This window comes from Ylistrum balloti, unplaced genomic scaffold (assembly GCF_031769215.1).
Source record: "Ylistrum balloti isolate Yb309-2 unplaced genomic scaffold, AGI_CSIRO_Ybal_v1 Utg369830, whole genome shotgun sequence".
NCBI classification, from domain to species: Eukaryota; Metazoa; Mollusca; class Bivalvia; order Pectinida; family Pectinidae; genus Ylistrum; species Ylistrum balloti.
The window spans coordinates 161,844-233,932 of NW_026781993.1; the positions used below are offsets into that span (position 1 = coordinate 161,844).

At 34.7% G+C, this 72,089-nt stretch overlaps 3 protein-coding genes across 3 annotated transcripts; 1 reads left to right on the forward strand and 2 right to left on the reverse strand.

Moving 5' to 3' along the window:
- Positions 1–290: 290 nt before the first annotated feature.
- On the reverse strand, positions 291–29,225 carry LOC132545181 (motile sperm domain-containing protein 2-like). Its single transcript, XM_060208858.1, has 16 exons — positions 29,142–29,225; positions 26,040–26,094; positions 22,204–22,368; positions 20,962–21,048; positions 19,943–20,097; positions 18,273–18,333; positions 17,567–17,605; positions 17,096–17,220; positions 16,390–16,458; positions 10,534–10,602; positions 8,900–8,994; positions 8,446–8,545; positions 8,228–8,324; positions 6,804–6,927; positions 1,756–1,849; positions 291–650 (listed from the first exon to the last, which is right to left on the reverse strand). Exons 1-16 carry the CDS (start codon positions 29,223–29,225, stop codon positions 483–485), a joined length of 1,587 nt encoding a protein of 528 aa, XP_060064841.1. The 3' UTR covers positions 291–482.
- Positions 29,226–29,929: 704 nt separating this feature from the next.
- LOC132545176 (dCTP pyrophosphatase 1-like) lies at positions 29,930–31,881 on the reverse strand. The gene is made up of 4 exons (XM_060208851.1): positions 31,766–31,881; positions 31,470–31,580; positions 31,077–31,111; positions 29,930–30,297 (listed from the first exon to the last, which is right to left on the reverse strand). The coding sequence occupies exons 1-4, from the start codon at positions 31,879–31,881 to the stop codon at positions 30,107–30,109; spliced, it is 453 nt and encodes a 150-aa protein (XP_060064834.1). The 3' UTR covers positions 29,930–30,106.
- A 26,363-nt stretch (positions 31,882–58,244) lies between these two features.
- On the forward strand, positions 58,245–70,341 carry LOC132545130 (uncharacterized). The gene is made up of 12 exons (XM_060208801.1): positions 58,245–58,400; positions 61,473–61,616; positions 61,923–62,008; positions 62,524–62,635; positions 63,204–63,326; positions 64,119–64,568; positions 64,809–64,826; positions 65,885–66,023; positions 66,360–66,499; positions 66,702–66,845; positions 68,407–68,535; positions 68,892–70,341. The coding sequence occupies exons 1-12, from the start codon at positions 58,355–58,357 to the stop codon at positions 69,572–69,574; spliced, it is 2,214 nt and encodes a 737-aa protein (XP_060064784.1). The 5' UTR covers positions 58,245–58,354; the 3' UTR covers positions 69,575–70,341.
- Positions 70,342–72,089: the final 1,748 nt, after the last annotated feature.

Consider the following 72,089-nt stretch of genomic DNA (forward strand, 5'->3'; position numbering starts at 1 on the left):
ATACTAAATCTTCCAGCAGATAAAAAACACCAATATGATTATTGTATGGCAGTTTTTATGACTTCACCTAACTAACAGTTCAGCAAAAATCAATTAAAACAGAATAAAATCAACACATAATACTATCCTATGCAATAAGTATCTTCACATTTCAGTTCCTGAATGTAGGTCGACATATTTACAAATATCATCAAACAAATACCAAAGAAGAGTATTAAACGTTATAGAAACCTGATCAAAAGAAAATAAATCTTTTAAATCAAAAACAATTTTCGATTCATTCACACAATTTGATTATCATGTATAAGTTTTCAATCAAAGAATATCAATAATGAAAATAAAGTTGTTTTCTATAATTTGTAATATTTTAATTAGTTGCTTATATCATTGAAATAAAATCTCCAAGGTTTTTCATACTCCTAGAGTGATGATTAGATCATTATATGTAGGAAGCACCAGTTTGATTTCAGTAAAATACAGTATCACCACATTGCACCGGGACAGGAACTGTAGTTAGCCCTTGAGTCAGGTTGGGATTGGTAGTGAAGGAAGAGAACGACAAACAACATAAACATGATGACAAGCTGCAGTGCCCCCAGGGCCTTCAGCATCCACTGCGTCTGTCGGGTACTCACCATCAGGTCATCAACCTGTAACAAAAATTTCTCACTTCATTTCTACAATCCTCAAAATAGGTATTGTTTCTCTTCATACAAAAACATATTGCTATTGGAAAGAAAATATCTGGATTTATCATAAAGTAGATCTATTGACATAAAGTTTATTCTTTGATAACTTACTACCATCCAAAGTAGAAAGTCCTGAACAATATTTACTATTGTGTACCACTACATCTAAAATACAAGGCCCTGAACCAATATTTACTATTGTGTAACACTACACCTGATGTACAAAGCCCTGAACCAATATTTACTATAGTGTAACACTACACCTGATGTACAAGGCCCTGAACCAATATTTACTGTTGTGTAACACTAGATCTCAAGTACACAGCCCTGAACCATTATTTATCACTGTGTAACATTACACCTGATGTACAAGGTCCTGAACCATTATTTACTGTTGTGTAACACTAGATCTAAAGTACACAGCCCTGAACCATTATTTATCACTGTGTAACATTACACCTGATGTACAAGGTCCTGAACCATTATTTACTGTTGTGTAACACTAGATCTAAAGTACACAGCCCTGAACCATTATTTACTGTTGTGTAACACTACATCTAAAATACAAGGCCCTGAACCATTATTTACTATTCTGTAACACTACACCTGATGTACAAGGTCCTGAACCAATATTTACTATTCTGTAACACTACATACACCTGATGTACTAGGCCCTGAACCAATATTTACTATTGTGTAACACTACATACACCTGATGTACTAGGCCCTGAACCAATATTTACTATTCTGTAACACTACACCTGATGTACAAGGTCCTGAACCATCATTTACTATTGTGTAACACTACATACACCTGATGTACAAGGCCCTGAACCATTATTTACTATTGTGTAACACTACATACACCTGATGTACTAGGCCCTGAACCATTATTTACTATTGTGTAACACTACACCTGATGTACAAGGTCCTAAACCAATATTTACTATTGTGTAACACTACATACACCTGATGTACAAGGTCCTGAACCATCATTTACTATTCTGTAACACTATAAACAAATTACTGCAGCAATATCATATTCTCTCATTATAAGTATACTCACCTTTTGTGAAAGTGTCTGCACATTTTCATCTGAGTTCGAACTTGCTCCAGCATTTTGTCCCTGCAAAGTCTTTGTTGACTGCACACATCTCAACCTTCAAACAAAGCCAACATTATGTTAAGTTTTCACTTCTATCATTACCTGTAAATTCTACTGTATACTCTGTTTACAAAAAATATTTCCCATGATTCAAGTTTTCTCTGCATAACAAACATTCTTCTAAAATGTTTACAAAAACATGACCTAAAACAGCCCCCTGTTTACCTAGATAAGCTCTAGAGAGGGAAGCAACTAGTTCAGGTTTGAGACTAAGGAGGAGGGAGGACTAAGTTTTGGCACTACCAACAAAGTGCATTAACTTCAATTTCCAGTAGTGTTTCTATACACTGTACCACAGAACCAGATAGACATATATAATTATGTATGGTAATTGTAAATATTTGTTTCAAGAAAAATTACAAAGGGAAACTGTTACTTCTTAATAAAGAGACGAGGAACCCTTACCTCTTAATAAAGAGAGGAGGAATGGTTACCTCTTAATAAAGAGAGGAGGAATGGTTACCTCTTAATAAAGAGAGGAGGAATGGTTACCTCTTAATAAAGAGGGGAGGAACGGTTACCTCTTAATAAAGAGGGGAGGAACTGTTACCTCTTAATAAAGAGGGGAGGAACGGTTACCTCTTAATAAAGAGGGGAGGAACGGTTACCTCTTAATAAAGAGGGGAGGAACGGTTACCTCTTAATAAAGAGAGGAGGAATGGTTACCTCTTAATAAAGAGGGGAGGAACGGTTATTTCTTAATAAAGAGGGGAGGAATGGTTACCTCTTAATAAAGAGAGGAGGAATGGTTACCTCTTAATAAAGAGAGGAGGAATGGTTACCTCTTAATAAAGAGAGGAGGAATGGTTACCTCTTAATAAAGAGAGGAGGAATGGTTACCTCTTAATAAAGAGTGGAGGAATGGTTACCATTTAATAAAGAGAGGAGGAATGGTTACCTCTTAATAAAGAGAGGAGGAATGGTTACCATTTAATAAAGAGAGGAGGAATGGTTACCTCTTAATAAAGAGAGGAGGAATGGTTACCTCTTAATAAAGAGAGGAGGAATGGTTACCACTTAATAAAGAGAGGAGGAATGGTTACCTCTTAATAAAGAGAGGAGGAATAGTTACCTCTTAATAAAGAGAGGAGGAATGGTTAGCTCTTAATAAACACTTAAGTGATCTCAAGAAACAGTTCATCAAGGACATCCCACCACTTTAGTAATTATTATTACACTTTTTTTGTTTAAATAACACGGCCACATATTTGAAGATTTCTTAGCTGATCGTAAGTCAAGTACAGTCATAAAGTTAATGAATGAAATCTGATTCTATTCTACCAATTATATACACTGTATTTGATTCTAAAATATCAAAAGCCATGGATTTCAGTTCTACAGCAAATCAGTCATTCCCAGTCATATTGTCAATATCAAGTAAAATCCCAAACAAGTTATGATCAACAGGGATTTGCTTCAGAAGCGCTGCAGCCTCAATCTCCAGGTAAAGTACATCAGGGAGATACTAGGTCCCATTTCATGTTTACTCTAACAAGTAAATTCTACACTGTAATCTACAGAAGGCACATATTGATTGAACCTCAACAACATGCCTTATTCCCGACATCAGAGACAAGTTATAAACATTACACACAGATGGATAACCCTGGCAATATAATGAAAGGATTATTTTGTAACATGCACTTTTTCTACAGAAAACTAGCTACCAGTATGTTCACTTTGCGTAAAAGCTAATGTGGAATATATATGCTATTTCATTTCTACCCTACACCACTAGCTTGCATTCACAGATATTGCCCATCAAGGCTTGTTGTTGTGTAATTTGGTACCAGTTTAAATTTTCATCACAAAATTCAAAACTTTATCCACATCTCACTGTCTGATCAGTGATATACAATGACCATGAGAGTAATACAGAATAGAGTATAGTACCCATGTGTATGCCTCACATTCTATGTTGATTGATGTCTGGCTGTGATGATTAGAGCATAGTTGACATTGATGGATAAAGGAAGGGAACTCCTTTTCAAAGGCAGCATTGCCATAAGCTGTTAAATCTGTATTTTGTTTTAATGCCATAATTCAATGCAAACATGTTGCCACGTGATTGGGTAGGTTGTGTTGACATTTCAGTTAGTCTATATAGGACGGATTAGCAGTCAAGACTTGACAAGCAGAGACTCCACATGACAGGATAGTTTGATCTGCTATATGTAGTGTGTAGCGGAATATACACTACAGTGAGAAGAAGCAATCTCCTTCTCTATTTTTGAACATTGCTGGCTATCATATTGAAAAATCATGTAATTGCTAAATACAAGAATATCAGTAAAAATGATGAATGCTCCAAAAAAACAACTTTATTGGACACAAAAGGTTAAACAAAGGGCAATAATTCTGTACTAAAGGGGTTTAATGCTCTTAAAATGACCAAGGTATACACCAAGTTTCATTATCCCATTGAAGATGCAAGCAAAGCTATGCTTTGGACATGAACAATTTAACAAAGGGCTATAACTCTGACACTGAGGGGTCAGGGGCCTTGAATATAATACAGTGAAGCTTCCTCAAACCAATCCTTCTTGAAATCTATCACCTCTTGAAACTGAAGGAAATGGCGATATATGGACTGATAACCTGTTAATCATACTAATACAAACCTTCCAATACCGATCCTTCTTAGTTCCAAATACCAAACCGATTTTGTGTCCAAAATGATTACCCTGGTAATATGTACTAAAACACCAGTGACACCTGAACAATCAAGATCAAATTTCAAACCAGTGGACCATAAAATCAACCCCTGTTGTGACAGTTGTTAGCTTGACGTTCCCTGCGAGTATGCCTGTCACTGGTAGGCTTTGTATACAATACCTACCCTAATCGGGAGGGTTATAATTAACAGAACTTATCTTCAATGGCAAATTAAATCCATATTGAACAAGTCCATCATTTCTCTGAAGTGAGAAACTTATACAGATAAAGTTTAAATGAGTAAATGTTGCAGAGTTAGAAAACTGCAGTTTCGCATCTGAATTGTAATTTAATGATGTGATTTTAACAAATAGAAATATCAATTCGGTGTTGATTTAAAGATAAGTTTTTATACTGATCAACAAAATATACATTCACCAAATACATTGGTTGGTAACACTTGCGGACGAGCCAACAAACCTACCAAGACGTTGTTAGGAATAGTTAAGTAACGTTACATTACTACCAAGATCGCTGGGCATTGTGCAGATTTCTTTTTGAGTAAAGCCATTTATAGAATACAAGTATTATTGTTTTTCACTTATACTTTCGTACAAATATTTGTTATAACGAATATTTGTTACCCTATAAAACTGTAAACTGTAATCAGTTGGACATGTGCAGTGTAAGACCTGAATGTTTAAGGTAATGTACAGAACCGAATCTGTTCTTTTATATCTGAGTCTTGATCAGTCAACTTGCATCACCTCTACAAACTGAACCCTCTCTTAACTGGCAAAATATTCATGTCCCATGCATGGTCTGTTTGGAGAAGTTTCACTGTACAAAGAAAACTAGCGTAGAAAGACCAAAGTATACACTATGTTTCATGATCCTTGTCTAACTGTGGGTAAACTTTAAAGTTTGTACAAAATGGGGAATCGCATGGACCTGGTTACTGTAGTCTTACAGCTGGCAATCCCTCCCCAGAAACTGTCTACAGGTGTTTTCCCATCCTCCCACTTTGGCAAGTCAGCATCTGGGCATAACTGAAATTCTCTATATTCCTTCAGCAAGGGTGCCAAGTTGACCATCCTGAATGACAGAAGGAAATCTCTTCCCTATCTCCACAACATCTGCTGGATTTACATGATCCCGTGAGGAAGGCACAAGAAACTCAAGTTTGTTGATGACTGGGTCATGAAATGGGAATTTCTTCACCATCTTGTCCACAGCTGCTATGTAAAATCTCCTCACACTGCTGAAGAACCTTGCTGTGACTCCTTGAGTGTCTTCATCATGCTCACTTAGGTAAGCCCGAGTGCAAAGTCCAACAGCTAGGTATGGATCTTTCAGATGAACAGTGGTGTCTCTGTAAGGTACGGCTGTCACATCCTCTGCTTCCCTTATCGTCTTCGCCAAGACAAACTTTCCAAGCAGCTTCCTCAGGATTTGTTGCATCTCCTTCCCCAGGTATGGAAGACGAGTGTCATCTGCCTGGAACATGGTGTTGAATTCCACAAGGAGGGGGAGAATAAATTGCAGGAAATGGAAGTAGAGCAACATCTCAGGGTTAGACAACAGGCATACAAGCCTAAACGTAAACAAATATCGCATTACAGTATGAACTCACAACTTTGACCGTACGTGCGAGGTCGGAGCAGGACAGGTGAATCAAGCGATCTTACCTTACAAAAAGCATTTGTCTGGCTTGTCGAACTTTTCCCGACCCATGGAAATTCCTGTTCCCATGATAATTGGTACTTGGTGTCATATTTTCCACGTTTAGGGCTGGGTTTTGGCGGAGAAAGGACCATGATCAATTTGCAAGTTCTCAAAATGGCGGAAAGCGAAGAAACGATCAGTCTGTTTTCTGATTGGTTAAAAATCGTATGACGTCATCAGGAACTCCAAGTCGATTCTTATTGGTTAGAATCGGGAGTTTTCTCAAAGAAGTGGGAGGGATTCCCCAAAATCGGGAGATATCGCTGTTTTAAGACTCACGATCGGGAGTCGGGAAACGGGGTGAAAAATCGAGAGGCTCCCGCCTAAATCGGGAGGGTTGGCAAGTAAAGTCATGCTCTTGACACAAAAGGATGGATGGATGAACAAGGCAGCAACTATATGCTTCCCAAACAAATTTTCTGGAAGCATACTTAGGAATTGGATGTGGTGATGGGTTGACCTAACTTGGTTGGTCAATAATCTAATCAAGCATGACATATTCTAACAGGAGACAAAGAAAACACATGTATGATAAAAGTTATTAATTATGATTCATGTATGCTAATTACTTGTGCTCCATGACGTTTTCCTTTGGAATAGTCTTCCACAACTCAGCCAGCTTTTCCTGTGAATCAGTGGTCACCTCCATGGCCATGACAAGGAATCTGTCCTTACATATGGTGTTTTCAAAGCCTGCAACATTAATGTAAAGCCTGGCATGTAATTATTATCAATATAAACTTAAAAGGCAATGTACAGTAGAAAGGGTCTATAGCATATATACATATCCCTTCTCCTTGCAAACCAGAATCTGATCAGGATTTATACCTGATCTATCATATGAACTAAATCCGCTGAGAGGCTCTCAAGACAGGATATTCATTTGTGACTGGACAGGAAAAGACGTATGGTTGAGTAACACTATATTGCATGCCATAAAAAATGTGATAGAGAAATAATAAAGCACATGAGTGCCATCTGATGCATGTTTGCAAAATAGTACCAACCTGTTTCTAATCTAAATACTGTAACAGTACATGTAGTATGAATTTCTTTACAGTACAATTTCCCCAAAGTGATCTTTCTCAAAACCAATCATCTCTTGAAACCAAACGAAATGGAGGTGTACAGAATAGCATCCTCTGTACAAAAGGGGTTTCAGGCTCTTAATATGACCAAGGTATACACCACGTTTCATTATCCTATTGAAGATGCAAGCAAAGTTTGCTTTCGACATGGCAAATCTAACAAAGGGCTATAACTCTGTAACTGAGGGGTTGAGGGCCTTAAATATAATACAGTGCAACTTCCCCAAATTGATCCTTGTCAAAACCGATCACCAAATAGCAAGCATATTTTTTGTCCCAAATGGCCAAAATATATTGAAAATCACTTCTGAAAACAGGCCTTACCTGAACCATCAAGACCCTGAAAGCCGACTGGCAGACTGTGAAATCAACACCAGTAGTGACAGCTATATTCTATACATCCTTGGTCATTTGTCTGTCATTGTAGGCTTTATACACAATACCTACCCTGATTAGCAGGATTATAATTAACATAATGTACAGTTATCTCCAATGACAATTTGAAGCCATATGGAACTGACCGGGGCTACGTCAGGCCATATGTAACTTTGCATCCAAGACTGGGCAACACTTAGATTTTCTAGATTTCTTTTCAACTACAGCCACACATTATTATCACCGTTTAACCACTTCACCAAAATATTTTTTCACTTTAAAACTTATTGCTCTGTTTTCAGTTGGACGTGCGATAAAAATGCTGGAAGTGAACGGAATAGTTAACGTAATGTAAAGTACAGAATCAATTTGATTACATCCCAATCCCTAAACTGACCAAATATTCATGTTCCATGTATGGTTGGCTTGGACAAGTTCCACTGATTTTTTAAATTCTTGTTGAACTTATTTTTCTACTGGAAAAGACTTTATATATAACAGAAGGGTGTGTATATCATTTGCATTCCCACCTTGTTGTAAGTACACATACACCACAACAGTACTTCCAGGCTTGGCCACACCAAAACATGGTCGCACTTTATACTTTTCAGGAGATGTTGTCTTTACCTGAAAAAAACAAAATATCAAGTTAATTAAACCCATGAACATCTATATTCCATTTCTTCAAAATCTCCCCAAATCATTCTTTCTATATCACTTGTTATATCTAAGACATCATATCACTTACTTTGTATGCAATTGGGTACGGTAAAGTGTTCTTCAGTGATATGGTATCATATGCTTCTTTTCCACTTTCATCAATGATAAATTCTAGTTCTTCAGCAGGACTGTAAAACACAACTCAATCATGCAACTAACAAAGGAGGGGAGACAAATCATTGCCAACAGTATATGAAGAAATGTGGTTATTTTTTTCAAAATAGAAATTTCATGAAAACTACCAGAACACTCACCCAATGTCTTTTCAGGTCATTAAAAACTTAGACTTTACAATTTCTTAAGCTTTACTTATCTAAGTTCTTTGAAACTGTGTTTGCTACACAATATGGTTGTCAAGATTGTGTTCTTTTTACTTAATCATCTGGCATACAAAACTGATATGAAATCTTTTACAGGGCGATTCAAATCTGATCAACACCAATTACAACTCTGGCTTCGAATATTACATAACTAAAACATACCTGATGGTCAGCAGCCTACCAATGAAAGAGTTATCTGCCCCTGAATCCATCTTTCCAGTGGTCCCACGTATACCTATTTTCCTTGTGCTCAGACTCTGAAATGACAAAATGAACAATCAGTACATGTTGTTAAACATTATAAATAGCCATCACTTCCTTGTGAGTCATAAAATGTGTTTCTAACTATCAATTTTAGGACAAAATAGGACAAACCTCCTTCTCTACACTCATTGTGCAAGTCAATATTCAGGCAACATATTTTCCATGGTGATATTTTGTGTCAGTTTTAAATGTAGAGTACTGATATACCTTGTAAATAATCTAATGATCATATTAGAGTAACAGGTGTTTTCAACACTGACTTCCTCATAAGATAAATAATGTGTTCAGGAAATGTTTTTTTCTAAAATTCACCTTGTAACTTATTTCAGCGACTACATACTCTATGATGATATGTAAGAGTTTCCTTATTTAAATAATATATTGTTGCTGTGTTCAAGTTCAGGTGGATTTTTTCTCATGATAATTCTATTCTTCTGTACGGACAAGTCAGATCCTCTTTCAGTTGAAAGCACTACATAACTGTATACATACATAATTTGTCAAATATGCCATAAATGTTATGTCAGGAATTTCTGGTTAACATGCAACATTATCCAAATCCAAGCAACTGCAATGTTTGTAAATATAACATATAAAAATATACTGTCAGCTTAATCTGTGTACCACTACAATCTGGTTTTAGCTACTTAACAAGTCAGAGATGGGATTCGCTCCCCGAATGGGACAAAATTTAAGGATAAAAAATAACAAAATACATTAACTCCAAAATCATGAGAGTGATAGGTCTTGTGCACTGCACTTCTCCTTGCTGAGATCTATATACCTATGAAGTTTCATGTTGATTCCTCTTTCAGTTTTTGTGTAATTTGTAATTGTGAAAAATATGACAAACAGACAAATTGACAACTACATGCTAGAGCATAAAAATCATTTTTCAAATGAAAGAGTCTATTTCATCTATGGCCCAAACTGATGACTTCAAAAACTTAAAATGAGTATGAAAGACTGTCTGTAATCCTCAACCGTCCGATACCCAAACCCAAAACCTGCTACACACACTTTAATAAAAAGGTGTATTGTGATCATATCTATGATGTTACTAGCTATGTTAGTTTCATTTTTAGATATGTTTTCTTATGTGTCTTTAAGACTCTTACGGTAACTGATTATCATGATCACTTGTTTAGGACTTTTAGATAAACCGAGCATAGACCTCAGAATAGGTATCAATGATTTCATAATTCTGTGTGTTCCACCATATTGTCCCATCTCCGAGAATCTTCTTTAAACCAGAGCAGTGCTAGTTCCTGATTAATGGAAATCTCAATCTGAATATTTCCTTAAACAACTAGTCTTTGGTAAGCTTTTAGTATAGTACTTCATTGTCTCATAGAGACACTATGCATGCATTGTTTATAGCATACGAGTGCCACTAGGTGTCACTACCACTACAGAAAGCTAGCATTGGTAGCAACAGCGGTGACAATAGGCTAAAAGTGGAACTGTGTTATGTAAGCCAAAACAAACATAAATTAGATCAATAAAGAAATATATGTATACTTATAACTAACACTTTTGCCGTGTGGTGTGTCTGGAGATCCATCCCCATCTGTAGTTTTAGCAGACTCTGCAAATGTCACCTGTAACAGTAATTTTCAGTGCTGTATAACAATGTGTTACATCTACTTCAATATTAGTGTACATATTAGTAATATCTGATAAAGCCACATCATGAGTTAAAATGTAATATGTGGCTTAGCCATCAATCAACAAGATGACGGAAGAAACATTATCCAGAGAGACATCTTTAAAACAATGAAACCTCTGAGTGTGATCTAGCATATTTCAGCATTGCATGCATCTACCACAATGTAGTAATATTCTGGAACAAATCAATAATTATTCCTAGAAGACTGAGATGTATCCATGAGACAAGAGGTTCTGACAGAATACAACATATTGAACTTTTACAGAGTAAATCTTAACAGAGATAAAAACTGAACCACAAATACCAAACAAAAAACCAGGAGTTTAAAATGTGAAAAAATGTGAAAAACACAATTTATGTTCTGTGGAAACATATTTATGTAATACACTACAAATTTACTCTGTACATAAATAATCAATAAACTAGTAGCTGAAAACTCTGCTGAAGCAAGACTCCTTGTCTGCCATGAAAATACCCTAGGGACATCTGGGAAAACAAAATCAATGTAACCTTAATCATTCATAGGAGTCTGTCTACAGTTACACTATACAGTGTACACACTGTACTGTGTATAGATTATAGTATGTCAAGTGGTATTGACAGTACAACTTCAAAGTATTTTATAAAATATTGCTGATAATGTTTTATCTCAATAGATTCGGATGTAAATACAAATAAAACCCTTCAATAGTCATATGAATTATAAATATATGACATGTAAAAATGCTAACAGTTATACTTCAATGATAGGGTTCATAATTTTAGAGTGATAAATGAAATGCTAAATATTAAGCTTGAAATTTTATTTGCATATTACACATATGCTAATAAATTATGTAGAACACATGTACATTACCAAAAACAGAATAATTTCCCCCCATAGTTAACTCTAGTATTGATTCATACCTCCCCAGCATCTGCCATCTTGTTTCCAAGCATCAATCAGAGACAATGGTAAGGGGAGATAATGTTGTCTTTTGTAACAAAGAACTATAACTCCGTTGACATTCTTTGTCCCACATAGAAACATTTTGAAAATAACAATACAACAAATTTCAATCATTTTAGTAATATTTCATTAATATCACCAAAATGATTAGGATTACTGATATACAACATAGATTTTTTTGTTTACATAATATAAGGCAAGCTGACAATTTTTTATTGTAAAATCTGATGGTTTTATTTGAAAATGTTCTAAATAACTATTTATCTGGGTAACCATTATCTGTTTCATTTGGAAATTTACCTGCAAAATTCCTCAATTTATCATTTATGAATTTGTCAATTATTTAAGGTGGGGATGTTGCCGTGGTAACCAAGATCAACAAAAGGGAGATAACCAATTCTAGAAAATGACTGCAAATAATTATTTTAATATCAAACCCAATATCTATTGAAAGAAATCCAGGAAAATGTATTTCTAATACCATTTTTCCACTGAATAATAATGAAGTGCTTATATTAAAGTCAAACTTGTCAAATCTTGCTATAAAATGAACAATTATGAGACGAAAAACAGTCACAACAATATTATTAAAGAAAACTGAGAATATTGTTATCAAATTGACAAAAAGAAAAAGCAATGCCACAAAAAGAAGTAAAAACATATCTATAAGAAATTAGTTTAAACATTAATATTATTTATTCATATTTTGTTGTTATTTTCCAGTTATTTACAATTATTAAAACAATCCATTCTTCTACTTTTCATAGTGCATCTCATTATTTTTTTCTCTTATATATATATATAAAGCATCTCCTGTATGTAGACAGAATGATATGGCATGTATGTGTATTTGGCATAAGAATTAATCCATATAATAAATATAGGAGAGATTCAAAGATTCAAATTCCAAGAAAAAACTTTAAATATCAAAATTAAAAGAATTTTTAGACACAGCAATTCTTACAATATTTCTATCAAATACTGGAAAAACATATACCAGTTTTAATTACAAATGATACAAGAGTACAAACTGCAACACATGCTACACTAAATAAAACAAAGAAACCCCTATAAGTTATAATCATATTTAGGTAGGCGCAATGGTACAGAAGTCATTAAATTGCTGATAAAGATGTGACTTTTTTTCTTATTTTTTGTTAAAAACAGGAAAATGTGTAATTAAAATCTGAAAAAATGTCTGAGGTTTGTGTGTATCTGCTATACAAGCATTCATTGAACTGTGATCTGTTATAATAATCATAAAGTGTGAACATTTTTGGATGATTTTATCTTAAAATGAAATAATTCTGTTATTTTACGGTCTTTTAATGCCAAGATCTTTGTGATCTCTAATTTTCAGAGCACTTTTCTTCCCCAAATATCAATCCCCAGATGTGAAGAATGAAGAATTCATTAAACAGCTCATAAAAAAAAATTATATATATATATCAATCTGTTGATTCATTTATAACACAAAACCAGCACAAAAACAATGAGATGTCAAAAAATATGCATTACACATAATAAAATATGTGAAACTTTTATTGATAATTGAACAATTAAATATCTACACTTTTTTGTCTTATTGCTGGAGCTGAAGAAGGGAAACACTTACAGGTTAAAGGGCTTTTGACCAGTGAAATCGTATCACATATAGGAACATACAAAGTAGTTAGAGTAGTCTCTGAAATGTTGTTGCATTCTATATATGTGTGATGTGCAGGGCATTAACTTGTGTAACTTTGTGTGTGCAGGATGTGAATTAACTGAAACTTATAATCAAACACATCGAGCAGAGCACTTTGATACATATATCTATATATGTGTGTGTACTGTTAAAGCACATGTGCACCACAATCAACACTCAGATGTTAACAAAACTGATTAAGGCATTAAAGATGATGTAAAGATTAACAGGTAACAGGTTCTGATTGAAATCAAGACATTTATTCTTAGTTGTGAAGCTCAGAGGGTTAAAATCATTTTCGCTCCTTGCACCCCTGGAACATGCCATAGTAAAATTGAAGGTTCAATGTGTGTCACCTTGTGGACAAGACAAAAATTAGCTTGATCCTTTGATGTACATCAAACCAATCCAGAGGTTGAATAAGGGTATATTACAATAGCTTTGGAGTTGTCTGTTTTCTCTTGTACAATCTTCAAAAGGTGCATATCAACCTGTGATTGGTCATTTTTTCTCCTGGAACCAATCAAATTACTTTTCTTGTGCCTTCAATTTTGCCATGATATGCTCCTGGGGTGCAGAGAGTGAAAGTGATTGTAACTGCTGGAGTATCACACATGAGTACTAGTTTCCAAGCTTGTAAGGAATAATTCAGGTTTAATATTTGGGCTACAAGTGACTTCAGAATTTATCTTATTACTTTAATTGTTTAACCGTAACATTATGTCATTTTTTAACTGTTGTTATTACAGATACAATATGTTTTTTTCTGAGTTAATTCATTTCACACATTCAAATGTTATAACTCTTGCTGTACAATATCTGTACAATATATTTTCAATTGTAATAAAGAACCCCATTGGTATAAAATGTACACCAGTTTTTGGTGTGTCTACATGCTTACCTTGGGTTGTGGTTGGGGGATCTATCAAACAGTACATTTCAATCTATTAGTTCATCTAACTTTTAGTTGAACAATGATAAATGTTTAAATGTGAAAGGTTTTGAAATTCCATTTATGATCTTTAATTCAGAATATTTTACATTAAAAAATTCTCAAATATTTCAAAGATTTGATATGGACTAATGTCCATACAACTGATTAATAAGTGGATTAATCATAACCAAATTATTTATGTCCATATTTGTTGAACTGAATCAATATTTTAGCCTGCTCTTATCTGCTACAATTTACTGAAGTGTTCACAGTCTGTCACAGCCATTTGATTTGATCATGTTAACAGAGATGAATGACTTCTTCTATACTTTATTACATCAAGCTACAGACAAACTTCAGTAAAAACTATACAGGTCATAACTCTTTAAACAGTATGGTACATTTTCCAACTTCAGTGAGATCACTCCACTGTTCAATAATGATTACTCACAAAATGTCTTCTAGCCTGATGTATAAGTAATCAGTTCCATTTTCATGCCTAATTATATAATATATACATGTCACTGGCAGATTATCAGTTTTAATTGGTTGCACAGTGGATCCCACTTATTATAACATCAGTTATTGTGATATCCTATTTATAACAATATTCTTTCTATATATCAAATATTCCTTATTAAAATTAAGGAGAGAAAAACATTTAATATGATACAGTCCAATGTGAGATATCTGTTATTATAAGATTTTTTCTGTCCATAATTGATTTTCATACACAATAATCCTAACCTGTATTTTACATCTTGGCTGTTCCCTGTGATACAAATTATTTGCTACTAATTCCTGCTCAAGGCATCACGAGGTAGCCTGTACCACCTGTTATTGGTAAGTTTCACTGTCAGTAAACAATAAAGATTAAGTGGTCTACCTGTGGTCACAATTTTCAAAGTCATATTACATAGATAAGACTCCCAGTTATGTCCAAACAATTATAACAAGAAAGACAGAGATAAGACTAAAGTTACTAGAAAACAGCCATTTTGTATTGCTTTGGAACAGCACCAGTCATAATTTTATAAATGTTCACATATTTTCCTAATTAGCAAGTGTTTTTAATAACCATACCTTTCCTGTTCCCTAAAGAAAAAAAAAGTTTGATGTCTCATGTTTTAGCAGTAAGAGCCAGAAATGGGTCAATATTGACATCAGTGTCGTGTACACTTACAGAGTGATGTGTTCACCATATATGATATTTCATATCAATACACTCTCAAAGGAACTAGTTAAAAATTTATCACATCAACTTGGAGTATTATGTTATTTTCTTTATAAAAAATTGCTTAGGTAGCATGACCTTTGACTGTCACATGATCGTGTTGCTTTTCACGAGGCAAAATGGTAAAACTATTGACATTTACAGGAGCCAGGCAACATGTTTTGTTAGCAAAACAGCCAAATCATGATAATTCATAAAACGGTGGCAATTACTTTCATATGTATACCTTTTCTGAATATTGCATTACAGTAGTCTATTCTACTTCAGTTTAAATCAGTTTTTAGAAACAAACCAAAACTGAAAGTAGAAATTAACTTGTGTACCATTTGAATGTATTCACAATGACTGAATAATCAGGTTTGATTAAAGAAGTAATTCATATTGATTTTAATGGTTACAAAATACAAATATTATAATTACATTGCTTTCCATCATAGTTTTATTTAGTAATAGGCTTGACTATTGTGGTAGTCTGTTAACTTCGGCTCTTGGTTAGTACCTAAATAGCCTGCTCGGTTATAATATCCATGTACCAGTTATTAAAATATACTAGATATTATAATATTTTGATGTGAAAAATAAAATATCATAATAAGTGGGTTTCACTGTATACGGAACAACAGCAAAATAATTGACTGTGCTGCTTTAATCCAGCATATATCAAGTTTGAAAAGGATTTATTTATTACAAAATTTGAATCTGTTTATCAGAATCATACCTTATCATAAAACATTGTACAAGAAAAATACTTCCAATAGAGTGAGTCCCTCAACATTGTTGATCAGTGCCTGCAAGGTTGAGGACACCTTAAAGTGATAATCATGAACAACGTATACCAGAAGTTAATCAAATCTGTAAAAAATTTAAAGATAAAGTATCCATTGAATAAAGAGGAAAATAAGAATGCCAACTCACCCTTTTTTTCAGTTTGTTTTCATCCTCTCCCCTTTCATCTGGTGGGATATATTTAAACACAAATTTGTCCTAAAAAGAAAACAATGTGACTCTTGTAAATACAAGCAATACACTATATCTCATAAATCTGAAGCACATCGCAGAATATTTTTAAAACAGCACAATATTCAATAGATGAGTATTTACTGGGATTACACACAACTACAAGGGTCTGATTTCCAAAATCTCAATGTTTTTGATGTATTTTATGCTGACGTTTGCTTACTAACTGTGTAATTTCTCCATAATCTTAAATATAACATGAAGCTATTTATTCAAGGACTTGTAAATGTCATTTGAAGCATTTTAACAATATACTCTCCCCATCAAAACCTGCAATAACTTTAGCTCTCTAAAGTAGCCCATGTGATCTACAGAAATATGCATTCAGTAGCTAAAGAAATATAACCAGTGACTTTCCTTCCTTATATTCACCTCATTTTATATAGGCCCTATCTCAAATTGTGTGTTTTTTTCATTTTTCTCCAATTATTTTAGCCTTTAGAATTCCGTAGATCATTAATCAGAAATTATTTTATGAGTCTGGCATTCATATTCTCTATTTCATCACTAAAAATTCTTAATTTGCATCAGCTGGCAATTTCAGAAAATTGAGATAATCAATGACAGCTGATGGAGATTAGATGTTAAAGAGCAACAAACTCACAGTGCCTCCCATGTGTTCCATGAGTTGGTCCTTATTGATGTATTCCTGGATGTCACTTTTGCCTACAAATTTGATTTTCTTTATCGCCTGTGGACTTAACCAGGCTTTGATGATCTTCCAAGCAGCTAAAACAAAATAACATGCAAATTGTTACCAATCAAAATTGCTAATCTTAGATTCAACTCATTATTCATTCACTGTAGAAAGAGAGAAAGGGGAAGAAGGAGATATTATATCAAGCATTTTGATCTTTAACAGCTAGTGATTCCAAGCTAGACAGCTGAATTTTGCCCAGAATGATTCGGATGGCATTGTATATGATGAACCACATTCTGTTACATATAGCTTTTCTGACAGTCAGTTTTCACCCTATTCAGAAATTTTGCTATCTTTTTAAAGAAAAATATTTTTAGAAATAAGATAAGAAAGTTTTGATACCTGAAATTACAAAACACAAAGCATATACTTTACCATTGAATAACCAGGGCATCTCATAAACCAACATGTATCCTGAAAGACAACAGAAAATATTTCAACACAAAAAAAAATAGTGAACAATCAAACACTATGCAATGTTGAGATCAATCGAGCTTAAGCTCTGAATATGGATTTTAAAATCAATCTTCATCTAGGAATCTTCTTTGATATAATCTGCTACCATAAATAGAAATATTTAAAGTTGGTTAATTTTCACAAACAGGAAAATATTAATATGTTGTCTTTTTATTTTGCAAATAAATATATGATTCTTTTACAAATATTTGAGCCTAGCTAAATAAATCCACAAAAAAACAACAAATGTATATATGGTATGAAAATATATATGCCAAAATTAAAGTGAAACTGAACAATTCCTTACTTTCATATTTTTATATTTCAAATATTACATCTCTGGTCATACAAAAGGAATTATAACTGAACAGTTTATTCTTATTCAAAAGTAACAAATAAGCAGAGCAGATCTAGTGGATTTGGTTATCTTCATTTGAAGCATACAACAATGGCATTTTAAAATTTTATTTGAGAACTGATCATGAACAGCAGAATGTATTTTGAGCACCTATATGATCCTACAGTATCTTCTTTCTCTTACCTAGCAGGCTTATAAATGTATCAAAAAGCCATAAAGATGATTTCATTTACCTTCATGGAGGTCAGGTAGAGAAATTTTACTTACCTAGAAGAACTGGATAATAAACTTTAAAGCAAGTGATCACATATTTGATCAATTCCATGTCCTGCAATAAACATAAAGTGCTTAAAATCACTACATAGCAGCTGCTAATGATAGGACAGAATTTCAGAATCTGTAATAGTATTCTAATCAATTAAAATATATAATAATTATAATAGATATTAACATCATCCACTATTAGTTTTATCAGGGTTTTTGTTTACGTTAGTAATTTGCAAAATAGTAAGTACTTCAATTGTATTCAATTGATATTTCATTAAACAAGAAATACTAGAAGGATCTTGCCGTCCACCATTGTTTGATCCTTATATGCTCTTTGAAAGTTGGATCTTTCCCTTCTTTTCTCTTCTCTGTTTTAACTCTTAATGATAAGACATTTGAACATTCCATTGCAGAAATAAATGATAATCTTTACTTGCCAAATCCAAAATGGCCACCTGGAAGCCATTTTGTTTCTTCTGATCAGTTCAAAAAGCAAACAAGCACAAGGAGAGATCAAAGGGAACACAGGCATGAAATTTGACAGATAACCATTCAGTACTTCTTCAGAAATATAAATAACACTTTTTACTAGGCAAATCCCAAGATGGCTGTTTGTCAGCCATTTTCTTTTTCTGATCAGTCCCAAATTCAAAAAGGCACAGCTAGGGACCTAAAGAACCCTATACATGAAATTTGAGAAAGATCTGTAAAGTAGTTCTCAAGAAAAAGCGATAACAAACTTTCTAAATCAAAATCCAAGATGGCTGCCTTTCGATCCTTTTATTTTCCTGATCAGTTCCAACATTACATGGACACAATAAGAGACCAAGGGAAATCTACATATGAAATTTGAGAGAAATTCATCTCTTAATTTTCAAGAAATAGATATAACAAACTTCATTGAAAAAATCAAAGATAGATGCCCCTCGGCCATTTTGTTTTCTTTATCAATCCCAAAATGAAATGGGCACAACAAGGGACAAATGGGAACCTACATATGCAATTTGAGAAAGATCCATCAAGGACCTCTCAAGAAAAAGCGATAACAATAATTGTAAACATGAACAACGGACGGCCCATGGACCACGGACCATGGATGTAGAGCAATTTTAATGGCCCACCATCATCAGATGGTTGTCTAACAAAGGTAAAAATTAAGGATGACATCTCTTCACACATGATTACCAATGATATATTGCTACCTACAGGACATTTAAGAAATAAGAAATGTAACTGGCAGTTTTGAACCTCTTATGTTTATTTCCTGCAAAACTTCCTGTATATAGCAATTTCAAGGAGTTGTGTAATATCTGTTCTTTTATCATTAATATCATATTGCTTTTGCATATAATTACTTATTGATCATAGTCTTACTTTTTTCCTTTTTTTGTTACAAATTTTGACTCAAATATTGTGTAAATTGCCATGTAGTATATTGATATGGCACAATGAGCAGGGACTGTAAGTTACATCTTAATTTAAATGTAACAAACCCTTCATTTGATCTCTTTTTCTTACATTGGTATCAAGCCAACCTCCGATAAATTTCTTCACTTCAATGAATACATGGGCAGATAAAAAGGTTTTGTGGATAAGCCAGCGCATGTGTACTCTGAGGAGGTGATTCAGGACTATCACATAGAAACTAGACTAACAACATTGTTACTTACCAAATTTGACAAACCTGCCTCTGACATGTCAAATAGCATCACAATCTCTTTTGTTGGCTCCTCCTTATAAATAGCCTCAAGGTGATATGCAAAAAATTTCTTAACTCCATGAAGCTTTTCAGTGTCTTTCTTATGTAGCTTTACTCTGATAATCACTGGAAAAACAAATTGGTATTTGTAAACTATTATTTACAGCTACCATGAGAGTAGTTTTCTGTTGTCACATTAAGAACTTTTTGGAATCAAAATTTTAACAAAAAGCAATAATTCTGTAATGAATGGGTATTACGTCCTGACTTTGCTACACTGCACATCGTCTTTGTATGACCAATGTATACACCAATTTACAAAATCCTAATTTGAATGCAAGCAAAGTTATGCTCTAGACAAGAAAATTAAACAAAGGTCAATAACTCTATAATTAAGGGGTTGTGGGCCCCGACTTCAAAACATCAAATTGTCGTATTCCTTAATCTGATAGTGAAAGTCCTTTTAATTTTAATTTAATTCAGCATAATTACAATGGCACAAAAGTCTTATCAACTTAAACATGCTTCTCAAGTCTAACAGAGAGACCAACAAGCTAAATCCAGACAGAACTTCTTTTTTCTGATTGATAACACAAAAAAGAAGCCCATGGGACCTATATCATTCACCTGGTTTATTTGCTGACATTGACTCAAACTAAAGGAAAGGTATCTAAAACACTTGTATCCGTTTCCCTCCAATAGACTCACCCCTCTCGCAAAAGATGCACTATTGGTGCAAAACTAAGTACTCTTCACCAAGGATGTCTTCAGTTCCAAAAAAAGAAGGATTTTAAAGAATTTGTGCTTTCACATATTGGGCCCTGCCCCTAATGTCCCAAGTGGCAGAGACCTTAAATTTATACAAAATAGACTGCTACTGACTGAGTCATCATGGTATAAGACCTTTTAGTTTTGTTACCTATGTGTTATTTAAATTTTTCTTCAATGATATGCAAATAATCTTAGTATTATGTTGTACACGTAACTTACAAACTCTCCTGCCGTCTTTGTCATGGTTGCACCAAAAAATTGCTCCAACGTCAAATATCCATCTGTCAAACATTGTTTCGCGCAAATCTGCAACAAAATATGCCTACACATCACATCTTGAAATAAAGAGCAGAGCAATGTCTTCAAGCTTTTGAATTACATTTACTACTAAGAAAATATTCAACATCAAGAACTCCAAATCTTATATATTAATAAAATATAAAGTTAACTAATAAACAATATCAGGTAAACGTACCAAACTTGTTCGGTGGTACAGTAAAACAGAATGTATGTAAAATCTAAGCACCAGCTTCAACCTGCTGCAAGATTAACCCATGGCTAGTAAAATTTGATTCATGCAAGATTATGAAAATTAGAGGGAAAAAAATAAATAAAAATAGCATATGTAACCTTCACTGTATGATAGAAAGCACTGTAATTAGGGAGATTACCTGCCAACATAACTTCTGAAATTTTGATGAGTTCTCTCATATTCAAGGGATATAGCGGATTCCAAAAATGTGCAGTGTGGGTGAGTCCCACAAAAATGTACATTAGCGAAGAAATAATGAGTCCTAAAATCACTGCTAATAGTTCTACAAGTTCTATATTATATAGCCATCAAATGATATTTGTAGCAGTATGTATGATACAGTGCCACGAAGAATTTAGATTTGAAAAATAATTCATAATCTAGTATTTCCATGATCTTTTTTGAATAGTAACCAAGATTTATAACCACTGGCCCAGTGAGGCCAACCTCTTGTCAAATTATATCTCATCATGATCATGGACTTCAAAATCAAGGGTGACAGAGTGTTTTAAAAGGTGATAATGTAAAAAGAAGTTATAATCAATTATAACATATAGTTATCACATCTACAGTATACATATTACCTGTAAGATAAAAATAAATGTTCTATGTTATGTTTGAATATTATTTTGATGATATTAGATAAAAAAATTAACTTAAAACTTTTAAATATAACATGGTAAAGGAATATTTTATGATTCTAGCATCTAACACACTTTGAGAAGGTCATGATACAACCAATATAAGGTTGACCTGATGAAATCAGGCAAGTTAGAAACATTGCCAGTCCTTTACATAGACATGCATTTTGCCATAATATATCTAAACATACAAACATATATGGTGATTATGTCTGCATTTTTAAATTTTGATTTAGGGTTCCTTGACATACTTTTTGCAATGAATTTCTATATATCCTGATATCTTACCATTTATTTCTAATTCTTTTCTCCATTTCATTGTCTCATGAAGTCTGTTTGCTGCCTCTTCCAATGTCTCAAAGTCTCTGATAAATTGTCGGACGTATAAATCATTTGAAGCCACATTGTCGACATCTCTTTGATCATAAAGATTCTTCTCAACAAAATCTGTGACTACAAGAAAATAAATAAAATTGAAGTTTTAATTTAGAAACATTCCTTATATTTTCAATGTAAAGCTAAGACTAGACTAGTAATAACTGATCACAATCAAATGATTAATACAATTATACAGCATTATAGCTTACTAAAACAATACTGAAAAGAAAAGTATTGCCTTCATTTTTGAGTGAAATTGTGGGATAGGCTTAAAGAATTCATCTTAATACATACTTGTAAAAAATGCAGAATCAGCCTTGAGAGAAAAAAAATCTGATATCTGTGTCCTATTGCATAATTGTCTTACTCTTTTACTAGTTACAGGTCTATAGTCATGAATTTTTAAATTTCTAAATTATTCCTGACCATTACAGCCAGACTAAATGAAATAGATTTGTTTTAGTAGTTTCTGAAATCTGAGCTGCAAGTTGACAGGATAATGTAAGGAAGAAATAAAGCTTACATTTACACAGAAGTCCGTATATGATTACTAAGCAATGTAGTTAAATTATATACACACGTCATATATACTAAAACGAAAAAGAAACACTGTGTAACCTAAAAAGATTCTTTTAAATGATATAATTTAATGTTACATTATTTCATTCATTTTTGTATACAATTTCATCTGTTTGGAACCATTTGTTGAAGGTTCTATCGATTATCAATGCTAATTATGCCAAAAATATCCCCCTTTTAGCGATGACCCTACTTGTATTGCGCAACACGGCCGGACATTTCAGTATCTTGTGTGTCCTCCATGCACAGCTGTCGCAGCCCTGATTCTTCTATGCATGGAATTCATCAGGGTGTTAACCCTTGCAATTGGGATGTTATTCCATTCTTCATGCAAGGCACGTGTGAGCTGGACCAGATTAGTGGGGGCATTTGGACGTCTCCTAACTCTCCTATCCAATTCGTCCCACAAATGCTCAGTTGGAGACAAATCTGGACTGAATGCTGGCCAATCGATTGGGATTACGTTATTGTTGGCAAGAAATTGCTGACAAACTCTAGCGACATGGGGCCGGGCATTGTCTTGCTGGAATATCAGGTTCCATGCTTGCACACATGGCACGGCAACTGGGCGAAGGATTTCGTCTCTATACCTTACGCCGGTTAAATTATCGTCAATCACGATCAGGGGTGATTTAAACCCATTGGAGATACCGCCCCAAACACATACTGAACCACCGCCAAACCTATCCCGCTCAGCGACGCACGCGTCGGTGTAACGTTCCCCTCGACGTCGATATACACGACGTCGCCCGTCCGAACGGTAGAGAGTAAACCGGGATTCGTCAGTGAAGAATACCCGTCTCCATTGCCTCATAGGAAAATTTCTGGGCAAGTGTGCTTGTAACCAAGCCAATCGGCGTTGGCGACTCGCAGGAGTTAGGGGCAGACCAACATAGGGACGTCGTGCTCTCAGGCCATTGACGCGTAAACGGTTTTGAACCGTATCAGGATGAATATGGCGGTTATGACTGCCTATAGTGTTATTTGCAGTTTCGGTAGCTGTGAGATGGCGATTACATAAGTGAGAAAGTCATATAAACCGATCCTGATGTGGCGTCGTGACGCGCAGACATCCACTTCACGGTCGGTCGATGACCCTCCCCGTCACTCGCACACGTTGGACAAGACGTTGAATTGTCCGAATGTGCACACCAAAATGTGCAGCAACCTGAAGTTGGCCCTGACCCTGCAAAAGCATTCCTATAGCTAGTCCCCGCTGGACCTCTGTCAATCGTGGCATGGATGTAAATTGCTTAATTCGAATCAAACTTTGAAAAATCAATCCGAATACTTGAACAGTATCAAATAGACTGTAAATTTCCAATGGCGAACTCAATGACCTTCCCCTGCACAGGATGCTTGTATTTTAGCACGTGCCTCGCACGGAGCGTGGAGGTCAGGTATTGTGTGATTTTAAACACGTGTACCTAGTGACCGCGAACAACACATCAACCTGACCGAGTGTCCTTATTCTAGGCTAAGCAATAAATCATTTGTAGTATATTTAGTGTACCCGGCGTTTCTTTTTCGTGTTAGTATATATGAAGGTGTTTCTGAAGCTGATCTTTAGGGATTCAACATCTGATCTCGGTGACAGCTAAAGAGCTGTCTGAATGACTGAAAGTTGACAATGTAATGATGTTTGATGAAGTCTGGTAGCAGTTTTTGGGCATGATATGTGGTGAATCCTATACCAAATTAATGAATATATTTTCATTTATTGATTCAGACCAGTACCACCTGGTATCCCATTTCTATGGTAAAATCTGCTTTCTATGGACTTTTCATAACTAAAATGGATCTACGAAAGGATTGTCTTATCTACAGATCAAATCAAATGAATATATAGTTTCTGATTCCTGACTCTCTCTCTCTTCAACCTAAACACACAAATATTATGTTTACATTTATTTATTGGCACTGCATGCATCCCAGTCTGGAATAGCCCGACCTCGTACATAGTAAGCAATGCTAAGCAAAAGGCTAGGTAAGGGGTGAGCATCTACAGGTATGGGAGTGTCGACCACCTGAGACATGTTATATATCTTCCGATAGTGACGACAGGGCACGGATGTAAACAATAATTATGACAGTTTACCTCACAGTCAACACCAACATGAACACTGTAACAGACAATGATACAATCAACCAAATCTTGCTTGTTTGTCCGAAGTGACAGATATGTATCTGAACCGATCATAATCTTCCCGCAGAATAACTGTATCCAATGAAAGGGATTGTAGTTAACTCACAATAGTGTTCATTTGCTTGTTTCATAATAAACTGTATGTGATAGACCTGACATTAGATTATGATTTGACTAAATTTCTCCACTGCACACCATTATTATCATTTTCTGAAAAATTCGGGATTTTTATTCAAAATCAGTTGGGATGCCTGTACCACTCCCAGGAAATGATGATTAAATTAACTATTCAATGACAATCTCAAGTTTCCATGACGTTTGTTTTTGTTAGACCAATGGAGTTACTTCTCAGTAATGCAAGATGATCGTATTGACAAATAAGGGTACATTATGTACCTATGTATGTATATAAACAATTATGTCCAAGAAATGACAATGGGGTGGGGTAGATATACGTTACCCTATCTTGTTTCCAAATTTTGACTACTTAATACTTATGTCTATTGTAGTTTTGATATACAACTTGTAATTAAATGATGTTTACATTAAACCAAAATGTCTAATGGCTTGTGATGGGCTGTTAGGGTAATATTTAAGCACACGGATTAGTTATAATGATAACAATATAAACACTGATAAACGAGATTGGTTGCATATACACATACACCTATATATGCGACCCATCTTATATATTACGCCATTTGTAATGTATCCCTGTAGCTTATGCTTAAACTCGTACCAGTACTTGACATAGTCTTTAAAAGTCTCTTTAAAAGTCCGTAAAGAAACAGTGACGGCTATAGACATGAAGTATATATCTTGATAGACAGATGTCAAGTGTGAGACATTCTCGTCAAAAACAACTAACGTGTTGGTATTGCTGCGGCAGTCCCAATGGAATGTTGTTATAACCGAAAGACAATTTTCACATGAACGACATCATTCTTACAACTCGTAACATTTTCAAATGGAAAGAAATCCAAAATAGTGAAAGCATCAGATCATATGATGTAACATTTACCGTTATATTTGTCGTAGAACACTTTTCGAAGTTTACCAGCATTAGATGAATGAACCTGAAATGAAAAAGGATATATGTTTTAACTTAACATACACGAAAAAGATGAAATTCAAGTTTTAACATATAATTTTGGAAAGAAACTTTACTTTTCTGGAGTCGCCGTCCGCCATATTGTATCGTCTGCTGACTTCCGCCACAGCGCCACCTTACAATAGGATAAATCAAGGGGCTATATAACGTTGTACTTTTTCAACTCAAAATCGTCCTATGAAAGGCCTAAAGGCCATAATTGAGGACGTTAATCCCCTAATAATAATAATAATCAACTCAAAAACTTCATGTCAGATTGAAGAAGAAAGAACATATATAATCCCCCTGATCACTTAGCTATTGATATCACAACGCCGAATTCCTGATATAAAGCAAAAACTATTTTAATAATCTTTCTGCATCAAACGATATTTCCTTAATATGAAAGTGGATTTTTTGTGATAGGGAAGTCTTATTTCACACCTAAAATTCCCCTCGGTTTCTGATGTCACAACATCCTTCCGATTTCTTTCTGTTTTGTTAATATTGACACCAAAGTATAATTTTCTATAAGAAAATATGGATTTTCCATATAAATACTTTTTGACACAAGTAAATAGCCATCGATTGCTACGGATACAATTAATTTGAGCAGATGTAAAACATTTTTTTTTAATAAACATGAAATTGTGATATCGAAAATCGACCGAGAGGGAAAATTAGGTCATGACGCTACCCAAAAGGAACACTTTGCAATGTTTAAACTGAAATTTTTTTTTATATACAGGTACAAGTGAGCAGTGCATATTTTAAACAAAAAATGTATGGTCTTTATGAATAATTATGGACAATTTTATCAGTGTCTTCTATGTCGCTTATCATATTTTCAATCTGTGGCAAAAACGGAAAAGAAGCCAGGCAAAAATACAAACATCCCATCACGTTATTTAACGTTTTTGATGGAAAAGTCACTAAAACTAATGAGATAGTATGTAAAATTTCATTAGATAAAGAACAAATATTTTGAATTGCATGCTTTATATCTGTCGTCCCTCTAAACGAACTGAATTTACGAGGTGTTCCACTTTTGGAACCGTACAGTTTGTTCATAGACACACGTGCTACTTACACATAACAGGAAATGAATGCCGAACTTAACCGAAGGTATCTATTTGTAAATATAAATGAGGAAAATGGAGGATTGAAATACCACGTAGTAAAATTATGCAATTCTCTTTAAAAGATTTCCGTTTTGGGTAGTGTCACGCTGTTACACGGAAGAATATCAGGGAAAAAATAGACGTTCAAAAGGGTAAACGTCTTCAATTTCTTTCGATAAAGGTCAATCTAGTGATGTCACGATTATAAGATGAGGAGCGATCACGGAAACACAAGATATTATCTGAGTGTCGTTTGATTATGAGAATCAAAACACGAGTCTAAAAACTTTAACATTCAGCATTTAATGAATGAAAATCTTATGACAAGTTTGACAAATTCAATATGAAATAGAAACACATGTAAAACTTATTACATAACTTCTGTATTTTCAAGCGTTCTTGCGAAATCTAAATTAGCGATATTCTCGCTCAATATTTCTTTCGTTGGTGACATCACAATGCATTTGACGAAATGAAGTTATGACGTCACAAATGAACCTAAGTCAATCATAACTCTGCTAGGTAGTAGTTATTACAGGTTCAGTCATCAAAAATTTACAACACTCATAACAAAGCCATTCTGGTCTTTATCACCAAGTAGCTGTGATAAAATTCAGACCCCTAGAATCACTAACGAGTCCTATAAGGACGACACGATTGTACAGTTTCTTTATTTGGCTTTTACTATACAAGATTTAAATTGCCATGAAAATATGTTTCACTTGTATATCTTTTGTACAATGTTAGAGAGACAATGTTTTTATCTGATAAGTAGAAAAAGAAAATCTGACATACCAAAATCCCTTTTTATCCAGAAAAAAATGCAACGTGTTCCTTTCTTCCAAACTTTCAAAAATGTTTGTAAATGAACTGTCATGAAACTGGGATCGGGGAATAAACCAGGATCAGGGTAACACTTCCTGGAAAATTACAATTAAAGTTTGATTTATCTATCAGGAAACGTCACAGTAGCTGAACATATCATGTTTACACACTTGTATAAAGCATAACTTCAGCTTTCACAACTCACTGACGAGATGGGTAAACTACATACGTACCTGGTAGTGTGTCTGACACTGTTCATTATATCATCTTTCTGTATCATCAATAATGGAGGATTAGCACAAGCTGGTAAGCTACTTTTATTATAAAAAAAATTACATCCAAAATAATTTGCATACCTAAAATTGTATGTATGCACCATGATACGCAGAGATCAGCGCATGGCATGTTTTCTAAATCATTAAATATTCCATTAGCCAGGTAAAACGTTATTCCAAGAGGAAAAGGTTTCGTTGTGCAGAGTTTTAATTAAATCTTTACGTAATCAATCACCGATATGTTCGTTCCTTATAATGCTGGATATGATATGTCATTAATGTTACGAGTTCATAGGGAGGAGGAGGGAGGGGCGCTGACTGCTAAGATGATCACCAATACTAGAGTTGATTGTAAGGAAATTATATGTACTCCAATCGTTATGTTTGTATATGAGTATAAAGCCAATATTATTTTGCACTCGCAGAACGTCTGATAATCGATTCACGACATACTGCTTCCGGCTATGAAATGGTTTTCATGGAGCCGCTAAATTGTACACTTAGTCGTGGCACTATATCATATATATAATCAATGGTTCACTGCATGTCGTGCAAATCATAGCATCGCTTTATATGAACAGCGTATACATATTCAATGTATCTGCATGTGATTGCATGAATGTATGAACTGATGTAACATTGTACAATGTAATTATGCCATCTTTAGTTTTATATAAAAATGTGTTTAAATCTGTAATCATTAACTAAGTTCTGTTTGTTTGCGCTGGGATTTAACGTCCCGTGAACAGCCAGGGTCATTAGCGTCGGAGTATTTTTGAAGTACCTGGTGTTTTAATCAATGAACAACATACAAAAGGCCCATCAATCACATGCTGGCCAATTGTGTCTTGCTCAAGGACACTCAACTTAGCTCGCGCCATAGACTCACAACGCATTATGCCAGTCTACAGTAATATACTCTAACTAGCCCATATTAAATCATCATATAATATCATAATTGACCCGTATTTTATTGCTTGTACTTATTCTCTCATCGTGTTGTACAGTCCACAATGACTCACATTCTCTCATCGTGTTGTACAGTCCGCAATGACTCACATCTCGGTGGTATACAATGTACAATGGAATAGTCAATAGTTATTGACTCGTATCACATCTGTAAGTCCTATTGTAATTAACTCACTTTGTAGCATATTAATTGATCACAGTCTCGTACCATATTGTTAGCACACTGTACCTACTTGTAATACCGCTTGTTCTTGTCCATATTTTACCTGGAACAACGTTTCTCATTCCTAAATTGATGTATTTTGTTTCGTTTCAGCCAAACGAACACGAAAACCTGGTTGCCACTGTAATAGGCCACCCTGTACCCCTTGTGGTGAAAAAACTTCCAGGAAATGGTCAGGACCGATCCGAGTCAATCCCCGAAAATGAAAGCACTTTTTTGACGATGTCAACAGTAAACGGCTTCCAAAGAACAATCATTCCTTCATCAATACAGCTGAAGAATGGAATGACTCGTAAAGATGAATTCCTTTGTATTTTACTCTGTCATTAATATTATCAAACCAACAAAATATTGGTTTCAGATTGTTCATAAATCTATCCGAATTTTTAAAATAAATCTTAACCCTACATTGCCTTTATTTCTGTTTTGCTATTTGGTAAATGTGTTTGACGGATATTTTACATCAAAACTGTAGTCCCTGGATATTGTCACTGCTTCCTGGGAAACCTGGCAGAGTCGACTTCCGAATTGTTGTCATATCGGCTCTCAGTTTACAGCAAATTAAATTGGTTCAAGGGACTCCAGTCATTGATATTCTGTGTATTTTTCACTTTTTCCATACACTTTGTCAACTGGATATTTCTGTCTGTTTTGCTCAAGCTTGCTGAGTACCGCTGATGGGAGATCGACATGGCACCTATCAGCAAGACGAACTAGGTAAAGCATGACGTCACTCATTTCCTGGCCTACGTGTGTCCTCTCCTTGTCCGTAAAATCTAGATAGATAAAAGAAGCGTTCTAAAAGACATATACTTTCCTGTCCTGTGAAACCTTGTAACTAAATCGCATGATGAACCCTTAAATAACACATGAGGACAAAATAACTCCTTTGGGAGGAAATAAAGTTTGACGATGGTTAAGGCGTTGACATTGCATTTTAAAGAATTTTATAACATCAGTGTATACCGTTAGTGAAACAGAATATTTACACAAAAACTCTCTGGTCTGGGAAGAGAACGAGTCTTTCTACTGCCGTCCATTTACTTTTGTTCTCCACAATTCTGATACAACTATAATTAAAACTGGTCTCGTTACGCCATTCTGTTTCACGCCAGTCATTCGATGATTCGACTGTTCCATTTATTGGAACTGCCCAATCGTGTAAGAGAACGTGACTTATTCAATGAAGCGAGAAAACTAACTACTACAACACCTAAAGTGATGTTGGTAAATAAAACAGTATTTTCTTAGCGCAATTATAGTCGATATAAATGCAATGTACTTCTTGCAAATCTTCAATGAATCAAAATGATTTTAACAGCATTTCATGGAATTTGCCAGTAAGCACATTAAGAAGACATATACTCTTTAAAGTATATACATACAATGTACAATGTCCCGGTCCTACATATCCGACCAGCTTTATGAAACGAGTCACGGTATTTGTAAAAATGTCAATTTATTTTCAAGGAGTAAATTAAATGCAGGACATATACATATACTTCACAATGTAAGAAGAAGTAATATGCATAAAGTTTTTTATGAATCAACTTACTTGGTATTCCTTCCTTTACTTCGCCTTTCCACTGACTACAACAAAAAATATCAGAATATCCGATCAGTGATGTTGACTATTTGTTTCGAATCTTTAAGTGAGTACATGAACAGTTTCTCATAATGACACAATAAAACTAAGTTATCGTTATTTCGGCCCCTTTGAGCATTGTTAGAGGAAAGACAACATACATTACTATACCGAATTAAACACAGAGTTTATTAATCAATGAATTAAGGTAAAGATGTATATCAAAAACGATTCATTTTGAACATTATCTGATAACCACACTTCATGATGTAGGTCACAAAGCATGTGTCATGATGATTATTTATTTCACGTGAAATTGTGAAATAAGCATTTTCAACTTTTACAAAAAAATTCAAAACTTACAATATTTCCGCCAGTTCGCCTACCTCCCCGACCAAGGCAAGTAAAATATTTCTAGGAGTGTGGTACTGTTCCCAATTTCTTTCCTTAGCAAATATCGACTGGAGTTCTCGTCTGAAAGATCAAAACATTGCCACTACCCAGATCATCATCATCATCATCATCATCATCATCATCATCATCATCATGTATTGTGTCATTTAGTTTAGGATATTTTCTGCTAAGGTATATATGTATATTGAACATGTTTCTTTAACTGACTTCTGATGACTGAAGATTGTATCCTCAAGTACACTTACATTTTTTCAAGAGAAGGTTCTTCGCTGAATTTAAATCCTTCCTTGTGAGGATTAACTATTTCCTCAAAGGGTCCATTCTTTGATATCTTCTTTGGAGAATGATCACCCTCGGCCATCTTTTTTTTTTTTTTTTTACTTGGAGACAAAAATTTGAAGACTGAAACGTATACGTATAATGTTAAATACATGTATGCGACAACATCCTCATCTGATATGTGTATTTATATACATGGATTCTGGTATTTCACAAGAATACTACGGGCAAACGATTGCTTCATTTAAATTTAATGTACAAACAATTTGCATTTTAACATGGTTTGTGGTGGCTTCTTGTAAATACGCCATACACTGTAATTCTACAGACAACTGATAGAAATCAACATCATTTTGTGCATTGAAATATTACGGAAACATACTACAAATTTGTACACATACATCTGTAAATATTTGGACTAATCTGTAAACTGTACATGCATGCTACGGCTCACGAAAATCTCATCAATCACATACTTATTGCACTGAAAATTAATGTTTTGAACTTCCATATGACCTCATCTGAAACACAGTGGTTGAATTTCCCTCCAAACGACACCGATTGTAACCGATGACATATGTCTTATATATCACGTGAACCGATTAATCAACGTTTATCAACATGAGCAATGCATGTGGTTAATCTAACATTATTTGAGATGCCCAAATTACTCGCATCTATACATCGATCGCTCTCACACGTTTAAAAACTGTATTTTCACTCACATGACAACAGCCTCGTGGTGCAAGTTTATTTTCACTACACATGCGCAGATACATATTTGAGTGCTTGACTTCCGTAGTATCAGGAAACTGATTCCATGCTCAACAGAGACATTATTCTTTTTATTTTTTTTTTAAATTTTGTTTTTTCATTTTTGATATATATGATATCGTGCTGATGCTACAAATAATTCACTGATTACATATTACTAGATCACATCATACTTGTTTTTTTTATATTTTCACTGTTGCCCCTAAATGGTAAGAGCTGAATAACTGTGTATAATCACGATTTATAGCATACTTTTTGGAAAATTGCATTTGTTTCAATAATTCTCGTCTTTTCCGTGCATTTTTTTAACATGTTCAAACACCCATGACAATCATGACACAATGCATAACATACATAATTCCAGACTCTGGCGACATGTACCTGTTGGAGTAAAAAGAGGGATCAATGTTTGTCCCTCACACTTCGATTTCTTTTATTATTTTGCCTTTTGTGGAAACATAAAGATAAACCGTTATAACTGTATCAATGATTGTTACTACTGATAGTCGTACAGTTGAGTGACGGGTATGAAAACAAACTGGCAGATACAGGAATGCTATTTTGAAAAGCTAACACTTTTTACCATGCGAAACACACCCTCAGCACAATTTCCCATATTTTTGTTTTTGTCTTTGTATTTTTTTTTTTTTTTTTTGGGAATGGTGGGGGGGCTTTTTCTTTTTTGTTAATTGTAAATGTGTTTTCTATTTTTATATCATACTTGACCACTTTATATGCAGCAGTAATAACTAACAAATATACATTCTACAATAGTGATCTATCCTTTGAAGAACTACAGTAACTTAAGACTGAATGAAATAAAACATGAATGGATATCACTTAATTTAATTTCTTTAACTATAATCATGTAAAGTAAGAAATGTTAACCTTGTCTGACGCCCGATAAAAGACAAGGTAATTATGAAAACATGTGCATTTATACTATATTTAGAAAGCTCACTTACATGTATGACAGATATCCGGTATTAACCATATGTACTAACAGCTACTGATTTCTGAATAAGTTTCCCTACTCAATATCCATGGTGAATATGTGCATAGGTTATGGTTGCAAAAACCATATAGAAAAAAATTACGACAAGGGTCCCAATCTCAGATACAACATGTATACTTATCTCATAATTACTGGCTACAGCAAAATCCGAAGAAAGAATATAATGTGGAAAAGTTACAAGAGCTACCTCAAACATAGACCATTACATTCAATGCTTGGTAAACCTGGTAGCGCTGACACTCCAGATGACATAGAACATGATGTTGACGAGTCTTACACAAACTCTATGTCAACCAGCGAACTAGTATATATCTCTATTGATAGTTTGTTTTATGGAGGGAACTCGGATAAAAGGCGTGTTATTTCTGCAAAGGAGGCCCGTAAGTTACGTAACATGGCTTGGCGTGTCAGAATAGACCCTATATTTTTTCTATGGTATGTGGTGTCCACTTGATGCATGTGTTTGCAATAAACATCCCTGACTGACAATAGGCCTACAGACGAGAGAACCGCGAGAACTTAATCTAAAAAAACTGAGCTGGTCTTGTGATAAATGACCTCGAACCGAGTAATTTTCTATCTGCAGGTAGCCAAACTACTGCAGACGTTGATGTTTACCATCTCAGTGAAGAGGAATATATAGTATGGACGGAGTACACGTTTTAGCAAATGTAGGAAATCTACAGATTTGCTCCCCCCAACTCAGTAGAGGATCACCTTCTTCTACTTTTGATCACCCTCCTCAAAGATCATCATACTGTGGACAAAAGTAACACAACTATGTCAAGTTATGAACATTTTCTTTCTAAACCGGTTTGCACTAGATATTATAAGTCCATTTAATGAGGATGAAAACTATACAAAGAATCAGACAAAAATACGTTTGAACACTGAACTATTGGTTCAGTGATGATGACAATGTGATTGTTGACCGGAGGTTTAAGAATGTGCTGGTCCTGTTGCAAGGTTCAGTGTTTCAGTATACATATACAAGCCTTTTTATCTTCTTCAAGGTCAGACACAACATGATACACCGAATGCCAACGATACCGGGCAGTACACAAACTATGAGTGTTGTACTGTCTGTATATGCCCAGTGCTACCGTTGTACTGTGTATATATGTCTGTTGTTAGTGTTGTACTGTGTATATATGTCCGGTGTTAGTGTTGTACTGTGTATATATGCCTGGTGTTATTGTTGCACTGTGTATTTATGTCTGGTGTTAGTGTTGTACTGTGTATATATGCCTGGTGTTAGTGTTGTACTGTGTATATATGCTTGGTGTTAGTGTTGTACTGTGTATATATGCATGGTGTTAGTGTTGTACTGTGTATATATGTCTGGTGTTATTGTTGAACTGTGTATATGTGCTTGGTGTTAGTGTTGTACTGTGTATATATGTCTTGTGTTAGTGTTGTACTGTGTATATATGTCTTGTGTTAGTGTTGTACTGTGTATATATGTCTTGCGTTAGTGTTGTACTGTGTATATATGCCTTGTGTTAGTGTTGTACTGTGTATATATGCCTGGTGTTAGTGTTGTACTGTGTATATATGCCTGGTGTTAGTGTTGTACTGTGTATATATGCCTGTTGTTAGGTTTGTACTGTGTATATATGCCTGTTCTTAGGTTTGTACTGTGTATATATGTCCGGTGTTAGTGTTGTACTGTGTATATATGTCTGGTGTTAGTGTTGTACTGTGTATATATGCCTGGTGTTAGTGTTGTACTGTGTATATATGTCTGGTGTTAGTGTTGTACTGTGTATATATGGCTGGTGTTAGTGTTGTACTGTGTATATATGCCTGGTGTTAGTGTTGTACTGTGTATATATGCCTGGTGTTAGTGTTGTACTGTGTATATATGCCTGGTGTTAGTGTTGTACTGTGTATATATGCCTGGTGTTAGTGTTGTACTGTGTATATATGCCTGGTGTTAGTGTTGTACTGTGTATATATGCCTGGTGTTAGTGTTGTACTGTGTATATATGCATGGTGTTAGTGTTGTACTGTGTATATATGTCTGGTGTTATTGTTGAACTGTGTATATGTGCTTGGTGTTAGTGTTGTACTGTGTATATATGTCTTGTGTTAGTGTTGTACTGTGTATATATGTCTTGTGTTAGTGTTGTACTGTGTATATATGTCTTGTGTTAGTGTTGTACTGTGTATATATGTCTTGTGTTAGTATTGTACTGTGTATATATGTCTTGTGTTAGTGTTGTACTGTGTATATATGTCTTGCGTTAGTGTTGTACTGTGTATATATGCCTTGTGTTAGTGTTGTACTGTGTATATATGCATGGTGTTAGTGTTGTACTGTGTATATGCCTGGTGTTATTGTTGTACTGTGTATATATGCCTGGTGTTAGTGTTGTACTGTGTATATATGCCTGTTGTTAGTGTTGTACTGTGTATATATGCCTGGTGTTAGTGTTGTACTGTGTATATATGCCTGGTGTTAGTGTTGTACTGTGTATATATATGCCTGGCGGTAGTGTTGTACTGTGTATATGCCTGGTGTTATTGTTGTACTGTGTATATATGCCTGTTGTTAGTGTTGTACTGTGTATATATGCCTGTTGTTAGGTTTGTACTGTGTATATATGCCTGTTCTTAGGTTTGTACTGTGTATATATGTCCGGTGTTAGTGTTGTACTGTGTATATATGTCTGGTGTTAGTGTTGTACTGTGTATATATGGCTGGTGTTAGTGTTGTACTGTGTATATATGCCTGGTGTTAGTGTTGTACTGTATATATATGAATGGTGTTAGTGTTGTACTGTGTATATATGCCTGGTGTTAGTGTTGTACTGTGTATATATGCATGGTGTTAGTGTTGTACTCTATATATATGCCTGGTGTTAGTGTTGTACTGTATATATATGCCTGATTCTACCGTTGTATTGTGTATATATGCCTGGTGTTAGTGTTGTACTGTGTATATATGCCTGGTGTTAGTGTTGTACTGTGTATATATGCCTGTTGTATATAGTTTGTACTGTGTATATATGCCTGGTGTTAGTGTTGTACTGTGTATATATGCCTGTTGTTAGGTTTGTACTGTGTATATATGCCTGGTGTTAGTGTTGTACTGTGTATATATGCCTGTTGTTAGGTTTGTACTGTGTATATATGCCTGGTGTTAGTGTTGTACTGTGTATATATGTCTGGTGTTAGGTTTGTACTGTGTATATATGCCTGGTGTAAGTGTTGTACTGTGTATATATGCCTGTTGTTAGGTTTGTACTGTGTATATATGCCTGGTGGTAGTGTTGTACTGTGTATATATGTCTGGTGTTAGTGTTGTACTGTGTATATATGTCTGGTGTTAGTGTTGTACTGTGTATATATGCCTTGTGTTATGTTTGTACTGTCTATAAAACATCAATTTATCGCGATTTTCATCTCGACTAGCCAACTTAAGAAGACATCTTAACACGATATTATCATGACAAGTCGTGCAAGAAGTTATTATGGAAACACGACAAGTAGATGGTAGTTACATGCCTCCATAATAACCTACGTGCACGATTTGTTTTAACGAATGCAAACATTTTTCTAATGCACAATAAAAAAAATCTACATCGTCAGCTTTTATATATCGAAATATACATCCGTCTCTATCAGAAGACACCCACAAACAGAATCATCAATCATGTCTGTAGTGTTACAAACAGACCAATACATCAACCAACGTCAGTGCTGTTTTGATCTAATTGCATATCTGAACGTAAGTTTTAATCCTCTATGTAGGTATGTCACGTATGACCAATATATGTTATATCACGTGATCACCATACATTGCAGTGATATCAATGTTTATTCTGTCTATCTTTATCGATGTCATTTGATAACGGCCTTATATTTAAAGCTTTAAAAATCTATATTTGGTAACATGGACATTAATATTAGATGCCAGTTTGTCTGATATTAGTTAGCTCCAGAGTAAATATGCTTCTGAAACTTTCTTTTGTCCAAACACGATAAATAGAAATACACATGTAGAATTTGTAGATACGTGACACACGTACCATTTACTAGGTTTAGTAACAGTGACCTTAACATTTCTATGACGAATTTCATTATCTGAAAAGATGGAAAATCGAGTTTTAAAATTAGCGGCACATTTTCATGCAAAAATGCATGAAATTATGATGAATTATGTTACGGAGCAAAAAGAATCAAAATACTAAAGTTTTCACAAAAGAACTCCAAATCAAACATTCGATTTACATGGTGATAGTCGATCTACATTGTATATACAGATATGTTGACCCTGTCACTGTTCACGTGCGGTAAACACATCCAACGAACAACAAAAATTAATGACCATCTAAAGTGGGCCGACAACAACCACACAATGTGAAATTTCGCCTAACTCACTCTATACAAAATGCTTTAATGTTGTGTGTAAGTGACTTTCTATCATCAGTATTAGTGATTTTTTCAACTGTATGCAAGCTTGTGGAACATCATCCAAAACTGTAGCTGTAGTGATACTATGAAATGTGACATAGGACACTCCGTGTAAAATCACATACACCGACCTTCGATTCTGCAAAACGATATTCGAACTTACGGAAGAAAAACAAACGTAACACAGCCATACTCTAAAAAGAAGATTAACACACCGAGTGACAACTGTGATGGATAGATAGGTGAAATGACAAAACTACAGAAACGTGTGACTGCTATCAGATAACTGTGTTGTAGCTACTAGACAAAGCATTTTTCACTCTCCAGAAAAAATATACCTACTATATGAGCCTAATACGTTTCCATACAACACAGTCTTTCAATGCTTTGTTTTTCTTCATGTCCGAGTTTTATTTATCGATTTTAACAAAAATGTTTCTATTCAAATTGTTACAGGATATATTGGGAATTTTATCTACGTTGTACAAGCTTTATTCGTACTTGTTTCATTGCAAGTGTTTATTTATCTTTTGCATGACATTTCAGCGTTGATATAGTGATCAAATCAGATATGTAGGAATGTTGTGATATATCACATCATTTACATAATTCCTAATTATTTACTTAATTTACAATACGTGTAAGTAAATGAGAAACTTGAATTTAAGTACTTTTCAAGAAAATAGAATTTCTCTTCATTTTTCTTCTTTTTATTCTGTTCTGTATGATAAATCGATGTATTTGTGTGTGTCGCTTCCTTATTCTTTTTCGGTAAGGTGCTGGTGGTGATTCTCGGAATGTGGATCTAGATACATCTTAGTGTCCTTGTTAATTATATAATTTTACAGCACTTCCTGAAATGGTTAAGACAAATCGATGAATTTGTATTTTTTCGCTTTATGCAAACTATTCCTGGAAAACGGATCTAGATAATTCATTTTTTTATCATTTGTTTTTTACATAATTTTGACAGCACTTCCTTAAAAGTTCATAAGATTCTCGGAAAAGAGGCGTGGCGACCTTAAGATGCGGATGCAAAATTTAGATAAATGTTATGTCTCTACCTGTATCTACAGATACCTGAGTTGTTGACAGGGAGAAATCGACAATGATGCTTGTTTGTTTACTGTCAGTGTTGATGCTATTAACCATAGCGCCCGTGTGTATTGAAGGTATGGAGTTTTTCTTTTTTTAGTGTAGTAATATTCAACAATTTGACTTGTCACAATATAAACTTTGGTACAAGTAGAATCGTTTGATTATCGATAATAATTTGATTATCGATAATGGGAGAATCTAAAAAGGATATATTTATATCATAATTAGATTAATACTTATGTTAAAGCCTCATACGTTATAACTTTTCTAAAAGTTGCACGTGAATACATTTAGTAATGAAATAGGGATCATCATGATTATTAATTAAGTAATCCCTGATACTCCTTTTATAGTTTTAGAAACTACACATGGATATCTTCAATTTTGCATCGATTTGCTATTGTCCGATAAATATATGCAATTGGATTTTTCTCACTTCAGTTTCATATGGTATTAGACTATCCCTGTAATAATGTAATAATACACCTTATCGTTGATGTTCGCTCAGATGTTTGTTTGTTTTTTTTTTAGCGTTTCATTATTTATAAGTACTTCCTCTAGAAATAGATTATACACAATACATGTAATAAATCAATTCTTGAATTTCATTAATAAATATACTATTAAAGGTAAGTAACTCTGTCAGCTTACCGAAACAACTCAATTTGGAAAACTCATGATCGTCGCTAGGTCTATGGCGAGAACACAAATATGTTCCGAGAGTTTTCCTGAAAATTGGTCGTTTCGCGAGGCCGACGGATTTACTAATCTAGGCACGGTTTAGAATATTAACAATTATAAAATTTATTGAATTACAGGGCTATGTAGTATTACTGATGAGTCCTAGAAGGACGAAACAGCTGTATGATGTAGTATTACTGATGAGTCCTAGAAGGACGAAACAGCTCTATGATGCAGTTTGATTCATCGTATCTTAATCTAAACGTGTACTAAAAGGAGGTATGCCTATTCAATTGTGTCTCTTGTACCATCACCAGTAATTCCTGCCTGTCAGATATGAATGTACATCCATATAAATACAATGAATGCAATTAATTATTATATATTAATATTCTTTTTGTGATATACATTGCAGCACAACCTGGAAAATGGCGGGATCCTTGGTGCATCTGTAACCATCTGCCATGTCCCCAATGTAGATGGAAAATCATCGGAAGTAACCAGCCCAAGAGGCGCTTCAATGCGAGACCTAAGTGAGATAAATCAGTATAGTTGACTGAACCAGCTGTTCTGAGGAAAATATATATTCATCTCAGAATTGGATAAATACATGTTTTTTAACAATAGATATTCAACAAAAATAAATAATTCCAAGAGCTATTAATACGTCGTTTTCTTTCTTTATCTATCTTTTTATTTATTTTGTTTTGTTTCTGAAAAGTTCACCTTTTATTACGACTTGCCATTAAATACGTTAGAACCACCTTATTGATCAAATTGCAGCACATAGCTATCTCGTCCATCCAGGACTGACAGTCCTAGCAGGCGACTGTGAAATACAAATGCTTTAAGCATAAAAAGTATCAAATTTCCGCTCTAAATGATAAACATTCATACTATGTTGAAACAAGATAAATCATGACGAATATTAAGTGATATTTTGGTAAAAAAAAAATTAACATCGCTAATTATAAATGGAACATCTAGTGGTCACAGAACACATATGTTTTGCAGTGCTGAATGGTCAGTCGGAAATAGGTTTGGTGACTATTATTACGACTGAATACATTATTGTACATCGAAAATAAGCGGGAAAATATGAATATTCCTTGACTAGCCTTCATGTCACTTAGTCTATTATAGCGGTATAACGAAAACTAAAAATGTAGGTTTTTTTGCCTAGGTATATATATGCATATCTATATTTTTACCAAATGTTAAAAGGAGACAGAATTTTCCCCTGTATTTCTATTTTTTTGCGATTTCATTCCATTCAGGAAAATAGACACACCCGGAATTGGCAACTTTTACAGTTTTTTTTATCACATTTCACAATGAATAATTAAAAGTGAATAAATGAATGCAGTTTAGTAACCGTATGGTGGAATGACCAGTGTAAAACAGGAAGCTTTTTGTATGTATTATGGATGGAGATCAATATATCGTATTGGTAACCATTATCAGGCTATAATTAATATAAAGGACTTATCTAAACATCTACGAAATACTGAGAAAGCACAGTAGCGTCAAGGTAGTCCATTGAAACAGGAAAGAAAGACAAAATTCATCTTTGGTGGTTTACGGAATTGATGTGTTCAACCAGATTGATAACCATAATAAAACAAATTAAGACAATGGGGTAATAAATTCAATTGTGAACGTAAAATAAAACCCATTCTAATTCAGTGATGCTTTTTATAACATTATCACGTATTCAAACCGATTGATCATCATTAAACATACGGTGAAAAGGGAAATCAGTCATCTACCTCAAAATACTACTAAGAGAATAATTTATCCTAACTTTCTAATTTAATGAATTATTAAAATTATATGTAGACTTGGTCAATATCTACTGACCTTAACTTTAACACTTTACCCAGTACTAAGGGCGACTCTGACCTTGACAAACAGACCAATGCTTGTTATGTTTGTTTTCTCATTACTTATATACGAAATGAGTCCAAAATCATATGTAATTAACTTAACTTTTTTAATTATCTCATTCAACATTTTAGGTCATCTTATTATAAATTTTTATGTCGTCGGTACAGCAAGCAAACTAAAGTCTATGGATTATTTCTGATACCAGACATTTCAATTACCGGCTCAGGTTCTTTTTAAAGAGTAGCGTGACAACATTTTACACAGGACTGTAAAACCTATTAAAACTTAACTACATCCACCAATATCTGAGCTATGGTTGACAGAAGACGACGATGAAGATTCCTCACCTATTTCCGGTGTTGATGCTCTGAAGTATGGGACCTGCGTGTATTGAAGGTGGGCATGTTTGTATACTGGAAACATTGTCAAACTCGTGTTTCTGGTTTGGATTACATAAATACCGATAAAAGGATATTTCAATTATCAAATTTCAATTATTATCAGAAAAAGCATAAAGACTTATCGAACCCATATTTAGATAATCAATTTTGATTTTGTAGTTGCATGAATGAAATGCATTTCCGTAAAATTAAATCGGGTTTAATCTAAAATGTATATATAATTTCATTTCTGTACACCTATTACCGGTCATTGTTTATGCTATTGTGTTTAAAAAAGTAAGTTCAAACTTTTGTGTTCTTCTTCATAAAAAAGTTGCAATATTTGAAACACAACAAAACTGTTAGTATTAAAATCATAAATATTTTATTTAGAAATTTTGTGTTTAGATCTGTTGCTCAAAATGTGTAAGTCCAGCCTTGACCAAACTTGGTATATAGTTAGATAACAAAAAACGTTCCGGATTTTTGGACTCGGGAACTTTTAGACAAGAAATGCTGAGAAACTGAGCTTTAAACTTTTGTGTTTAGCTCTATTTCTCGTGACGTAAAGTAGATATTTAACTTGCGATTGGTTAAACATATTTTATTGAGAAAAATGTAATAAAAGGGATTGGACACAAGTTCTGACAACTTACTAGGCCCTCTCCTGACAACACAAGACATATTAAAGATATGGGAAAAAGGTTCAATATATATGCATACAACTAAATAACATGGGAAAGTAAGAAGAGAAAGAAATAGTGGGGATGGAGGTGAACGAAAGGGACAGGAGGATGTGGATAGATGAGTGGTTCTGGTTCTTGATTTCATAAATGACTGATTTCCCAAACACAAGAGGCATATTCTACACTTGGTCTATTGAAACATGTAAATATGGTATTTAATGTGTTCTTAGTGCAGAGACTTTAGAAGAGGCTGTTTAAACAACATGTTGAACTTGGTCATGCCACTTTCAGTCAGTGCTGAAAAACACTCCAATGTGGCAATGAGAGTTGCAGAAGTATCTTGGAGAGAAGATTACTTGTAATGTTGTCAGTAACGGAGTCAATGATTAGAACAGTCATGCTGACTGCCTGCAGGTCCACACTTACACATTTCTTGTAGGAATACATCCCTGTCGCTATTCCGATTGGATGTCCTCTGGATATATCAAAAGGTGATTCTTTAGAAGGACCAGTTAAACCATTATTTCCAAGTTCGTTGACCATAAGATTGTTAACTACATCTGCCGCGAAGATGCAAGTTGTAAGGACTTACAGGATAGATACATTTTCGATAGTGTCGAGATTTCATTGTTAAATCCGTCAGATCACTCAGAAATCAACGACTACACAAATACTAAATGATAAGAGCACATAGGTCATTGGAAATAAGGAGGAGAGGGGTATATACAATATCGTTTATACGTGTTGAACGGCTATCAGTTCTTACACCTTAACCATGGACAAATTGTTGTATACAGTTTGTAATCCTCCAGTTGACCTTACTGCCAAGCTGATGTAACGGTGCTGCTACCAAAGCAACAAAAACCTTATGGAACTCGTAGGACACAAGACCAGGGTCATGACTAGTTCAAGTATATCATGTGCATAGTCTAGTTGTTGTCTACGGTAAAGGTAGTGCGAACATATAAAGATATACTGAGAAGTTGGAGTGTTTACATAGACGTAGTTCCGAGTTGGACCCTGCGCACAACTCTCACCCTACCCAACCTCCGATTGTTACGAGTGCTTTCGTAATCATCATATGGCAATAGCAGCAAGGCTTAGTAAACATCAATACCGTTCGATAACCTGTTGGTGTATGACTGGAGGCACCTCTTCCCTGATTCAGATGATATTCTTGTCTGTTGGAGGACAATGCCATGCTGATATAAAGAGTCGTTTTGTATACAGCTGCCAAAGTCTGTAAGGTACCTTGTTAGGCCTTGACCTGGCATAACTGGTGCCTGTCCCACTGTCGATCGCTGTATTTTGACGTAATCTTAATTGATCCAACCGGGGAGACAGGGTCCTGCAGTGCCTGTAGTATATCACAATATGATGAATGCCTAGTACTGCAGTCAATGGTTTGGTTGGTGATATAATGCTACTGTTGGTAGCCTCACCGTCCTTGAACAGCTGGGCATGGACAGGTATTGTCTTAGTAAAGCCACTTTGTGATCTGATATTCAGTTCTAAAAATTTAACCATAATTTCATTCATAATTACAGTCCAGTTATAAGGCTTACTTAAGTCGCGTACCCGGCACTACCTCTAAATATACTGCCTAAAGAAGTGAAGTTGTCTCTATCACTGTTATCCTCAAGGACTCTTCGTGTTTGCGACCGCTGGGCTTAACTTGTCCACGTCCAGCCATACAGATGGATGAAGCTATCCTGATAATATGATGTTATCTTACAGACTATATTTCTGCTAACGGTAGTGATCTTTGTAATTAGTTGAAGAATTTTGAAGATGCTAATGAGACGCCAACAAATCACAAAGTGAATGTGACTGCATGATCATAATAGTGTCACTTGGTCAGCTCAGAGCCAGATCGGTCAAGTTGGGAGATAGAAATTAGTTTCCACTCACGAAAAAGGGTTATATAAAGGTTCTATCTGTGCCCATTGCATGCAAACTGGATAAAACCTATGATAGGATTTCCTTAGCCCCTTGGTGGCCCTGTGTATATGTCAATAGAGAGAGGGTGGGATCGGGGTCATAAGATTTATATGAGAGTGTAAGATTTGTACTTGTGTGCAATTGACAAGTAGATATGATGTGTCTTGTAATAATGTTAGCTTAGGCTCGGGGTGACGTGTGCTGCTTGTGTTTGTAGGTTTGGTTTCAAATGACAGGCAGATCCCAAATATGCTGTGTAATCCTGTCTGATAATTCATATTAAACTACAAATAATGTTATTTTAAATACCTATACATCAAACCTTTTCTTATCATTACTACATATAATTTGTAATTATCATATTTTTTTTAGAAATGGGAGGTACATGATTTATCTCGACTCAATTACATATATATATATATAAGTTGTACATAGTAAGCCGAAACAAAAAAATCTGCCGACAAGAAATTTACCATGAAACTTTTGCATTTACTGGTGTTACCGATACTGGCATTCTTGAGTATGGAGCCTGTTGGCATAAAAGGTAGGTTAACTAACTATTAAACAACATATTTTGTAATTTCCATATCGTGTTGAAAATCCAGCATAAAATATATTGAAAGGTAATAGCTATAGAACGGACTAAAAGTGTGAACACTACAAACGTACTGAAATGTGCTGAAAAAAACACTCTTGTTTACTTTTCGTATACATTTGAAATGTATATTGATATAAAGAATGTTCACTGTTGGTGAAAATATGCTGAACGTTCACATATGGACTGTTAAGTGTCCTATGATGAAAACGGGTTATGGTTTACTGAAAGTATGATCGTAGTGTACTGTAAGAAATTATATTGATAACGTCATGTAATTAAAATGGAATATGCTGACATTTTTATATTTAAAAAAAAAACAAAACAAAAATAACCTTTCCCAAATATTGAAAAGAGAAAACATTATAACGTAATTTAGTATTAAGGATTAGGCATGACCACTTTAGAAAAAGTCGATATAACTGAACAAAATCTGAACAATGACAGGCATTGAAACCATCATTATTCATTTGAGAGATTCCACGTGCAACTAGTTATTAATGATCTGACAATCAACTGCCATCTTTACGTAACGTATGAGTTTCCATAGTATCTAGTCTGTCAATTCATGTACATGCTAATGAAGGTAATAAACACCGGGAGACCTGTTATTGTCGCTAGGCCAATTCCGAGAACGGAATTTTGAAAACTCGGCGTGGATTTGCTCTTTAAATTTGGAACACCAATTTTCATTTTCTCTTGACAAAATGGTGACTTTATCAATGACGTGTTCCATGCGTGGTTTATCTCGCTAGAAAATAACAGAAACTATCGCAAAAAGGCCAAAAGATCGTTTTTGGACTTAGCACATACAAAATGATGTTAACAGATTCCCGCCAATAAAGAAATACATTCATAGTATCGCAAAAGATAAGGCCAAAATAAGATCAATGCAATGTGATTTTTTCATATTTTCCCGGTGTCATAATACAGGTGCATACTCTATTTCTTTTTTTGTGGTTCAATTCTGTTCGAAAATAAATATTGTAACAGATTTCTCTCACACTTATAGCTTTTGAATTAAAGGCACGGAAAGCTACATGTAACTGCGGATCTGCATTGTTCGACCATTGCAAATAAGGAGCTTTCTTTCATATGGATTGGAAACATATATTTGTCCATAATATCACCCATTATCAGGCTTTTACGCTCATCAGAACTTATTCAAACATGTTAGAAATACACAGGAACCAGAGTTACATGTGCTAGTTTTCTCTTTTGATACCTATAAAAGATCAGCGAGTTTACAGTCTGTTTCTCTGTCTGAAATCTGAATATCGCGTACCTTAAATAATCATAAATGTACACTATGACGTCATCGAAGAAAGGGACATAGAGCGTGTATATCGTAAATTTACAAATATAGAATATCAGTGTCATAAGACGCTGTTTGTTGGGTATTTTGAAAAGGATCAAAGTTATATGATGAACAGATTCTTCAGTTTCATTCATAGAACTCGTTGCGATTTTGGATAATTTTTACACAAAATCCATATGACGGACAAAACGACTTGTACATTTTCTTCGTGTGGAGTATTAGCAGGCAGCTTATATGATTAGTTGTCTGATAAGGCATGAATAAAAATCACCGTGCAGACCCGGTTTGAACGCTTAGATAACTTTTTGTGTCTTGAAAGGTATATCGCCTTTATAGGACCCTCGTATAAATTTCAGCATCTCTGTGGTGACAACGACACTATTAGATACGTTCGCTGATGTTAAAAAAAATCTGGACGTAACATATACAGCCGACTCTAACGCTTATCTTTAATTCAAATCATTATTTCAGACTACAATTTAAAAGTGAGCACGGTACCTATCTCCTGAAAAGCTCCATGGTTGTCGGTAGAGATGCTAGCTTTGTTCCTTTCACCCACAAAACCACACTTCCTGAGGCATATTTGTCATACATTCCTATTTGGACTGACCATATCCTTCGATCATAAATGTGGTGGTCTATTTCACATCAAAAAGTAGTAAATCAAGGTTCCATAGCTTTTTTTTTAAATTTATTAATTGACCTATCTAGGATTTATTTATATGTATTTATATAAAAGAATGCGATACTAATTGTACAATTAAACTTGATTAAATCTTACCATATCGGCCATATTTTACGTGCGAGTTTCCATAGGTGGTAATTTTGCATGTGCCAAATAGTTATCGGAGTGCAAAAAGGTCAAGCAATATGTAAATGTAGTATGCCCAAGTTGCCAAACAAATATGAAAAAAAGGATTTTTTTTTTCAATTTCATGAATCAAAACAATGAGGTTTGATAAGAAAACTAATTTTCTGTCTTCAGAATACAGAATTTAACATAGGTATGAAGATCGTTAACTCCTGTAACCCCGGAAATACAAACGGTTAAAATCAATCATGTTGGTTTTAATAAAGTGAAATTACTTAAATTAACCATGATTTACGTGTGTCATTGAAAACGTTTTACCCTTGTTTTTAACTCGAACGAGATATATCAATCTGAATTCGATTGTAAATTATTTTTCATTCACCCAATATATCAATTTATCAACAAAAGAAAAAAATGAAAGGGTGCATACTAATATTTAAATTACTGAGCTTAAAATTCCCAAATACCTTACTCAGAGATATCTTAAAGTCCAATGCGTTGTCAGTGCCGTCAGTTAAGCATGAACAATTACACTTGGTCTTATTCTCTTTGTACTTATCAAAGGTTTCCGTGTAAATCTTTTTGCCCTTATTCCAGTTTTCTTGACATTTAAGTACATAAATGACAAAGAATTAAAACAGACGCTATTTCATTCCTCTCTCACGCATGACATAACAGTGGTACATGGCAAAAATATATCAACATATCATCAAATAATGATCATAATGAAATGTAACCAAGGGAAGCAACTTCTTTCTACCTAAATTTGAAAGTCATATATGTATATTATTAACCACTAGGCTAGAATATATAAAGTAATATCGACTTGATAATAGTAATATCATTATTGGTACTGGACCCTAATAAACAAAATTTTCGTTGGGTACGATACAATTCACGTGTCCGTACTGTCGTAATTACTTCATTGATCATTTATCACTAGGGTATATATATTCTTAGATATATGTTAAAATTACATTCGGAACACAGCCAAAAAAGGACTTTTTTGATGCCCAAGAACTAGCTTCGTAAGAAGACAGCCAGGCTCGAGGCCCTGGGTTCCGTATCCTGACAAATACTGTCCTCGCGCAGGAGGGTTTTCATCCCCCGTACTAAATGTTTCATGCACCATATAATGGTAAATTGTTACTCAAATACCTGTAAAAATTTAAAAATCAAAAATCAAAATATGATGCTATTTCAAATCAGAAGCCACCTGCAAATGATCCAGGCTGTGTCAAGTGGTCCTTATAAAGATCATTATTTAAATTGCATAGTGTGATATCAATTAGTCTATTTCGAGTAAACCTAAGCACAACTATAGCTCTTGCGTTTGAGACTTGATATATAAAGTTATTTTTGGGAATTGAGAAAGGGTGTTAACATATTGTTGAATTCATTGAATACAAATGGAAAGAAACCTTATAATCATTCAAAAATATTATTATCTCTGTCTGAAATACTTGTGAAATTCGGCCAAATTTGAGAAAACAGTTCGCATACGACAATTAGGTCTTGATTATAGAACATTTACGTATTGATATGGTATTTCAACAAGCCGAGTTTTCAAAGTGACACAATGCTGTAAAAAAAAAACCCAGTCGTTCAGACTTTTTCTATCTTTCAAGCTTTTAGTCATGATTTCAATGATTGAACGGCAGTATATGTAAATATTCATTTTTATTTCGTTATATATTAGCACAGTTCAATTGGAACCGAAACAGTTGCATCTGTTACCAACGCCTTTATCCATGGAACATTGGGCCTTTTGCGGAAGGAAGTTTCAAGTCTAAGAGTTGGTTCGGGCCACCACGTTTTAACAGGCAATAACTCCACTCGATGGATTGCATCAGTCGGCGTTAGAAAAAAAACTGGCGTTAATATGGAAGACAATTCACTGGCATATGATTTATAAAATATGTGAATGACAAAAATTTGAAATTAAATGTTTCAATCAAAGTTTATACTTTCATCTTTTTATGTTCTATACATATATGTTTATTACGTATATTTTACTGGAGATATTTGTGTCATTGTTATGATAATATTGCAAGCATACATATTTCGGGGGTTCAAAAAATGGATATTCAAATCAAATAAATTACAGAAATGATTAATTGACAAATACAATATACATGACTGCCATAAACACGATGATAATATATGGGAAGGTGTTTTTTCAAGAGTTATGATAAATACTTGTGTGTAGTATCGAAATGAGTAGATCGATGGCTTAATTTACTTACACCGAGTTAACAACTTGTCTACTAAGACTTATGCCTGGTGTAAGCAATAGACATTGAAAAAACTACTGATAGTATACAGAATTTAAATATTAGAAAGGCAACTTAAAAATACAATGAATGTGAACTTAATCGAATGTACCAAAATTATATGCAGAACGTTAATGTTCTACACTAAAATATGCTGCACGTGTACATATGCTTGTGCTAAATGGAACGTATACTGCTGGATAGTGTGATGAAAATATATGCCATAATTGATAAAATTGAACACCTCATCATCATTATCATCATTAAGACACACACATACACGTTCTTCCACACAGTCATACACATACACCCACACATTATGAAGAAAATAGAGAAAGAAAGAACTTGATGATATAAAAAGTGATAAATTTGGGCCAGGGTTTATAAAGGAGGCAAAGATTAGAGAAATGAATGTAGATACAGTCATCAGAAAAGCATATCCATGACTACCTTGTCAGGGACTGGGAACTTGTCTGATGAATCATAATCATATGATTGCAATTAGAATATTCAGTACTCTATCAAAAACAGATGTCGTATAATAATATTATAAAAATAGTATATATTATTCCATAATTTGTATTAATCTTTCCCTATTCTTCCATTCCTATACACTTTTTCTTTTATTCTCTCCCCTCTATTACTAGTAATATATTTGTGAACTTTACAATGGTCATGGAGGGCAACGAGTAATGCGTTTTTATATAGGATTATTGTTATTATTGATTTTGCCAAAGAGTTATGTTTGTTTATTTACTGTAAAATTTAAGCCCCTAAGACACATTTCTAGACTTCAAATTAGATTTTCAATCTGTCACATTCCCAAAACAAATGTACGAAAGTCCCATTTCAGAGCTATACAAGTTGCAGAGAAGAGGACTATGAACTATCCATGCTTTTAATAGAAATAGTTTGTTGTTAAAATATGATGGAAGGTTCTAAACTGTAATCTCTGAAGTTAAGATGTTTAATTGATTTGAAAAAGCAGTGTATATATATTTCACCAGTCATCATTGAGATCTCCCCACTTTATTTTGCCTTTAGCTACGAGATTTTTCTTGCTGTCTAACAGGTTGTAAACTACCTTTACGTGTCATTACTTACTTAGGTTCACATGACGGGTGTAATCAATCGATGAAGCAGAAGACGCTGTCCCTTCAGGAATATTTGGTCTTATTCTCCTTGTACTTCTTTAGGAGTTTCCGAGTAAATCTTTCTTTTGTTAATATTGTGCCCTTGTTATATGGGATTTGAGTTCGGAATATTATTATGTTGCCATGTTGGTACTTGTTGATGTTTTAAAATCTTTAGTCAATTATTTGAAAGCAAAGTAATATTGACTGGTATAACAGGATTAATCAATTTCAATCTCCCTGATATCATGATTTCAGGGATTATTTCATTCAATTTCAGAAAATTAATACCGATGCAATATTTTTGAATCAGAAAAACTGGAGAGTTTTTATTGACATCGTTAATAAAATTACGTATTACATAAATTCCTCTTTCATATAAATGTAAATGGGGAAAAATGGTCTTATCGCAGGTGTTTGCAAGATTTTCCATTTGCCAGATTACTGCTACAGTCTTTCAACCTAACTTAACTTTATTAATCAAATTGTGAAATCATTAATGCCTTGATTGAATTGACGTTTCCAATCGAGGTTAAATTGCGCCTGCTCCAAGTATCAATAAGACTTTTTAGTTCATCTTGATCATTTCATGAAGATAACACTAAAATCAATACCGGATAAACTTCCCTTTTTCCCTTTGTAAATTTTGAACTCAGATAAAAATTTATCTTGACTATATTTTTTTCACTACCGATCCAGACAATTTGTTTTATCAGCATTGATCTTTAAGCCAAAAATATTTGCAAATACATGTTATTCATTTTATTGATTCTTTCAGAGATTGTTCAGTGCCATCTAAATCAGATATGTATCATCTGCATACTTGACTAGTAAACCATCAAATTCAATACCTTTAATGCTTTTCCTGTTTTCTTTTATGGATGAATGAAACAGATGTGCAGCGAATGGGTACCAACAAAAAAGAAAATATATTCGTTTGAAATGTAAAAAAAGTTTATCATTAGCGATATGTTAGAAAGAAAACAGAAAGTCTTTGCCTGAGTTACTTCTTTAAAGGACATTACTTTCGAGAAAATCAATTATCAAAATCTGTATTTTCTTCTGTGTTTTACAGATAATGGGTATACTGATGTGTTGTGTGTTTTCTGTAAAGAAACAAAACCTTATTGACACCTTAATAATCTACACTAATAACAATGTAGCATTATTTATTTATCCCTAAACAATTATTACAACATGCTTATTTGATTTAAATTATAAAGTGTTGTTTTACAAAATATAACTTACCTGATACACCTTATTTTCATTTTCTGATGACAGGCGTCCCTAAAATGCTTTTATATGACCATATACTAACACAGCTCTGAAGGAATTTATTAGATACACGGAAATGATAGAGATGCCGATCACAAATATGGAAAGAAATCGCTGATTTATACTTCATATCCTGAAGGCTGGTCTTCTGTCTCAATCACAACATATATGATTGAAGATTACGTGGCGATTACGTAATTGTGTAGGTGATCAATTTCAATTAAAGACTAAACATCAGCAGAAAATCTGAATTGATTACCGTACAGAATAGGTTTACGTCATTTAAAAAATCATATTTCACACAGGAAAATAAAGAAGATTACAAAATATCTGACTTATTACTGCAATCAAAAACTTCAAGAATTTAACCCTTAAATGTCATAATGACCAATATTTATTAGCAAACTTTTCATCATATCTGATGCCAATACTCTGATACCCCATTGGAAATTACTTCGTGATATCAATGAATAAAGATAAATTATCAGATGAAATATGCTCTACACAAATACTTAGAGGATATTTAGCCCTGAAATGTCAGAATGACCAATATTTCGGAGATTTTCTGACTCGGGATATCTCATTGGAAACTCCGTGGTGTTTCCTTGATCTATTATCTCTCCTTATTCAACATATATGTACATACTGACCTGAGATGTCGCAGTAGACATTTCGAGTTTAGTTGTCGTGCAATTTATCTTTATATATCTCATTTACCAAATTAACACTATATTCGTCATTCCTTATAAAAGACATTTTGTTTAAATAGCTTCAGTTTTTATTTGCTCTCTGTTTTGTTGAAAAGACGACATGCTATTCATCATATCTGATAAAAAGAACTTGAATTGATGTATCTAATTTGAAAGAAGGCGTAACAACTTTTCTAAAACTTTTGTTGCAAACCATATAAAAGTGGCATCCACTGAACCATGAGCTGTGGACAGGTAGAAGACAATTATGAAGATACTTTACCTATTTACAGTGTTGATGCTACTGAGCATGGGACCTGCTTGTATTGAAGGTAAGTCTTTTCTTTAACTTGAAACATTGTCAAACTCGCTCTTGGTTGTGATAATTAAAATACTGATAATGTGTTTTTATTGTTTATATTATTATCAGACAAAATATCAAAAAGGTTTTAAGACTATGTTTTTTTCCAGAAAGAAGACTGAATTTTACTCCAAACTTTTATTTAATATTTACATAAGCTGCACCACGTGTTATCTACCATCCTTAAAACCTATCGATATGCTTTTATCTTAGTTAATTTATATCAATCTACAGCGTTTCCGTTCGTAAAATGTTTAAAACACAAGTATATCACAATTATTTGCTTTTGATAGCTGTATCACAGACGGGAAAAATCGATCCATTTAACTCGAAATTTCACTCCATTTAATTCCAATCTCTGCTGACTAACCTGTTGCACACAGAACAAAAAGCCAAGCATGTGTCCGATTTACACTTGCCATGTAAACATTTTACATTTTAAAAATCCCTTCGGTATATAAAGTATTCAATTTATTTTGATTAAAATGAATATATGATATCAACATAATGAAACAAATGTGTCTTTGAAATTATTTTTTAACATACTACAAATTCTGTAGCAACAATAGCCAAAAAGGATTGGCATCTGTTAATTTGTTCTGTTTTACTTCTTGATATGGACAAGAACTTTCTTACTATTGTAATAGCCGCAAGGTATGCCATGACAGTTACCTCTCAGGCGAATAGACAAAATGTTGAGATTGCACTGTGAACTGATAATTAATAATCAATCAATAGACGAGGTTCTATAATTAGCATTGTGAGGGTGTTAGTGTCTTCATAAATGTACTATTTGTATGACTTTAAAAAGAAATAAATTAATTGATAAATGGATTAATGATTGATAAAGGAAAGTATCCTTGCTATTTTTCCTTTATTCAGTATAAATTACTTTATTCGAGTTTATATATCAATATCATCTAATTGGTTTATTTCTTACTAAATTACATGTACCAATACGGAAAACAGTTAATAATGACAGAAATATATATCTTGTATAATACGTATTTCCCCTGCCTTCGTGCAAGCAGACAATCGTATCGGCACTTGTGAAAATATATATGACTGTATGAGCATGAAAAATAACATCTCTAGGAGAAGGAAGTGATTGGGAAATATTGTTCAGAAACTGTCTCCGGATCGATAAAAGCCAACCTCGTTCTTTATTCTTAAAAGGCGGTCTTGAAATAACACCACGAAATAACTACAGCATGTACACGAAAACAATTTCCATCAAAATTTGCTCCTTGTTTTCACACAAATAAACAATGTCTTTATGTAGGTGTTTAGAATTGTGAAAGATCCCAAATAATTATATCAAGTAAGAGTTTTGTTAAAGAAACGTGTCAGCAATAATCAGAGTTTGGTGACTGCATGTCATATCATCTTATACTGCGACAAAGTTAATATGTAAGATAAGATAAGTCAGATGTTTCATCATAATGTATCTGCCTGTGTTAATTTAGTACTGACATCTACTGAGAACAATCATGTATTGACCAGTGGCCAGAGACATTCTATCGTTACTGATCTACTATACATGTATTAGTTCGTTTACTGATTATATAAGTCATTACCTGGAGCCTATCTAAGAAGTTTGTATGGTGGTCAGTGTAACTTTATCTTGTTGTAAACAGCCGAATCTATTGCCATTTATGTGTGCAAGACCTTGTCGACAACTCATATGTATACTTCAATCCATGTTTACCTGTTAGTTAATGTATATTAGTACTTCATCAGTTAATTAACATGGCTAGTATAAATACCATCACCTTTCTAGCCAGTATCGGTTCCTGACGGTCGGACAGGAGAGAGGCTAGTCTCCACTGGCGGGACCCCAGCTCACTCGGGCTTTTGCCCGAGCAAGGACATCTCAACTCTAGACCAAATTTATGAAATTTAACACGTTATCATTTTACATATAAAAATTGTCAAGGTTATACACAACCATTTTCATGAATATGAGATATAAGATCATTTAAAATGAACATCAAGCTCATAGGCATACTTCGACCTGGTGCTACCTTCATGAGAATTAAGACAACGCATACAGAAAATACCATAAGTGTATGTTATTGTTTGCATTTTGTTACGATGAAGTTCTAATGATTTAAACTATTGATTAAAATAATAACCTGCTGTTCTGCCACAGTGTAAGTATAGATAGATATGGTTTATGTTACATATACTCTACATGTTACAGGTCAAAACTGGTACCCAAAATGTCCGTGCAAATGTCCGCCGCATGGGGGCTTTCATCATAAGACATCTTGGATCAGTCATAAGGGTCACGGTGGTGGCTTCCATGGCAAGGGTTATCCCATTGCATCTGGAAAGTGGTGATGAAATGCGAAGAGAAGTGGACAGACAGTCGTCTAACACTCCAAAATTGATTCTCATACGAGTATTCAACTTAAATATTAAATATCTTAAATGGTATTTTGTTTTTGTTTTCATTTGTAGAATACTTCTAGAAATTACTATTTTTTCACTCATGCAACATTACTGATATTCGGGTTTGTATATTTATTATCAGAGAACCAGATAATATTGCAATCATATTAATGTTTGCGCTCTCAAAGCACCAAAATTAACTTCAACATTTTAGTACTGGCGATTATGATTCAAGCCTTAAGAACAAAGTTCAAATTATGCGTAAATCGCACTAATATGAACATTGAAATAAAACATAGTTGTCTTGATTTTAATAAATTCAGATATTACAAAGTGTTGCATAAGGCAACATTTAATGTATAAAGACGGCAAATGACAAAATAAATATTGGGTGATTTGCAAATTTCCTGGAATACGACCACAAATAAAAAATATCTATATATCAAACAAAATATTAACACGCTTAGGACAACACGTGGTTTTTTTACATTCAGGGCGCTCTAAACTCATTGCAAGCGTAATTTGTAATCTTCCAAAAGATTCTTACAAATTACAATTATCAAGATATTAACACGTATAGACATATGGTCTTTCACAATAAAGGAGTTCTCAACTTATTATAACTTTTATTTGTAATCATCTAAGCGATTCTGACAAATGGCAACTGAAATTTTACAAACGCCCTTCTTAATTGACTGCAATGAGCTAAAACATGATAATTTCACACTTTTAATCCAAACTCTACACGTATCGAAATTCGAATAACAATTGTCTTTGAAAACAAAATATTTTAGAAATACAGTTTATATATAATAAAGTTACATGTTGCATCGTCTTGCAACTCCGTCAGTGTCCGAGATGGTAATAAAATCACATTACTTTTTCGGCTGTAGAACAATACACAACAAGGTGGAAAGGAATGTTACGAGATGGCGATACGATACAATTAAAACCAGTAAAAAGGATGGACTTTCATACCAACAATTAGGCGACGACTATGTTCTATTCTATAAAAATCAATTCGACTACGTTTTCTTTAAAAACCTTTCCATATAGGTTCAAGAGTATGTGTGTCCCCTCGTCCCAGTTATGTTCCCGCCGCTTCCTCTACCCAAAACTTGAACAGGCTTATACAACTTTAATATAATGTAACGACTAAAAATACTGTGATTCTAATGTCATCTCGTACACTGTATACCTCAGGACAAATACTCGTCATAGTAATCATCTGTCTGAATTTGACACTGTAGTCACCGAAACGTCGCACATATTTTCCCAACTGGTTGTGATATAATGAAAACTCGAGATACTCAGTAGTACATTTGTGTATACATATGTCTACGCAATGCAGTTACTCATTGTATCTTTTTTCTGTAATTTTAAAACATTATCCCGTTACCTTAATATAAAAGATAAATCTGGACAGACTATGTTATGAAAACACATGATTTACAAATATGTTACACAAATTGAAATAAAATCCTTGTTTTTACTATAAAGTTTATAAATAATCATGCAGCATGTGTGTGGACAACTGTTCCCGTTTGGGCACTGGTCATCAAAGTCTACCCTTATAATACACATGGTTTCTATTAAAGGTTACTCTAGGGAATTCGACCCCCTATTTTCTTTTCTATAAACGTTCATTTTCGTTTTGAAAATATTTACTGTATTTAAATGTCGTTGACAACATAAAAAATCTTGGTTACGGAGAAATAAAAAAAAACACTCTACACTGTTCCCAATTTATTAAAAAAGAAAAATAATTTCACAATGTCAAAATTCCTTCCATCCTTTCTCCGCAGAATGGTGAACAAACGTGCATTGGTAAAAAATAGCATTTATCCGTCTTTATCTCAGCTATAACAGAACATCCATGCCGACCCCATTTTTAGGATATTAAAGATTCATTGCCATCAAACAAGTACTATTTTATTCAATAATTTGTTAGGAACAACACTTTGTAAATTATTATCCAGGATAATTTTCCTAATATGATTTCACCCTCATGACAGCAAAACATTCTGTAATAAGGTATCTTTCCGGAACTATGATGAATAAGCAAACATTTTTCGAAAGTCTGTTTATTTAAATGAAATGATTTCAGAACGTTGTGAAATCTCTATGTTTCTTTTGGCTAGAAGGTATGATACGATATGATCACTATCACAGAAGTCCATGTTGATACAATATATATATCAAAGACAACAATCACCGTTTAAGATATATGAGAGCAGTTTGATTGTTTACACTTTTGTTTGCACTATAAAACAATAAAATACAGACACGGGTTGAATTAGAAATTACTGGTCTGAAAGCAAAGTAACAGTAACAGAATACTGTACAGTATAGTTACTGTGTGTGGTTTCGTGACTGATCGAACTCGCCGTGGCAAATCTATCTGAGAAAAACAGGCGGTTGAACCGATCGATACAATTCATTTGTACATACATGCATTGATGAGAGCTAGCCTAACCAATGCTGGTACCGTTAGGACCAGGCAGAGATCTGCATGCAGGACATTTCACTTTTCGTCTGAGTTAGAAAACCAGAATAAAGGGTTGTACTTAAATAACAATAATCCCATGTATCTTAAGTCTATTTAATGGTAAGCTGCTCATACGCCGCTGACTTTAAATTTATTATATACGTTTCAGTATACGAGCAGACGACACAATGTTCTGACTGCACTACCAGACGACGACATGCTCTAGCGTGGGGTGTGTTGATTACAGTTAAGTCCTTCTCACACTTCTCCGGACCAGGGTGATGCTGCACATACAACGGAAGGAAGACAAACTAAAACGCATATTGGATTTGTGTCAATGGATGAACAAGGCGATTCAATTCTAAAGATGGCTGAATCAGAAGGTAAGGCGACTGTCGGTCGATCGGCAGGTATAAATAACATCTGACTAAAATTGTACAAGCTTGATCACTTTCAACTCGAGACATTTTGAGACATTTGAGTATTTTGTTTGTAGATTATTCGAATGGAATCATCATAGACGTGTCGAGTTATTTCCCAACTGTTTTACAGCATCATCTGCATAATTACATGGGTCACAATTCACTGCCACTTTAAGCAGAATTACGGTATTATTTACACTTCGGAATTTGTCGTTGTTGACAGTCTGTCATTCAAAATACATGGGTTATTTCTACAAACGAGAGTCGCGTCCCCTTGTTACGTTTGACTGCCAATACTGTGGAAGTTCATGCAGCAATCCAATCAATAACCATTGTGTGACAAACTACATTAAGCTTTTTGTGCAGTTATTCCCCCGGGTTATATCTGAAATCATGTCTGAAACGAGGATTTTTACTTTCATGTCATCTCTCGTCATGTTGTGATAGTTCGGCTAGCTTCACTATATGATATTGAATTATTGTGACTTTTTCCTTCTTCCCTGTGGAATAAATTGCTCTACAGCATTTGGAGATGTTTCTATGTCATTTTCTGACATAAGAAATAATGCGACATTTTTGTATCTTTACGTAGATTATTAGGTACTGCTTTTTTTGACGATAATTTCTAATACTTTTTGTAACAGATACATAGTTAATCGTTCATGGTTATTCACAAGATTAGTCATATGTTTTTTTTATTATTATTTTTTTATTTAAAAAGTAAAATAATAATAAAATGAACTTGAGCGAGAAACTGGACGGCATGCGACGGGCCTCTGATATCTTGTTCAGTGATGAAGCAATCGGCAAGAAGGAACCGTCTCAAAGAACCAAACAGTAAAAAAATAAATATCATTCTGTCCCATAAAAAACAGCACACAACTGTACATGTCTGGATGCACGATAATAGCGATACCTTCTAGAAGAGGAAAGACTACTTTGGTTCGAGACTCTGTCTTCTGATAATCAATTAGATAAGCTTGCACTGAAGACGTGATTCACGCGGAAAGGAACAGAATTAGTCAATTTATTGGAATAAAATTAATGCCATCTTAACAACACCACAAAAGATAGTTGTGTATCACGTGCAGTTTAGGTCGAAACTACTTTTGATTTTTTACACATGGACATATAAAAATAAAAGTGTCTGTATATATTGAAACGTTAATGTTTAGCGCAAAGTAAAAAATATACACCAAATGTTTCCTGCTTGGAACCAGGACGTACTAGGGCCTAGTGTTTTAAAGATGTAACATGTTAAACAAACTGGAATTTTTTATTTCAATTATTTGTTTAATGTAAATGTTTATCACAATTGTTAATACTGTACAAACATTTTGAAAACGGAAACTGGTGTACCAAGGATAGTTTATCTATCAAATACACACTCGGTATGAAGGCTAACATTCAAGTGTACAAATATAATTTTACGCCCAGAACACCCATCGCCTACAGGAGATCGAGGAAGTTGATTTCCGGTGACAAGTACACTTTAGTCTTTGACCGCCGAGCTGCTTCCTTGTGCCTCTGCGGTCAAAGTGTACTTGTCACTGGAAGTACATAATATACGTATATTTTAATTCTCTAGTCGCATTCTTAAATACTTTAAACCTATCAGATGTAAAACGTAAAATGTTCAGCCGTTTTGATGAGCTACTTGAAATCATAATCGCGTGCGCTTAACAATAGTTGTCAACGCCTTTTTCTGTTTACATATAACTGTAACATATTTAAAACATTTTCATATAGAAATTAAAAATTCGCTGGTACTTAAGTCCTACGACGTTAAATCAATGTGAACGCCACATATACACCTATATACATCAGAGAAATAAAACAAGTAAAAATAAAGAATAATTTTACAGTGTATAAGGATATATTAAAATAATGATTGAAGTGTTGAGATAAATATATCATGTTGTTTTGTAAAACAACTTAAAAATATATAATCTGTTTGGCGAATCGATCATTACCGCTGACACTGAGATGTAAGAGCTCCCTCCCTTTTACCACCCGGAGCAGAGTTACCTCCCCTCGTTACCTGTTGGCCGTTGCTATACGATGTGAAGTGACCGTGATTTCGAAAGGACTGAATACATGTGTAACACTTAAAGAAAACTGACTTAATTATAGGATTTTGATTATAATTTCAATTATAGGATTATAATTAATACACCCCAGCACTGTCTCGAAAAAAGTATCCGTTTTTTTATTAAGATAGATAGAAAAGTTAAAAGAGCTAAACCCTTGGATTTCGAATATGGATTTTAAGCTTCTAACATGCTGTTCGCCTGATAATCCACATCATTCTGTTTAGAAATAGAAGTAATCAGCATTCGATACCAAACTGTTATCTCAATTGTGCATATAGTCGAAAATCAATGAAATTCGTCTCTTAAAATACGTCAGAGAACGTTAGCCGTAGGCTGAATGGATACACAAATATCGATAAGATTTCGTGCGACAGATATGTGGATTCTCTGAGCACAGTCGAGAAAAGCTTTCAGGACAGACGGTCGCTCATAAACTTGACGTAAAACCTACAGCGACATATTATTTGTGGTTTGTTACCATTAAAATGATCATAAAAAAAATCTATGTATCCCTATGACAACACCAATTGGTTTAAGTTTATTTGAAACCCGCTCCCGGCTACATAATGTACATATATGTATGTAAAACTACCTTACATACCGTCACCGCCTAACTTTGTTCCATTTCAATAGATATAAAGACCATTATCTTTATGCATGTATGTAATATATACTTGTGACGAAATCAATCGGTGTTAGAAATGTGCGTTTTTTCACAATTCCATGAATAAGTAAAATTGAACAAGAACTTTTCAAAATGAAAAAGAGAAAGATTTTACGATTGAATAATTATATTTATCTCTTTTAATTTACGAAAATGATATTTAACGATGAAATTATTTACCAAAATACCTGATCTACAGGATACACCGCATTTAAAGCACGATATTTCTTATTAAGATGACTTGCTGTACCATAATTATCTAATCTCCTTTTGTAGAGATCGTAATGACGGCTGCCAAGAGAGATGGGAAAGCTATCATGAGACTAGAACGGACATTCACGAGTGAGATTGACCATAGTAAAGTCCATCACGTAGCTGGAGGACCTTACAAAGGCATTCTTATCAACAAAACGTCGGCAGGTGAGTCCAATATATTGATACTTATTCATTCAATCGAGTGTTCTTCACAGTTTGAAATAAGATATTGATAAAAAGGTATTTATGAAATATGATGTCAGGTCCTCGAGTACAAACTTATGTTGATAATTGTTTGGCCTTTGTTGGGTTTTTATCGTTAAATTGACAAAAGTTAACATACTAAAATACATCTGTTTATATAACGGATATTTTTGAAGCAAATGTAAGTATGTATATGGCAAAAAGAAAGCTTCTGAAAGTGAACATTACACTGTATCTGTTTAATAACTTGCGCTATCCTGTTAACAGGTCTAGTAGACGTAGGACCAGCTGAGGGCAGGTTGGAGTTCCTAGCTTACCTTGTTAACGAAGGCAAACACAATGAGTGTCTACAGGTACTGTAAGTTACTACAATGACGTCATCGAATGGAAATAATATACCGATATGCATTGATTAAAATAATATGGATATACATCGATGTCGAGCATATTAACTCAGGTCAAACCTGTTTAGCAATCAAATAAATAAATGTAGAACACAGAAAAATGATTTTCGATGTATTTCGGCATTCATTGATTTGTTTGGTGACGACTAGAAACTTACCAAAGGGTTTTCACGACACCGGAAATTGGTACTAAGCAATAAGTGTGCGAGAGGCTGATCTAAAAAATACTCATCTTGGTAAATTACAGTTTGAGTGATACCTATATCCGGTGTCATGAAGACATATGAATGACTCGGCTATCAATGTTACGTAAAACAAGGATTTTAGAGCAGCTAGAAATACATTGTATCAATGTTTGGAAAATATCAAAATATGATACGTACTTGTAACAAGGATTGACCAGATAGAAGTGGAAGTTTACGCTTCCGAAATATGCGGTTGTTTGACTTGTTTCATTCTGATAGGATCACTGGACACTTAAGTTCTGGTTCCGTGGTACGGAAGACGGATTGGTGAAGAAAAATACCTATACTGACTATTTCCAGGAACTCATGGACCCAGCGGACTTTCCAAAAGGTAAGGATGAAGTCACAAGAACTGGCCACAATCTATTTTCTACAGAATTAGCTGCAAATAGGAAAACGTTTGACGGGTACCAGTGCAACTAAGGGTTTTCTCATTAGATGACACCTACTAGTGCTGTCTTTGGTTGGCAGTTATTGATTTTCAAAACTGTGTCCAGATCTATAATAAGTATTTAGGTGTTACGCTCATTATCGCTTTCTTCACCTCTGGAACATGTCATGGCAAAATTGAAGGTTCTATGTGCGGACAACACAAGTTTGATCCTTTGATATACATGAAAACGAATCTCGCAGTCATATAACGGTAAGTTGTACCGGCTTTGAAGTTGAGTGTCCCTTCTTTGTAATCTTCAATGCATCGTGTCAGTCTGTGATTGGATTCTTATTCTCCTGAAACCTGCTCTAGAACAATCACATTTCTTCGCCTGTGTCTTTAATTTTGTCAGGAATTGTTACAGGGGTGCAGAGAGCGAAAGTGATGATAACCTCGGAGTACCAAGGAGGATTTAAAGCTTGATATCGCAACGCCGTTATTATATTTTGTTATATTTGATTTGTAGATTACGTATGTTTCATCAAGAAAGCACTTGTACTGTTGAGGGGATACTCCGTTATTAAGAGAGTAGAGCTTCAAGCTCAACAGACAAATTGCCCTTCTCCCGAAGATGTCATTCCCCCCATACGTAAGTGATTTATTTACATAACTATTCACGAGCTAAATTTAATGTAGAACATACAAAAATAATGTTTGTATATACATGTATGTTTAGGATCTTAAGTGAGAAGAGGGGGTTGATTCATGAATTTCATGAAATCTCGTATGAAATGAAAATGATATTAAGAATTTCTTACTACATAACTCAGCTACATTTTGAAAGCTTTAACGCCTAAATATGCACAATATTCAATATGCGCAATTTTCAATTCATGAGGTAACGTCATTGTCCTATTTATGACAGCATTATCGATTTCTGACTGGCAGAGCCAATTAAAAAATCCCAAGATTAAATTACACTAATGACATATGTAAAAATATTACGTAGGCCGATTTATTAAATGACATGCATATTATTTGATTTTATGCTATTTTTCGTGAAAAGGAATATCTGTAAAAGGATTGAATCAAAATAGTATATGTTGCGAAAACTGTACAAAAGTCGTTTCAATACAATTAAGAATTAGGCATACCAGACTCAATGATGACATAAACAGCTTCATACAACCGTTCTTTTATGAATCTTCAGTGATGCAAATTTTGAAATCAAGGAGGCGACCGCGGAAAATCCAAAACGGAATGTCAAAATCAAAATGTGACGGTTCAGACCCCTCCCCTAGTTTTATTGAATTTGGGTTTGGATGATGATTCTGTTAACATGTCGGTATTTTCTTGTTGTTTATGCACCACAACATTGCGTGACGGTGATGATACAAGACGTAGAAACAATACCGTATATCTTGGTTCATTTGTTTTACAGGAAGTTTTACCACAGTGTTTACCCCAGCAACGAACTCCTTCCGCTTCATACCGGAAGTGTGCATCAAAAAGAAATCTTTCATAACTTTCAAAGTTAAGGCGGCATGCGATGTACGTGTTGCATTGTCCTCAATTTATGGTGACGTAAACCGCAAAGCTCACGAAATTGTAATCGGTGCTGAGGGAAACACCAAATCATGCATCAGGGAATGTACCAATGGCACTGTCCGGACAGAAAGCATGACGATGAATATACTCAGTAACGAGAACTTCCGGTACTTCTGGATAAATTGGGCAAATCACCATTTAGAGGTAGGGCGTGGTGCTCAATATGGATATGGAAGGTTCCTTCATTTGCACGTGCTCCCTAAGCGTCAGTTCAAGGTCAATTGCCTCGCTGTTGCTACCAGCAAATCAACTACGGGACATTGGGAATTTGCTGAACTTTTAGGTAAGTAGCGATATCAATGCAGGCAAAGACAGTTTTCTTCTGTTATTATGATAGTGAATATTAGAACTGTTTCTATTTGAAGATGAAATAAAATGTTTTCCTCTGTACACCAAAAGTGCTTGTATAAGTGCTATATATGGAGAATGCAACTTCTTTATCTTCCCGAAAAAAGTACAAGGTAGGAAATGACACCTGTAATTACATATATCAGATCAAACAAAATATAAACTTCATTTGCAGCTGATCACAAAGAAGAAGGTAAATCCTTATGTGTTACAGATGCAATGTACTTGAGAGCATGTTGCAAACTCTAGATCTGTACATATTGAAGCATGGGGTATCTGTAATACCGAAATCCATACATGGTAGTTTCTTGCTTTGTTGTAATAAACAAGTAACCGAGCGTTTTTGCACCTAATCAAAGGCTAACTGTGAAACAGCCTTCTATCTGTAGTATTTCAGTACGACCCCTTAGATTTCGGGGCCAAATATCAGCCTACTCCTTCCTGACTGATTGTTAATAAATCTGGTACCTCTCTCCAATATATGTATTGTTTCAAACACGATTGCATTAAACTTTTCTGTTTTACATAGTCGTTCCTTATCTATCTTACGTATGCTTCCAGTCCCTGCTCTTGCTATCTTTTCTATCTTCCTGTTATTTCCCAAGGCACAGACGCATCCATGTGCGGACTTATACAACCTGATTGCAGATATAGCCTACTAATGTATCCTTGTTTTATTGCTTATGGGATATTTTTCTTATCTCACTCAAAACCGTTAAATGGAGGTATTCATTCAATGGAATGGAATTTATGCTCATTTTAATAAGATTTTTCAAGATAACCGCCGACGTTTTTTTCGTCCAACAAAAAATATCACCAAACTTAATTTTCCATCGTCAATTAAAATATTTTATCACAAAATGCGACTCTGAGAACCGCTGGCGTGAGCCCTATATTTCTTAAGTTCCAATTTGTATTCGCATTAGCCGATGTTATTTACATTGTATATCTAATAATACAACGAGGCATACTGTTTTTTCCTTGTATTATGGCACACCACTGCTTGTACTCAAGAGATATGTAACAAACCACCAGATAACTGTAGCACTTTATACATGTAATAATGATTTGTATCAAGTTCAGGTTTTGAATACGACCAAAAAAATCAATAGCTTCCATAAACTATCGATATACATCTTCTGTTACCATTAAAGTACAGTGAGATATTGATTTTTTATTCCATGATTGATACATACATGTAGTGTATTGTGTATCGATAAATAACCCGTGCTTCTGGCGGATTTGTTTCAGACCCGGAAGTCGAAGTTGGCAGAATCGCTAAAAGGAAACGGATCAGGGATCAGTATATGTGGCTCTCAAGGAAATACCGGATGTTGCATTTTCTTGAGGACGCTTTTCCAAACGTCGTCAAAGTGGAAGATCTTGTCAGGTAAATCAAAGTCACGTGGTTCATTTTTCTCTTAGTGACTCAATAGGAGGGGCATCGAACCAGACAACTTCAGTTTAAAATTCGTGCTTTGTGGTTCGATCTCTACCTTGGGATTATATATAAATATTTTTTTCAAGTTGCTTATATTATAGACATAGCACTTTACTCTTAACTGCTCTGGCCTACCAAAGACATGACGTTCAGCAGCCACCATCTACTACAAACAGCGACTTAAAACAATGTTGTTTTTTTACTATTGTTTAATAAATTTATGATATAAAAACACACAAAAATATATTCAGTACCTTATTAATCATTATTTGTTACTTTTTTCAGCAAGTGTAAGATGAAAGTTTCTGACCTCTTCGTCATTGCTGTTGTGCTGGCGGAACTTCAGGAACGTGGTCTAGTTAAAGAGGTGATTGAAGGACACTGGATGCGAAATCACGGAGGAGGAGCCACACAAACAGAGGACGGTAAGTAACAACGCTTACATAAATCGGTGACACATACCATTGAAATCAAGAGCGTAGAAGACCAAGAAAAGACCACAGTGTTTGTTAGATTTTGTGAATTTCCTTGTGCAATAAATAACTTTTTTTTGTTCGTTATCAAAATGCCGTTTTTAAAATACAGAATTTAGAAAAATGACGTGTCGGACTTTTATTTTATTGACAGAGGTAAAACTTGTGAAGGTAATGCCGGTGCTCAGTTCGAGAGACCAGCCGACCATCGCCATCGTCACAACCCTGTTCTGTGAAAAACTCGCTGTGGACGCCATGATTGAAGACAAGACCACATTCGTCAAGTGTAAAACGGAAGGTAAGATCATAAACCATTGCAGTATTTTTGAATGGCTGTAGTAACCATGAATGCGGCTGATTGATTTCGTGTTTTACTCAATCCCAGTCCTGGGTCCTGTCGTTTCTGGCTCAGAACAACAAATTCGCAGTTGTCAATTTATGATCTCACAAACACTTGGAACGATTTACAGCCAAAACAGCGTCCAATCTGGAAAACGCTTTGGTACCAAACTTGTGTTTAAATGCAGTAATTAATTTTCATTTTTATGTTTCAATGACGTGAGAGATCGTTGACATATAAATAAAAGGATGGATTTGATTCATTGTACGTTAAGGAGTCACAGGATAACAAAACACAGCATTATTTGTTTTCTTAATCAATCTCTCTTTCCTTTGAAAACAATATTATCTAAACAAACAACGAACTGAATTTGTATTAAGCTTATAGCATAAAAAGCTCAAATAAATTTTGCGGATGGAAATGAATTCGGATGCAGGTTCTCTAATGCAGGAACGATAACTCTTACAATACAACGTTCTTTTTTTATTGATTGAATTTCAGTTTCTGAATATCAAAAAAATTGTTATAAAAATAACAAAGACAAGTTTCGAAACATCAAATTTATATTTCTTCATGATTTCATTTTAAAGTTATAGATTTGCTGTTACTATGTGTAAATTCTTAATCTGTTTAACGAGAAATCGGACACAGAACAGTCTGTATATCTTATCTAATTCAATTGTTGTACAGCAAGACATTGCCGTATAGGTGAGATCACGTATTGGGTACAGTTACAGTAGTCTGTATATCAGTTTTTTTGTCTGAAGTTAACACGTTGTATTATTTAACACACAGAATTTTTTAGTTTGGTATATACACGTGCATGGTAGCTAGTTCAACATACACATTAAGATAATCATAAAATCTTTTCTTTGTTTTTGTCGTCTTTTCAATGAAACTTTGGTAGCTTATGGGCAGTTAGTTTTAGATATCTTGTTATAATCTGTACATGTATATATCGTTCGTCTTGATATTAAAAAGGTAACTAACTCAGTTTGCTGTAAACCTGTTTACCTCATTTTAGTTTATTGGCATCGATCAAAAAGTTCGGAGATCATTCGCAACATTGGAATCATGATTTTATTAACTGTAAGAGCACCTTCCATCTGTGTTATAACATTCGTTTTGGATTTGTTTTTCTTCAGTCGCCTCTTAGCACTTTAGGCCCCCTAGCACTATTGACGAGTTTAAAAAGCATGAAGCAGTTTAACATTGTATTAGAAGGCAATATTCATTGATGTATACGATCCAATGTAAAGTCTAACTTATGGAACTGATTTGGCAACGTGTATATTTTTGGTTTGTTTTAAAGTTTCCCTCTTTATGTTGAATCAAATATTCATTTAAAACTTTTACAGATTTTGTAAATGCAGGATAATGATATCCTCCAACCACACACTAATTATTTAATAATTCTCTAGTCTGGTTAAATGCATCAGCAAACGTCCGGTCTAATAAGACTATTGTTTAACCGGCATCTTCCTCTACCCTTGCACCTTTTCGGTGTATATTTCCGTAGGTGAATCACAGGTGTACACAACCGGACGGATCGGTAAACATCGGGTGGTATCCACGAAGCTTCCCCGTACTCCAGGAGATGTCGAGGCCTCAAACATAGCAGCCGGAAACTCTGTCACTCGCCTCCTGGGTAATTACAACTGGCCCTTACTCATATGTAGACCTTTATACTCAAGAAAGTTACGAGTGATGCTAATAACTGAACATTATTTCTTGCACTGCAATGAAAAAGCAGGCGACGTGATCTTTGGTCTTGAGCCTACAAATGAGAGTTATCCCCCTTCACACGTAAGCGCACATGAACATCAAAAATCAATAAAATTGAAATCCTACGATTCAATCGAACACACATACGTGTAAATTTGTGTTTTCTTTGAACCTGAACACGTCTTTTTGTATAATATGATGATGTATTCAAAATGTTTTAGTATTGAGAATGAAATAATACGTTGATTTTGAAGAATTCTTCTCTGTATCAATTCACAGGAACCTTTAGTAAAGTAGAACATGTGTTCCTGGTTGGAGTTGGAGGTGGAGTATCGAAACAGCACGACCCTGATGACCCCGTGACGTCAGATGACCATGTGACCTTGGGTGACGTAGTTGTTTCCATGCCTTCTAATGGAACCAATGCTATGTACACAAAATGTTTCATAAGAGAAAATATTGGGGAAGAGAGTCTCGGATATTCGTCAAGAACTTGGCACAGTCATGATGAAACTCTCCGACGAATCGTTAAGAAAATGAAAGAAAAGAGTGTGGAAGATATGAAACATCTGGACCAGCTTATTAAAAGTGCATTAGTACAACTGAGTGTTACCGATTCTAAATTCCAAAAGCCATCCATTGTGCCTAATACATCAGGCGAGTCATCTCCGGAAGATTTGTCGGAAAGGGGGACAACTGTCGTGTGTGGAGCGATAGCAAGTATTAGCTGTTTCGACGATGACGAAAGTTTAAAAATGTCGTTCGCAAAATCAAACGAAATCAAAGCATTTGATAAGGATTTTGAAGCGGTGTTAGAATCCTTGGAGGGAAACAGGAACGAAAGCTATCTGATGATACGTGGGATCGCAGATTTTCAATATGGCGGCCGGAAGGAGTGGCAGCCGTACGCGTCGCTGGTGGCAGCTGCTTGTATGAAAACAATAATATCAGTCTTGAAATAAAGAACTGCTAAATAACTGCTATACCGTGCCAATGGTGCTTTAGAATACTTGGTGCTACAAATTACGTGTACCTAACTAGTAATATCAATTTTTTAAACCGCTGTTTAATATTGTGTCAAAGCCTTGCAAGAAACGAAACGCATCTCCCGAAACACATTGTACTTCGTATGAACCTGGACGGTAAAAAAACAGTTTCTCAATTCTTGTTCAGGGGACATACATACCTGTGGCAGGTAAATATACCTACCTGGAAGGTCTTATATTGAAACTTATAAAGTAGCTATAAGAGCTACACTCAATCATTGTTGCTGATATTTGTTTACATTTTCAGTGCCTTATCTAATATTCACAAAGTTGCTGATAATTTTGAGTGTAAACAGTTTGTATATTTCCTCGCATTATAGTAATGTTCTGTACAGATGTTAATGTACAATAGTACAAACTGTGTCTTATCTTTGATACCTATATCTGTAGCAATTTATTAATCCGTCTCTATGTTTCTGTTCTATTTGATGTGATATAATGTTTTGGTACATGTACATTAACTTTTTTTTATCACGTCTATTCGTCCGTAACTCGTAAACAATGTTTGTGTTTTGTATTCGTATGTAATTTCCTCTTGTAATTTTCTTTTTGTCTGTTTCGGCTGTTAAGTATCCACGCTTCAGTGATAACGATGTATCTTTTAATTGTTCCATTTTGATAAACCTCTACGGTATGTTTGTAAAGCCAACGATACATAGATAAAAGATATTTTCATACTGAAAGCGTTTCTTTTCTTACAACATCACTGCTTACCACTGATTTGTATGATGAACGTGCTAATTTTGAACTTTCTATTGTGAATTTTCCATTTCTTGATAGTGACACGTTCTTTCACAACATCCAATATTTGAATTTGGCATGTCTTTGTGCCATTCAAGAGCTAGTTTCAACAATCATCATTTCCGTAGTAGATGTTGGCAGTGGACGGGAAAACTACTATCGGCTTGTTTCCAGAGATATAGAATGAGGTAGATTTCAGAAAACTCCAGAAATGTGTCATGTTCATCACATGTCGCCACGGATAATAAGTACGTCTCTCCCATGAATCGACAATAGATATCTCGACTTGTTGTTCTTGTAATACGTTTCTGTATTTCTGTAAACTACAGATGGATGAAAACATAGCAACAGCTAAGTCTGTAACTCTAAATATACACGAAGATATTAAAGTTGAAGGAAAAGTGGTGAATAACATCACAGGCCAGAGTTTCCAGTCGCAATACACCGTGCTGAGGGGGTCAAAGGTCATGAATTTGCTACATTGCACTTTTCTTTTGTATGGCTGATATATACATCACATATCATAGTGTAAATGTAGGCAAACTAATGACCCGGACGCAGAATTTTATCAAACACCATTAGACTTACTGTACTAGGAGACCACACCATCAGACATGCTGTGGTAGACAACACCATCAGACCTGCGGTGGTAGACAACACCATCAGACCTGCTGTGGTAGACCACACCATCAGACATGCTGTGATAGGAGACCACAACATCAGACCTGCTGTGATAGGAGACCACACCATCAGACCTGTTGTGGTAGGAGACCACATCATCAGACCTACTGTGCCAGGAGACCACACCATCATACCTGCTGTGCTAGACCACACCATCAGACCAGCTGTTATAGACCACATCATCATACCTGCTGTGCCAGGAGACAACACCATCATACCTGCTGTGCCAGGAGACCACACCATCATACCTGCTGGTAGCCCATACCATCAGACCTGCTGTGCTAGGAGACTACACCATCAGACCTGCTGTGGTAGACCACATCATCAGACCAGCTTTGATAAACCACACCATCAGACCTACTGTGCTAAGAGACCACACCATCAGACCTATTGTGATAGGAGACCACACCATCAGACCTACTGTACTAGGAGAGCACACCATAAGACCTATTGTGATTCGAGGCCACATCATCAGACCTGCTGTGCTAGACCACACCATCAGACCTGCTGTGCTAGACCACACCATCAGACCTGCTGTGATAGGAGACCACACCATCAGACCTACTGTACTAGGAGACCACACCATCAGACCTACTGTACTAGGAGACCACATCATCATACCTGCTCTGCCAGGAGACCCGACCATCATACCTGCTGTGTTAGACCACAGAACACCATCAGACCTGCTGTGATAGGAGACCAAATCATCAGACCTACTGTACTAAGGAACCACACAATCAGACCTATTGTGATTGGAGACCACATCATCAGACCTGCTGTGCTAGACCACACCATCAGACCTGCTGTGATAGGAGACCACGCCGTCAGACCTACTGTACTAGGAGAGCACAACATCAGACCTGCTGTGTTAGACCACAGAACACAATCAGACCTGTTGTGCTAGGAGAGCACACCATCAGACCTACTGTGGTAGGAGACCACACCATCAGACCTACTGTACTCGGAGACCACACCACCAGACCTACTGTACTAGGAGAGCACACCATCA

Bases quoted from the DNA above. Each gene is read 5' to 3' on its own strand.
- LOC132545181 (XM_060208858.1), bottom strand. From the start codon at position 29,225: ATGCGTTGTGAGTCTATGGCGCGAGCTAAGTTGAGTGTCCTTGAGCAA. The intron at 18,334-19,942 runs GTAAGTAACAAT...TGTTTATTGCAG, and splicing joins AGGCAGGTTTGTCAAATTTG to GACATGGAATTGATCAAATA. The intron at 17,221-17,566 runs GTAAAGTATATG...ATTTTGTTTTAG, and splicing joins GATGCCCTGGTTATTCAATG to CTGCTTGGAAGATCATCAAA.
- LOC132545176 (XM_060208851.1), bottom strand. From the start codon at position 31,881: ATGGCCGAGGGTGATCATTCTCCAAAGAAGATATCAAAGAATGGACCC. The intron at 31,581-31,765 runs GTAAGTGTACTT...TTGATCTTTCAG, and splicing joins GAACCTTCTCTTGAAAAAAT to ACGAGAACTCCAGTCGATAT. The intron at 30,298-31,076 runs GTAAGTTGATTC...TTATCTATCTAG, and splicing joins AGTAAAGGAAGGAATACCAA to ATTTTACGGACAAGGAGAGG.
- LOC132545130 (XM_060208801.1), top strand. From the start codon at position 58,355: ATGGATGAACAAGGCGATTCAATTCTAAAGATGGCTGAATCAGAAG. The intron at 61,617-61,922 runs GTGAGTCCAATA...TCCTGTTAACAG, and splicing joins TATCAACAAAACGTCGGCAG to GTCTAGTAGACGTAGGACCA. The intron at 66,024-66,359 runs GTAAATCAAAGT...TACTTTTTTCAG, and splicing joins AAAGTGGAAGATCTTGTCAG to CAAGTGTAAGATGAAAGTTT.